Raw genomic sequence first — 72,089 nt, forward strand, 5'->3', positions numbered from 1 at the left:
CCAGATTACCACAGTCAGAGTCCCATATTATATCCTAACAATCTACAGGTCATGCCGTATGTCCAATGAAACCCATAGCTTGTATTTAGACCTATTGGAGACACTTACCATTCAAACAAATACCACACTCATGGGATCTTTAATTAACTCTCTTTAAACTGGAAATACTACATGACCCCACATTTGCAGGCACAGAGACTCCTACACTTTCTAAACACAAATACTCTGGACCCGTTCGTGCATATATGTATTAGAGTTACAAACATATTGTACCTGATAAAATATTTTTGGCAATGGCCCTGACAGCAGTGCAGTGTATAAGAGGAGGAAAATTATGTGTGTGTGTGTGTGTGTGTGTGTGTGTGTGTGTGTGTGTGTGTGTGTGTGTGTGTGTGTGTGTGGTAAAGGAGAGGGTCAAGCACAAGGCCTACGTATTTCTGTTCAATAACATTAGATATCATGTTCCAATTAAGCTCTGTTAAGAGAATAAGAGGGATAGTGGCAATTTCTTGGCTGAGGCAAACAACATGACATCACTTAGGTTAATTAGTCGCTTGTCAACAAAGAAAGTTGCAGTACTGAGTTCCTCATTCTGATTGAAATAAATGGTATCAGTGGCCATTACTAAGGTGTTGAAAGTTCTGAAGGTTTTGCAAAAGCCATGTTGCATTTCAAATAACAGGCCATAGCTGTTAACATGGTTAAAAAGTTGTTTGTATAAAAGTTTATTAAACATTTTAGTGATAGAGCATAGATTAAAATTGATCTATAATCATTCAGCCAATTAGAAGACGTGACTTAAGGTAATGCGATTACAAATGCACGCTTGAATGTTGGTGGGACAATGTCTGGGGGGGAGCGGGAGAGAGAGAGAGACAAAGGAAAGTTAAAGATAGAAGCAAGGGGGCTAGGAATTTTTTTAGCTGTGAGCCTTAGGAAGGTGGAATAAAGCTTGATGGTTTGGGATCTTGAATTAAGTTTGAGTAGTAGGGTTTCTACATGTTTTACTGAAATTTCAGAGAAGCGAAAGGTTGCTGCATAAAAATCTAGTGAGTACAAACTAGAGGATATAGATTCTTATTTTTCACTGGTGGGGTATACATTGTTCAAAATGCTTTAGTTGTATCGGTTACAGTGATTTGCAAAAAGTGGACATGGTCATTAGCAAAGGAGGAATGATTCATTTTTGTAGTTCAAGAGTTATTTAATGTACCTGTTAAACTTTTAGTTATTTCCAAAAGCTTTTGAGTCTAGACCATACACGAGAAGGCTGTATTTGTTAATACAAAATGATTATTTTATAGCTGCAAGTAATTATTCAGGATATAGTTTTTTAAGCTGCTTTGTTGAGCTTAAAGGTGTCATTTTGCTTTGCATGTATTAATATTCAGAAAAGACTAAGATCTTTAGAGGAACTGAACTCCTGACTAGTCACAAACTAAAAAAAAAAAAAACTAAAAAAAAACAGTGGAATGGATCCAACTGTTACTCAAAGATCTTGATGCGCCCCTAGTAGAGATAGAAGTAGTTACTGAACTTTTAAGTATTGTTCTTTCCAGTAACTTTTTTACATTTGATCAGCACTTCTACTTACAAAAGTGTGGAATAGCCATGGGCTCGCCCTGTGGGGCGAGCGTGGCAAATTTATTTGTAGCCTTTTGGGAAAAGCATTTTTTAATGTCTAACCAGAATATGGTGCAGAACGTTAAGTACTACACCAGATTCTTGGATGACATTTTTATTCTGTTTAATGGTGGCGAAGATGAGGCTAAAACGTTTGTTGATTCATTAAACAGTACTACAGAATTTTTGAAATTCACGTTCAATTTTTCAACTGTTGAAGTCGACTATTTGGATGTTAGATTGGTAAAGGATCTTAATAAAGGTGTTTACTTTTCTAAGATCTTTAGAAAGCCAACCTACTGCAACTCCTTCCTGCACTACACTAGTTCCCATCCACCTAAACAAAAAAAGTCTATAGTTAAGGGACAGCTTGTTCGTGCAGGAAGGATGTGCACTACACTAGATGACTTCAGAATTGAATATCAGTTTCTAAAGGAACTTTTTTTGAATCGGGGTTACCCTTCCTCGTTAGTTAATGACCTCATTGATGAGGTCAATTCTAAACGAATTAGAGGCATTTATAAACCCTTGCTTGATCAGTATAACCCTGTTCGAGTTTTGATGAACAATGAAACTGATACCCAGGACGAATTTTTTGACCGTTTAGAACAAGAGAGGAACTTTCCTTTGAGTTTTATTACTCAATATAGTTTAAATTCAACTGATACTTGGGCCATTATTTTAAAGAACTGGCCCTTAGTAATCAACTCTTCAAGTTTAATTGACAAGTTAGGAGTTCAACCTTTTGTCATTTATAGAAGAGGAAGTAACCTTAAGGAGTTACTACAATATAATACTAATTTCACTGATTTTACTAGGCTTAAGGGGTCATTTAAATGTGGTTGTTGCAACATGTGTAAATTTATGAGACCAGGTAGCTCATTTACTATAAGGAATTCTAAGTTTTTTATTCAACATAAGATCACTTGTGAATCGAAATCGGTAGTCTACATTGCTTTATGCAATTGTTGTCCATCCTTTTATATAGGGAAGACTAACCGTAAACTTAAGGAGAGAGTTTACCAACACACTTATGCAATAAAAAAAACACTTTTAGAAAATGCTTTGGCTAAACATGTAAACACCAACCCAGGTCATAATTTTAGTTTTATGGGCATTGATCAGGTTGTTCAAACGATTCGGGGAGGTCCATTTTCAATCATTCTTGAAAATATAGAATTAGCATGGCAGTTAAACTTGGATGCATTCAGACCACCTGGTCTGAATGAAAATTGTAATATATCAAGTATACTAAAACTTAAAAGTTACTTTAGGTGACTCTTATGCCATGACTAAATGTAGTTTATGTGTATTGTACTAAACTAATTTGATAAGATATGTTTATTTCAAATTTATTATTCTTATTTACTTGTATTTTAGTTGTTTTATATGCTATTGCTTTGTGGCTTTACTGCTTACAACTGATGAAATTTTAATATGCTGAATTTTACTAATTAATTGAAGTGTTTCAGGAAACTCAGTTTTTAGTCACTTCCTGCCTTTTTGTGTATAAAGGAATGCTCTTTAACTGTTTCAAATGTCTTCCTTCTGATGAAGCTGTGACATGGGTCACGGCGAAAACGCTCTTTTCTTGTAATATTAAATTTGTGCGTTAAAGGAGATTTGGTTTCGTGCTTTCTGCTTGTTAAAGCCTGCTTTCCGGACATAAGGCTGCCTGCAGTTCTGATTTTACAAGAACTCCTGACTAGTAATTATGCTGACATTTCTGTCTTGTACAAATTGTTTATTTTTTTTTTGATTCTCCAGTGTAAGCAATTTACTTAATGATGTTCTTGGGAAAGACAGAATATTTGCAGCAATATAGTGATTTGCACATCCATGCATCCATCCATCCATCCATCTATCTATTCATCTATTCAGCTATCCATTCAGTGCTGTTAAGTTGCATCTGATTCTTATAGCTACTTCCTTAGCAGTTATCTACAGAGCTTACTAGGAAAGTATAAAAGTAGACTGCCTGACTTTCTTGACTGCACACGCTTCCTACTAAACTTAGCACTGTTTCTGCCTACTATTCACGTTCATATTGTAGAGCTTGTTGATACTTTCTCCAATCATGGCTCTACTTGCTGGATATTTTCATAAGGACATTGACAAGTCTACACTGAGAAAAATCTTTGAAGTGAATATTTTAAGTTTCTTTACTAGGTTTGTGGCAGCAGATCAGCTTCCTTTAGTGAATATGAAAACTGTAACAGACTGTTCACACATCTATGGTGAAGGACTCCACTGCTATCACAAAGGACAACCCTGCATTAAAAAAAATATATTCTAGGTATGGGTTTTTTCCACTGCAGCCCTTTAGGTTGTAAATATCTTCCCTGTTTACCCACTTCATATAATTGGGCTTCACCTGTGAGTCTCGTGTTCCAAAGTTAGCTTTACCTTACTGAAACATGAAACTCTAGGGTCCCATAGATGAAGTTAGCTTAATGTAGCATACTGCCAAGAAATAGCAGAAAGGCATACATTCATAGCCTGTACCCATGGCAAAGATCTGGTCTTAAATGCCTTGCCATTGCAATGCAGGTTAACAAATGATACAGAAAGCAAACACATGGATATATGTTAAAATATAACAAAAGCAGCTGTAGTTATAATTTTTTTCCATTGGAATTGGCTAGCCAAAATCAAGCTCACCATCAACCTTCAAAAACCACTGCAATAATATTTGGAACCTTCCAAAATCTTTTGTCTGCCCGAATTCCACCAACTACAGATGCATGAAACAATCCTCTACCAGAAGTTATGATGCAAAGATATGCCAGCATGATTTTAGATCAGACATTAACATTTCACATCAATACACACACACCCACACACACACACACACACACACACACACACACACACACACACACACACACACACACACACACACACACACACACACACACACACACACACACTAACATAAACCCAAAAAGTACTACATTTCATGAAAATCTCTTATAAAACATCAGATCTCATAAACAAAGCAGCTAGAGAAGCTATAGCCTTAAATACACTAATTCCCAGATTTAAGTGCTAAATTCACCACAAAGCACAACAACACATCAAACAACAAAAAATAAGGCTCTATGATTTATAAATCTTGTCCATAATGAGAAGCACCACTGATAAAGCTAGCTGGCTTCCAGTCACTACTAGAGCTGCATTTGTTATAAACGACTTTACTTATAAAGCCCCATGATGTACACTGCCCTCCTCTAAGGAGCAAAATACAGTTTTATAGCTCGAACTGCTTGTTATGTGACCAGGAAGTCTCTGATCTCTACAAGTTAACAGTTGGAAAGAGAGCATTTTGAAAGATATCCCCATCATGATGGAATGCCATGCTAAATGAGCAAAGGAATACAAAATACAAAAAATAAGTGATGTAGTAAGTGTTAATCACAGCCAGGATATGCCCATGTGATTGCCTATAAACTAAGGTAGTCATATTACAAAAGTAACTTTTGTCATGAGGAGCATACATCTCAACCACTTAGTCTGGACAAAGCCTAAAATAATGGAGGACAAAGGCTCAAAAATAGAGACATATTTTAAATATTGCTCCTATAAACTTAAAAAATTACTAGACTAGCAGAGTTTGTATTAGCATATATTTGATGTAGGATATGAAGTCTGAAACTCTGTATAAGTTATTATTTATTGACTTTAATCTTATATGGTTTGCCAGAAAACCACAAATTTTATGAGGCATATACCAAAAATACAACTCAAAAATGTGGTCATTCTGCCAAAATCTGGATGTTTGTAAAGCAGATGGACAGTCCTAATGTCATAACCTTCAACAGAGAAAGTGAAAGCTGGTGTTTTCAGTTTTACTACACAGTTTTCTGGAAGTTGAATTGTACTGTGAAATACTGTGTCATTTCATTGCAATATCTTGTTGTTTGTTCGCTCACATTAAAAAATGTAAGTGAGAAAATGAAATCTTGTCAATTAATAAAATGCAGAAAAGTAATGAATCCACTCTACTGGTGTAATTATAGTAGATCAAGAATTAACTGTGTTTTAATTATGTAACTTACTTAGAGTCATGTATTATACATGTGGAGAGTGTAGGAATTAAACTTTAATCAAAACACAGCTTGCTCATTTTTATCAATTAACCCAGACTATCATTTAACATATCATGAGTTGTGGTGATGCCAACAGGCAGTCCAGAATCAGGCTTACAGTGGAAATACACTTAAAGACATAAGGTCCATTCAACTCAGAAAAACACAAAATGTGCATATCTTGGCAAAATGAAATGTAGATGTGACACTGCCAGCCAGCTAGCTGGAATTTTGTAAATATTCATATGTTATTTCTGAATATCAACATGATTCATATGCTTGTCTTACAAACATAAGAGAACTATATGTTATGCGTATAGTAAACTACTGGTACAGAAGTGTGTTGAACAGGGTTTGTACAGTACTAAGCTTCAAGGATGTGTCCACAGTGTACCCTACTGTAAAAAAACAGAAATGTATATAAACTATATACCCATGCAAATGTATGTTTTAATAGTAGAAGCAGGAACATACAGAGATAACTTAAAAAAACTTCAAGAAAATTAGTTGAAATGAAAGTGTTTTACGATTGTGTTATCTCTCAGTTTCAGTGAAGCAGACAGAATGTCTAGAGCTAGAGGTTTATCTATTGTCTTGAAACAGAAATAATTACTAGGTTTCAAATGTAAAAGCATTTTATTGTTTTATTACTTCCAAGTTCTGCAAACATCTGAGAAATATGTATTTTTAACACAGAGATGTTAGTTTCTGTTAGCTTGGGAACTGAAGGCAGGTGACAAAGAGTGATGTCATCCAAGCTGACCCAGCAGTAATGTTTGATAGTAATTTAGGAACTCTCACAGAGAGAGACATTGTGCATTTTGTGTTTTGACTTGGACCTAGTAAGAATATCCACTCATCTGCATTTGCCTTGCTCTGTATATAAGTTATTTAAGGCATAGTATTTTTAGATATAGATAGGAATATAGTAAAGATTAGTTTAGGTGTTTTCTGTATTTATTTGATAGTGTCCTGCAATGTTGTTTTAAAATATTCCCTGTGATTCTGAACCCTGCAGTTACTGTGTTGATTGAGTATTGTCTAGTTCTTTTATTATTAAATATATTTAAACCTATCTTTGTCGCTGATATTTGTGAGGCATATTTAAGCTCTTAGCGTACTTGCATGTGTATTTGGTGACACTGTACAGGACACTCCTAAATAGCCTTACAAGTCTTGGTCACACTTACCATTTGGATAATAGTAACATTACACAGTAGGATTGGTCAGCCTTTGTAAGGGCCTTTTAATAGTTGATAAGTAGGTTTCTTGTGGCAGTGATAACTACCTTATGGTCTGGGCAGAAGAGGGCATAGCTAGTAAACCTGTGCCAGCCTTTCCCAGGTGTGTGTTTGTATATAAATCAAATCTCAAAGTGTGTGTGTATATGTGTCAGCTACTTGGGCAAGGACATGAAGCACTAGTTGGACAGAGAGAGTGTTGGGAGGACTTGGCTTGGAACCCTGGCTAAGGACTCGACTCTATAGTTGTGCCAGTGGGGAGTCTTATTGGGGATCTGGAGAAAGAGGGAGAGAGCATCCCCAAACTGACTGTGATCTTTGTGTGCTCTTAAGGGAAATTGTACTTTACTGTGTAATCCTCCCATTCTGTACGTCCCTCACTGTTACCAGTGGTGAGGATTGAGGCTCCTTGATTACTGGGCCAGTGCAGGGGCATCACAATAGATATAGCTGGACTGTATGTAATATGCACAAACACTAAAAGAAGCATCATACTGGCAGGATATCTATCTCTGAGCTCTAGCATTCAGACTTCAATCCTGATCTTTGGTCACTGTTTGGAATTTGGAAGTTCTCCAATTGTTTGCATGGGATTTCTCTGTATATCTCATTTTCATGCTGACTGCTGTCTGTAGTATAGCATATAGAGAATTATGCTTCATTCACCCTTGCTTTACAAATCAGATGACGGATAAAGAGTATACAGTCTGGCCCGTTTACCAGGTTAACAAATGAAACAGTAAATCAATCAATAAATAAATCCTGGTGCAAACACATAGACTACATCATTCCCAATAAGCTTCACATACTATTGCAGCAATCTTCTAGTTAAAATATGTAATAGTTATCACTGTTACATAAAGGCAGTTATCACCATTCCTTTGCTACAAACCAGGCCCATGAAAAAACAGACAAACTATATAGAAAGTATTGTAGGTATTATTAAGGTTCTTATCACAATGGCCTGATTAAAAGAAGACCACATATTACCTAAACCTGTTTATATCACCTTAAATATACTTGTTCCTGCATAAAACAAAATCAGAACCAAGCCCTGACTTTACAATACAGTCCACCATGTATCACTGAGTTAACTTTAATAACCGCAGCTCTTGAAGCAGGTTTTTGTATGATTGGGAGATGTGTCACTTGACAGGTTAAAATAAGCAAGGACTATCACCTGTTTGCCCTTAAATTCACCATGTTATGCTCTTTAATATGTCCTTTTCTTATAAATTTTTCACTTAAACTTTGTGTATAAAAATTAAATAAACTCAACATTTTTCAGAGCTTGGAATAGAATATCTAATACAGATTATTGTATTGCATACTCTGAAATTAATGATTAATTCCTTAAGAAATTACTTATAATATATATACAAGTGCTGTTCAAATCAATGCTGTAAATCAACATTTCAGAGAAATGGCTTGTAATGTACAGATTATCAAAACCATGAGAAAAGGTAGTTCAAGAGGCCTGCTGTCACTGCTAGAAAGAGAGACGTGCAACACTCTTAGTCACTGAAGTGTGATATCAGAAATAGCTTAGCACTGCAAGACTGACACAAGAGCAAGAGCTGGATTATAGGGTCTGGCTGAACAGACAGGAATGACTATAAAAAAAGACAATAAAAAGAAATGTAATTACCTTTAGGCTATCAGGAATACTGCTTAGGAAATGTAAGCCAAGGCTGCGGTATTTTAAGAACAAAGCATTAAATTAGGCTTTGTGCTTTCCTACCTGTATAATTCAAGTACTCTATTGTTGCAAAATCAAATTATATAGTACCTTACAGGATTATGCAGCTTAAAATAAAAATGGGGATCTAGGATAAAGAAGAACCACCTTCCAAATAAGCTGTCATTTCACATTATACACAGTCTACAGAATGTTTATTCCAAACATGCGTCTTTCCTTTGTAGTACAGTCTAACACTAGTACATAAAAGTTTCTGACAGCTAACACTGTCCAGTTGTGTTCTGCATTTCAATTTAAAATCGATACATTATACTTAAATATTCTGCAGTTTAGTGAAACCTGGGTAGACTTTGAATCCATTCGAGGAAGATGCAATGGAATGTAAACAGGTGGAAAAGGGAATTGACAGCAAATGCCACTGAATCTGTAGTGACATAGAAAATATAAGTCTGAGGCCACATACTCCGTAGCCAACAAGTCCTTTCTTTCCAGAAAATGCTGGGTTTATCCATGCATAGCCATGCTGAAACAATGCCCCCACCTTACCAGTGTCAGCCTTCTCCTAGCTTTCAGTGACTACATTTAAAGTCACACATTAACTTCAGCCCCTGCCTCTATGCATTTTATTAAATTTGTGTATAGCATACCAAATAAAATTAATGCATCACAATTTCCAGCTTAATACGCAGTCTGTGTACATGGACAGGATTATAACAAGTATTACATGTTCTGCGTGATATGCTGTGCATTTATGGCAAAAAGCCAGGTAAACTACTCTCTGTAGTTGTAACAAGAAGTAGCTTGTTGCTTATTCCACTTCCTATCAAACCAAAAATTATTGAATCATTTTGTTTTGTGCAAAATGCTAAAAATTATTCAACATTGTGCTAAAAACAGCTCTTTTAAAATTAGACAATATCATACAGGTAATCATACCTCTCAACTGTCATTAATTCTGCAGAATGCCCCTGATATTTTTGCCCTCTCCTTCATACTATTTATGATTTTCTAGTAAAATACTAACAATTATCATTAGCAATTCCAGATATTAGAATTTCATATTTCTTACTTCTCGGAAAACTCATGTTGACAAAAAAACAATTCTATTAACTAAGGGAATTGTTGTCATGTTTACAATTTGCCCATGAGTTTGTTCCTTTGTTCTCCTATTATGTCTGTCTTGGTTAAGAATTCTTGAGCAAAAATAATGGCACATATGCTGCTAATACAGTGCATATTCAAACACTGTGTTAATTTTGTCTGAAACATGCAATATAATTGGTAATCCATAACAATTTTAACTGGTGATGTACATGCATAACAAAGTGGAGTGAAGTAAATGTTAGACCTACTGTTTATATAGTTTTTCCTAACCATCTAAACCTACAACTTTGATTGGTCTGGCCTTATTACATTACTTGCTCAGTATCAAAAGCTATGCAAATGAAGGTTTGAAGTTATAAGCAAATGTCCACAGAACATCTTTAATATGTTGTTCATTGTCATAAGTAATATTATGCTGCCAATACGTAGTAAAGACTGTCACTTTATGTATCACTTCACAGTACATTCCTTCAAAAAAAGGCTTGGAGAGACAGGAAATCACTCACCTGTATAAGAAACATCCAAACCAAAGGGTGAAAAGGTCAGACAGACACTCCATTTAGGAAAGTGAAGTAAAAAGTCATTGGCATTCAGAAGCCATGTAGCTGAAACTCTAGTATGTCCTTGAGGGATCATTTGCATATATCCCATGGGCCTTCACTACAGGAGGTTTAAGGTTTTACACAGTGAAGATTCTAGCTTTGCTGGGTCTTTCTTGTACCTTTATAAGAAATGTTTATCTTTTAGCAGATACTTTCTATGATTACAGCATGTTGAGAAGACAGAGTGTTTAGAACTTTGCTTCAGATTTTGTCTAGTGTGGCAAATAAGCAGAAAAGTTGCTCTTGTTTTACACTTGTATCTTAAAGCAGAAGCTGCAGGCTATGGCAAAATGATCAAGCAACATGACCTAAAGATAAATGCATAATTAAGGTACAAAGCACACTTAAAATAACAAATTACACTGTTTCAATGCCATTTCTGTAGCCAGTGTCAAGAAATAATGTCTTCGTTAAACCATCCCGTATAAGAAATACCTGAACAATGACTTTTGTCTACTAGATTAACAAGTTATTTTGTTTATAGATTCAGACCAAGAAACTCTCTCTTTTCATATCTGAAATGCTAAAATTATCATACATGTCTTACACATCTAGGCTTCAACAGCTACATTTTGGCAATTTTTGCAGCTGGGAAATTGAGATGTGCTGATGACTACAGAGTTTTGGTGATGCTGTCTTGTGATTAGTTTCTCAAGACACCCCAGGGAAAAGCCTACAGAGCTAGTGGAGGTAACACATGCGCAGTTACATTTTACTCTAAAGTGTTCCTAATTTGAAAATGTGGAACAAAATATTGTTTAAATAAAATGCGCAAGTCCTAAGAAAGTCGAGAAATGCTCTCAATTCAAATAGTGCACTCCTGATTACTTTCTGAATTGTAACAAAAGGGAGCAGCTGAAACAACTATATGCACACAACCAGAATGTACAACTGAACACTAAGAATTTAGCAACAATGATGTCTCCTAAATGACATTGCATAAACATTAAAAAGTCAGTTTGTTCATCTTGGTATGATAATGCAGATGAACTAAGAATTATGAGAAAAGCAATTGCATTTCACAGGAAATGTGAAAAAATAACCTTTTCTTCTTTCATAAGGTGAGTGTTTATAATGGGGTCTACATCAAGTTCTTGCATGCTAGCAGTTTGTGATATAGTTGCTCACTAAAACTTAATGGAAAAAAGCAAATGCACTAACTTGTTACCCTGTAACAACTTATCCCTCTGAACACCCTTCCCTAAAAAATTGTATAGCCCTACTAGAGCCATATCTCTAACCCTAAAACAGCCAACCAGTTCCTAGCCTGAGTCCTCACTACATTACCCTAAAACTCCAACTCCCTTCCCTAACCCTAAATTCCCTGGTTGCTCCCTAACCCTACAACCCCCCCAACCATATGATTCCTTTCCCTTTCCCTAAACCTAAACCACCTCCTGCTCCCTAACCATGAAACTACATTCCTGCTCTCTAAACCTAAAGGTCTTCTCCTGCGCCGTAACCCTAATCCACCTCCTGCTCTCTAAAACTAAATCCCCTTCCAGATCACTGCCCACTCTCTACCCATTCCTGCCACACTTACCTCGCTCAAACTCAAATAATATGTTTGAGTACAGTACAGCAGCTGCTTCCAGAACTCGACAAGTGTAAGCAGCAGTCCACATGAGCTACATGGCACTTGAGTCCTTGGCTTCCAGACAGCGGTTCTCAAGTGCCTGGGAATCAAGAGCTTTCAGTACAGCCCAACAAATGGTTTATTTTTATGATGAGCAACAATTAACAAATGTATTACTTGTTTGTGTGGTGCTACTAGAAATGTCTATAGTGGTGGTGCTGCTGCTATTTTACTGTGATCAAATAAATTAAGTCACGTTGCTACAATGTACTCAGAGTACAAATTTATAAATGAAAGAGGCTGGTTGAGCATCCTAATAATCAGTATTGAGAAAGGGTTTTACCTGAAAGCTTTGCGTTTCTATAAAGAGCATCCTAATAAGCCATCCTGTTGGTTACAGTTTCAACTCATGTCTGCACTAGTAAGTGCCTGAATCAGATCTAGCCACTGAGTTTGTAGTCTTGTCACTAATAACTGCTTCCTTAACTGCCACTCCTTGGAGGAGATGGGTCCCTATCAAATAATTGAACGAACACATTGTTGAACACGATATGGTCGAACCCATATCATTGACAATGTAGCCCATCAAAAACAACTTAACACAAACACATCACCTGCACACATGACAAAAACTGGTTTTGCAGGGGGCAAGTCCCCCTTCACCCCCACCACCTGGCTAATTTTATATATATATATATATATATATATATATACATATATATATATATATATATATATATATATATATATATATGGGTCTAGGACATTTCACCAAAAGCACATTTCACCTAAACACAAATGACTGAACACAAATGACTGATACCACAATTCACCTAAAACTCAATTCACCGAAACACATTTCACCTAAAGTTTGAGATGGCCTTGTCCCCACAGTAGTGCAATCCTGGAGATAGTATATATAGTAGGGGGGTGTGGGGGGTGTAGCCCCTCACATATTTTAAGTAGATATCATGTTTGGAAAAGAGTTTGTTCTTCTTTTAGCTTTTCCCGGTTAGGGGTCGCCACAGCGGAACTCCGATCCGCTAATGATTGGCAGTAGATTTTTTACGGGTGCCGAGGTGCCAGATCGACGCCCAACCTTCAACAAAAGCATGCCCATTCTACGCATGTTTTTGGAATGCCACTCGACCATGGGGAGAACATGCAGACTCAACACAGAAGGTGCTCCACCCGAGAATCGAATGGGAGGACTTCTTGCTGTGAGGCAACAATGCTACAGCTGCACCACCGTGGCTTATTGAAATTGCAAGTATCCATGTATATAGTTCAAAATGTTTAACATATGTGGGGGGGCTACACCTTCCCACACCCCCCGATGTGGGGGGCGGCACCTCCCACACCCACCCTACTATATATACTAACTCCAGGGTCACACTACAGTGGGGACAAGGCCATCTACAACTTTAGGTGAAATGTGTTTTGGTGAATTGTGGTTTAGGTGAATTGAGCTTTCAGTGAAAAGTGCACATCAGTTTCAGTTTAGGTGAAATGTGCTTTCAGTGAAATGTCCTAGACCCATAGATATATATATATATATATATCCATAATGTGATCCCATTCAGAATGATTTGATGGACTGCATTGTTAATGATATGGATTTGACCATATCACATTCATTAATGTGTTCGTTAAATAATTTGATAGGGATCCAAAGGAGAATGAGTGGTTTCACACTTCACACCTACCTTTATGCACAGTAAGCAAGTGGATATGGACAGAGAGAACAAACAATAAAGCTACTCCATTTACATACTCTTCTGTCCTGGCTCACTATCATTACCTCTTCTGGATACTACACACACACACACACACACACACACACACACACACACACACACACACACACACACACAAACATCAGGCAAGAAAGCAGGTACAAAAGGCAATAAAAGAGTCAAAAAAGGAGTCCAATCATATTAGCAAGGACTCAGACATTATTCTAGAGTGAAAAAAGACAATGTACCTTCTTTAGGCCTGTTTTGCATTTAAATGACATTATTCCTCCCATTTCTTATCCAGGGGACTTCAGATGTACTCTTGGGATATTCAGGACACTTACCTCCACATCAAACTCTCCTACTGATGCAGTACATTGTTTTTTCTTATTATTAGGAGGCAGCCATTGCTAGTGTCATACTGTCCACCCTGAATTCAGGTAGGCTGTCAGAGTAGAAATCGACAACCGGAAGTAACAGCAAGTAGAATTCAAGCTACGTAAAATCAAAAGGGACTTGCATAACTATAATAGTGGGCGTGCCTTTTTGTGGAGAAACAAAAAAACTCTAACTGGTGGGTTTAAAGGGTAAACCCAGAAGCAAAATACAACATTCAGTTTCATTTGCCTCTTCGGAAGGAAGGGAATATACCACCAATTTTGAAAATGATGCCGGAACATATCCTCCACTTCCCCCAGCACAAGAACCAGAACTTCATCAACAACATTTTCGGAACAACGGAGAAGGTGCTAGACAGGGTAATATGAAGAGAGGAACTGGCAACAGTTCTACAACAAATGAAGGACAATATAAACAAGCATATAAAAGAGGTATATGGAAATGATTGTTTTTGTTGTAATAACACAAATGTAGTTAATTTATTGGGCTGCTCTCTTACTAATGAACAATACAGTGTATTAAACCTTGGGTTAAAGTTTGTACTGACTGTAGTACCAAGACTACATATATTGAAGCAAGAAATATTTAAGTTTATTAGGAAACTACATCTTACATTTTTTTAATGGACAAACTGGTTGACAACATGTTTATAGTAATTCAGAAATAGAGAGTGAAGATGATAGTTTTTACTCTTGTGACTCTGATGGTTTTGATAGTGGCATCACTGCTAATGCATACAGTTTATTTGACACTAGTGTTGTGAGCTATAAAAGTAAATGTATTGCCCCATATACAAATAACAGTGTTCAACAGTTTTCAGAAATGCTCAACTTTCAATAAAACAGCTTTATGAAGAATATTATAGAATGTTTCATTGCCAATATAATGTGACTAAGAATGAATTGCATGCTCTCAAAAGTCTTGCGGATAGACAGGACTTGACTGTGAAGCCTTCTGATAAAGGTAATAAAATTGTAGTTCTTCATTATTCACAATATCTTGCAGTTTTGCATGATTCTGCGCATAGCGCAGCATCGGGCAGTGCTGCTTAAACGGTTTTAAACTATTCCCGGCTACACAAAGTCTGCTCTTCACTTTTTCCCTTAGAATTGCTCTAAATCTCAAAGTAAGCACTCTATTTTCATTCTAAAGCCCTGCACTTGCTCGTATAAGTAATCTTATAAGTAAGCACTAATAAACTAAAGCACTACACCCTCTTATACTCCCTTTAAGTACTTGGCTCCCTATTGGTCCTATTTGATCAGTCAAAAAGTAGTTTATTTACTTTTTTTATTTTATTTTACATTTGTTACTCTGTTTTGCTCATATCTACTTTTGTGTGTAGAACAATGTTTTTTTTTATTTTTTATTTAGCTTAACCTTTAGTATAATGTCTATAGTCCATAATTTTATTATTATATTTTTCATTTAACCAATGCTACCTCAGTAATGTTTTTATACATGTGTTTGTTACATATTGTTAACTTTGTTACTGTTCATGCTTGGAGCTTTTCTCCCCAGGCCTCTAATGAAAATGAACATATATCCAGTTAGACTAGCCTGGTCAACAAATGTAAAATAAAATAAATAAAATAAAATAGCGCAGCATCGGGCAGCGCCACTTAGACGGTTTTAAACTATTCCCGGCTCCACAAAGTCTGCTCTTCACTTTTTCCCTTAGAATTGTTCTAAATCTCAAAGTAAGCACTCTATTTTCATTCTAAAGCCCTGCACTTGCTCGTATAAGTAATCTTATAAGTAAGCACTAATAAACTAAAGCACTTAACCCTCTTATACTCCCTTTAAGTACTTGGCTCCCTATTGGTCCTTTTTGATCAGTCAAAAAGTAGTTCCTTATACTGTTCTGGCATGTCCAAAAGTCAGTTTCGGGATTACTCTCCAGTCCAGCTGGTGAATCTGGGAATCTTGAGGCAATGTTACAACTGCCTTATGTACACAGACCACCCTCTCCTCCTCCCAACAAGCTCAAATATATGTGAGATATGCCATTATATAGCCAAACTGGAGGCTGAGTTCTCTCAACCCAGTACTGGTGCAGTCAGTCAGGAGGAGAAGGTAGCCACACACACCACAAATCCAGTCTCACATAGACCTATCGCAACAGCAAACCAAACACATAAACACACAAAAACATACTCAGAGGCTCTAAATAAAACTCTGCCCAAGCAGCAAAGACCTCCAAAGCAGACATCCAAGCAACCACTACCCCACAACAATACCCACGTATCACATAGTTCACAAAGTCAGTGTGCCACACAGTCACAGCCCTTAAGGCTAAACAACATACCTAATACACTTGTAATAAGTGACTCTATTGTCAGACACACTGACGTCCAACTCACCAGGCTGATCAAGGAGAAGGTCACTGTAAGCTGCCTGTTGGGTGCCAGGATCCGCCACATAACACAAGCACTCAGGTCACTCCAAAGCAAGTACAAATATGACTCCGTTATTGTCCATGCTGGTGTGAATGACCTGAGACGTACCTCCCTGGACTACATGAAAAGAGACATAGAGGAGCTCTCTGATCATGTAGCCCAAGTCGGTATGACACTGACCTTGAGTAGCATCTTACCCTCACCAAGAATGATGCCACAGTATAAAGACAAAATGATCAATTTTAACAATTGGCTAAAGTATTGGTGTCATTCAAAGGGGATCCAGTGACTGTCAGCCTGGGATGACATGCTCGACAAGCCACGTTGCTTCGCTAGGGACGGCTTGCACCTGTCACCCTTGGGCTTTCGAATACTGGCTAAGGCTCTTGCCACCCCCATACTGCCTTTTTTAGGCAAGGCTCAAAAGACAAACCCACCTCCATAGACAACACAAAGAAAAAGAAACTAAGGGTAATTCTGCTCAACGCCAGAAGTCTAAACCTCAAGATGTATGCACTCGAGGCTCTCCTCAGTATGGAGAATATCGATATCTGTGCAGTAACAGAAACCTGGTTCAAGGCTCCCGAGAGCACCCCAGCACTACCAGGTTATACCTCATACCATGCTTTTCGGCCCCAAAACTTGGACCGAACCACAAAAGGAGGGGGAGTATCCATATTCATCAAAGATACCCACACCTCCAGGTTAGTGGCACTGCACGAAGCATCGGAGACCATCCAGGTGCAACTAACAGTGGGCAAAACTGCCTTTCAGTTTGTAGCCTGCTACAGACCACCCTCCCAAACTCAGGAATCCCACTCGCCTTTCCTGAGAACACTAAAGAATATGAAGGTCTCTCCAAACACCATTATATTGGGTGACGTCAACTACCCAAAAATAGACTGGGAGCACTACTCAAGCCCCAACACCCTCGCCCAACGGTTCCCAGAATTTATAAACTCAAATGCTATGGATCAACTGGTCACCACTCCCACAAGAGGGGAAAACATATTGGACCTGATCATCACCAACATGGGGACTCTATGTTCCATACCAGAGGTATACCCCTCATTGGTAAGATCTGACCATAAATGAATCTCACTGGACATCCATATCCCATCCCCACCCCCAGCCAAGGAAACCACGGTGAAGAACTTCTCAAAAGCAAACTTCACACTTCTCAAAACTGAGGTGGAATCCTTCAAAGCCCCCGGGCCAGTGGAAAATATGGCCCAAACCGCAGAATCCTTTACAAACGCATTCTATGGACACCTACAGGAATGCATGGATCATGCTATCCCAAATAAAACCAAGACTCACTCCTCCAAAGGCAGGAGGCCTGTCTGGTGGACCCCAGCCATAAATAAGCTAAAGCTATACAACAGAAGGAGGCAGCTACTATATGATAGAGCAAAATCCCAAAAAGGGAAGGCATCTCTGATCAGTACTAGCAAGAAACTACGATCCCTTATAAAATCATCTAAGGCCAGCTTCGAAAGAAAAATTGCACAAGATGCTAAAGATAATCACAAGGCCTTCTTTAGTTATGTCAGGAACCTGGGTGGCAACTCCCAGATATGCTCTGAGTTAGTGCAAAATGACAAAAAATACACTGAACCCACAGACATTGCCAACATCCTGGTAGACAGGTTCAGTGCAAACTCCCCTTCCCCCCCAAAAGAGCAAATGTCTATCCCAACAGAGTGTAGCCTCCCTGACATCACAGATGCACAGGTGAGAGCTGCCCTCGCCAAAGCAAAAAACACAGCATCAGTGGGACCGGACGGTGTCCCGGGTTGCGTCTTACATGATCTCCAAGAAGAACTGAACCCCTCACATAAAGTCACTGTTCAATCTCAACCTTACTACAGGATATGTACCCAAGGAATGGCGTGCAGCAACAGTAGTCCCACTCCACAAAGGCGGTGCCACAACGGACCCCAGAAACTATCGCCCTATAAGCCTGACTAGCCTGGTCTGCAAAGCTATGGAGCGTATCATCATGGAACTCATAAACAAAGACATTGGGAACCTCCAAACACTGGATCCTACCCAATTCAGCTTTGTTAAGGGCAGATCTTGCCTCTTGAACCTGGTCAACTTCTTTGAAACAGTCACCAAGGCCATAGATGAAGGGAAGGTAGTCCACACAGCCTACCTGGACCTCGCAAAAGCCTTCGACACAATACCCCACTCAGGCATCATAAATAAGCTCACCAGCTTAAATATCAACCCCTATGTCACAAGATGGGTTGCAAACTGGCTCAGGGATAGAACCCACATGGTCAGAATTGCAGGTGCCGTGTCAGACTCTAAACCAGTTACAAGTGGCATTCCACAAGGCTCAGTCCTGGGACCTCTCTTGCTCGGTATATATTTCACTGAGATACAGGCTAACATGGGAGGACTATGGCTGACCAAGTTCACAGATGACTGCAAACTGGGTGCCATAATCGACTCACAGATTGACACAAGCATCCTCCAAAAGGGTCTCACAGAGACGGATAACTGGTGCCAGAGCCATGGCCTAAAGCTAAATGCCAAAAAGTGCATAGTCATCCCCTTTGGGAAAAACAAAGTGCCCACAAATTACCACATAGGTGGTAATCCATTAAGTATGGAAGAAGTAATTAGGGATTTGGGGACCCAAGTAGATAGCAATCTCTCCTTTGACAATCACATTGCCAAAGTGGTTAGAAAGATCTTCTATATAACCCACCTCATCATGAAAGGGTTCACATCTAGATCAAGAGACGTCATTGTGCCCCTCTGCTCATCACTCATCAGGCCCATAATGGAATACAACGCCCCATTTGGGATGTACTTTACCCGACACCTGCAGCAACTGGAAAGACCCCAAAAGTACCTCACCAAGAGGATCAAGGGACTCAAACAGATGCCCTACGTAGTTAGGCTAAAGAAACTCCAGCTCTACTCAGTTGCTTACCGCCCACTCAGAGGTGATATGTGCCTAACATATAAAGCCATGTCCAACCCAGAATTAATGGACATGCTCCACCTCAGGAAATCCAAATCCCTTAGAGCTACATGCTTCAGGGACTTAAACATCAGCACAGAAATAAATAGGACATTCTAGAGGGATAGATTCATATCCCAGAGGCTTCCATCACTCTGGAACAAAATCCCAATCCATGTTAGGCAGAGTCCCTCAATGACCCTCTTCAAGAGAAATCTTGACGAGTGGATGGGAGATCTTAAATTTACCCCTGGGATCTCTTCTGTGTCCCTACTAGACAGAGGCACAGTAAACTAACCTTAAAAGGGCTATCTTCTGTGACCTACTATACAGAGGCACAGTCAACTAATCTAAAAGGGTGGCAAAAGCCAAACACACTCTGGCTAGGCTTATAAATGCCTTAGGGCAGATACCTAGTATCAACCTATGAACCTATGAACCTATGTATTTGCAACATTTGAATGACAGGACAACATATGAAGTATGTGATGTTAAGAAGTACATAGAAGCAATGGAAAACTTTTCCACTTTGATGGAGAAAGGGTGTCATTTGGGATACTTCACTAAGAAAGATGTTGATACGAAATTTAATACTGATGGATGTAATTTAGCTACTTTTTACTGTCTTCCAAAACTGCATAAAGATAGCAGTAATCCTCTGGGAAGGCCCATAGTGACTGCTACTAATTATTTTTTACACAATGTTGGTGTGATTGTACATAATTTTTTGTTACCTTATTTAGAGAAACTTGATTCTTATATTAAGGATTCTTTTGATTTCTTGGAAAAAATATCAGGCATACAATGGAATTCCAATATGTTTTGGATTTCCATAGATGTATGCAGTCTATACACTAATATCAAACATGATGATGGTATTATGGCTTTAACAATATTTTTTGGATGATAATTCAATGTCTCATTATATGGTTGAGGTTATTCATTTTTGTTTGCTTCATAAATATTTCAGTTTTAATGAGGTCATTTATCATCAGCTACGAGGTACAGCCATGCGGGCACCATTTGCCCCCATGTATACAAATCTGTTTATGGCTAAGTTTGAGATGGGTTACATATATAGAAATAAGTTTGTACAGGAACATGTTTTATTTTATTTTAGATATATTGATAATTTGATTTTTATTTGTAATGGTGGACTAGATAAAGTTCAAGAATTTGTATCTCAGCTGAACAATAATACTCAAAGTGTTAAATTTGATGGTTTACAATGTGGGACAGAAATTAATTTTTTGGATATGCATTTAACTGGTATCGACGATGGCTCTATTAGAACTATAGTCCATCGTAAATTTGATGATGGCAATCAGTACTTATATGGCACTAGTTGCCATCCTGAACACAATATTAAAGCTTTGCTATTTGGTGAAATGGTTAGCCTATCCAGACTTTGTAATAATATAGTTGATTTACAAAAACAAATATGCCAAACATTGTCTATGTTTATACATAGAGGTTATAGTAAAGATTTGATTAAAGAATCTGTGAATAAAATAACTGAAGCTAATCTCTCTAGACATAACAATAAAAATATGCATGTAACGAATAGAAATAAATTTAATTGTCGGGGAAAATGTTTTTTGTGACCACATATAATATTTTAAGGTAGATCGATCACACTATCACTGACCCGATATGCAAACATTTCCTGTACATGTTTTACAAAACAAATCAAAAAGCACAAAAAAATTCAAGTAATATAAAGCACAATGTAAAACAACAAAAAGACTCAAAAGTATATTTCATAGAAACTGCATTCTCATATTTTAAAGATAAACACATTGAAACATAGTAGCTAACTAAGAAATAATAACAAACTCACCACTACTCTCCATAAGCAGGAGAGCCAAAAGCATTCCAGCACTACAAGGTCATACAATTCTAACACTATATTCTAAGGGAGAACCTAACTATAGAAACTGTGGTTATTGCAAAACCAAAGTAAAAACTTTTTTGTCTGCAGTCCTAATCATAACAAACAGTGCTTGTATAACTTTTGCTGCCACCACATGGTCAAAAGCAATAGTACAAGGCAGCTACATATTGAACAAATATGTTATGCACCCTAACATACAAAAAATAGGAAAAAAATATAAAATAAATTAACCAGTGTGGAAATCCTCATGTCAAATAAATGAGCATTTCATTAGCAAAGAAATCCATTACCATAAATACTAGCCCAAACTAGTGCATACAACTCACCAAACAATTTGCTTCCTCATAGTCCCTTAGTCTGGTATGATGGAACCAGGTAAGCCTGAAGCATCACTGCAGCCCATGTAAAGGGGGGGGGGGGGGGGGCATACAGCAACATGTTCCACAGAAAGACACAACTAAAAGTTGCCCTTTGCAAAACAAAAGCATACATTTTTCTTCAGCAAGCCAATGAAAAGTAATCAATGGTTCACTTACTCTTGCTGCCATCATGTGGTGAAAATCAATAATGCAAGGCAACATTCCATTGAACAAATCCATCAATCCACAACCCCTTTTTTGCACGTGGGGATACAGGGCATTTAAAGTCACAATCCAGTAACTTTCCTTCCTGGATAGAAAGTTGTGCTAATCACTTTGGGGCAATACCTCTCTAATTAACATCAACTCCAGTAAAGAAAGAGACAGTTGTACTGTGTTTTAATAAATGTTTGTACAACGGGCTCCTTTCTCTTTTGCAGTTAACATCACTTATGTATAATGAAATTCTGTTTTTCCATAGTCTGTTTGTCTACCCCACATATAATGCACTACAGGAACAAACAACCATGCATAGCATCCAGGTGATTCTGCAGGTGATAAGATACCTTGGACCCCTACTCTTCTCTGTTTTCTCTAATAATCTAGCCTCTGCCACCAAACATGGCACACTCATACAATACGCAGATGACTCGACCATCATCTGCTCAGCCCAGTCCTTACCCAAACTGAAAAAAGTCACACAGGAAGCCTTTTCCTCAGTTGAAACTTGGTTATCCGATGCTCAATTAATACTCAACCCAAACAAAACTAAACTACTCATCTGCCAACCCACCAAACATACTCAAAACAACTCTCACTTTAACATCACAGCAAAAGACAACACCACTATATACCCAACTGAATACACCAAATTGCTAGGAGTGGAAATAGACAATAAACTAAAATTTGACATTCACATATCCATGACCATAAAAAAAGTCCACAAAAAACTAGGAGCGTTATACAGAAATAAGCTACTTCTCACCAAAGCAGCAAAGATTTCAATAGCAAATTCCCACCTTATCTCCACCATACTTTATGCCTCTCCAATATATACCAACCTAAGGCAATGCGATCTAAACAAGCTAGAGACCTGTTACAACAAAATCGCCAAATTCGCCACAGGGGCATCCTACCATAGTCACCACTGTCTCTCACTTGCAGAATTGGGCTGGCTTGAACTCCCTCACCTCCTTCAATGGTATCAACTCTTACTCACCCACAAACTAGTAAACCATCCACTAAATGTCCCATCCCTCCAGAATCTACTCCAACCCTATCGCACCACCAGACCACTAAGATCCAGCAACAAAAATCACTTGCAGATCACTAAAGCCAATAACTCTGCAGGTGAAGCACCATAGCCAAATTATGGAACTCCCTCCCATCCACAATTACCTCCATACCATCATGCACCCACTTCAAAACTTTACTAAAAGCGCACCTAAAAACATGCTGGCTATGCCCTTGCAAATCCCACTCTAATATCACCCGCCCCATCCAACCACTACCTTTCTTTCCACTCCACTAACTACCCTGATTATAGCAAGCTCAGATGCTCATAAACCTAGTACTTATTATACAGCAGGAAATTCGTATTTTAACATTTGTTAATGTCTGTTATGTACTTCACATATAAAGATTCTAGTTCTCTACTGATGTACTATGTTCTTCATCTGTAAATATGTTATAAGTAATTGCTATGTAAATTGTTAATCACTATGTAATCCAATGTAACTACTGTCTGTTTATTTTAACTGTGGAGCTTTTCTCCCCGGGCCTCCAATGAAAATGGACCTACGTCCAGTCGGACACTCCCGGTCAACAAATATAAAAATAAATAAATAAATAAATTTAAGTATCTCTAGATGTAAAATATTTTGTTCTAAATACTTTGTACCAATGTGAACAATTATGACACAGATGACATCCCTTGAGTGTATCTGCAGTCAACCTCAATTGTTTTATAGATGGTTGCCTATACCAAGTAACAGTGGCGGCTGTTGACTTCAAATTAAAGGGGGGCTGCAGGAGACAGCTGAATGGGTGGGGCCAATGGGAATGGAGTGTGGCCAACTAAAAGGGGTGGAGCTATGCTCAAAACTACAACTAGAACTTTAATTAAATATGCTGCCCTGGGTGCCAAACAGTCACTACGAGAGTCCAATCAAGACAAAATGAAGTGTAGAAGAAAAAAATATTTCAATACATTGGCTACATGACAACTTACTTAATATCTAGATGGAAACACATAGGTTGAGAGTCATAAAAAAATAAATTGCTTTTTAAATACATTACTGGAATGCCAGTCAAGAGCAGTTCCAATTATAATTTATATTCATCTTTATAAAATTACCACATAACATGCTGAACGTAGCAATCTCTGTGATAACCCCACTTGTAAAAATGTTTCTTATCCAAAAAAGACCTGCTGCCTGACAACAACTATCTACCTGCTTCATAGGGAAGACATGATCAAGGTAAAAAATGAACAGCAAACAAGAAACAAGTTCAAGATAAATTGCTTAAAGGATTACTGCACAAGTTATGGACCACGCATGATAGACTGACATTCTGTTTAGTTTACAGGTAAAGCCTGCAAAGATAACTACAAGTCTCCAACAAATGTAATGAGCTTCTGAAAATACTGTAATCCTGTCCTTTATTACAAATACTGTCATATGCATTTCAATACCCAAGGCTTATAAGTTATCTAGTTAGGTAAATATTTTCTGCATGGCAACAACAAAAAAGTCTTTCAATGTTGGTAATTCTTTAACAGTATGCTTATTAAAGCATCTTAACAATCTCTGACAAGCTTACCTGATGGTCATTAAAGCATTGCTACTTAAACACAGAGCAACAGGGCACTGCAACAGCATGCATCTTTTGAATAATAAGAAGCATAAATCAACAGTATAAAAATATGACAGAAAACCAGAACATTCTGCAAAATCAAGGACAGGACAGATGAAAAATCCACAGTCGTACTTGTGGTCTACCTTGGATGGGGGAATACTCTGCACACTTACACTGCGCAACTGCTCCTTGCCTTGCTTGGACACATCCAAAGCCACTACAGTGGGGAGTGGGGTGCAACAAGTATGTCACAATTTGAAATGTCTCTGGCTGATGGTGATGGCTCCTACCTCTCAACCTCAGAGCAAGAAATCTAGACAAAGCCATACATAGAAGTGGGACACAGACCGAAAAATAAGAACAATTTTTAAATATTGCTCTTATAAACTTAGAAAGATAATAGACTAGTAGTAGGACTTGCATTAGTATGAATTTTCTGAAGGGTATGAAATCTGAAACTCAAATGTCTGCCATTATTTTCTAACTTCAGTCTTTAATGATTTGCTACTAATTTGCCAGAAAAACTCAATTATATGAAAAACGGACCAAAAATGTGATGCAAAAATATAAAATTGCCACATAATACAGCTGGGAACCTGTCAAAGAAGGGACACCTTTTTAATATTAGTACTGTTAACTTGAGCAGCTGACAAAATAAGAGCATCTACATGCATTTCTGAAATAAAAGTAATCTACAACTCTGATCATTACAGTTATTTATAAAATTGTAAACCCTCCACATTTTCTTCCAAAATTGCCATTTTGCAGAGGGATTATTAGGGGGAGAGCAACATTTTGAGCCAAAATTGGGGACAGTTGAGAGGTTTGGATATTCCTAATTCTACAAAGCAATTTATTTGCATGTACCTCTTAATGCAGGAAATCTGGACAAGTCCAAATATATTGGGGGATCATATAAACAGTACTAAAAATTGCTCTTGTATACACTCAAGACAGTTGATAGAATAACAGGTCTTGCTTTAGCATGCATTTTTCTGAAGGTTATGACGTCTGAAACCCAATGTCCGTTATTATTTAGTGACTTCATTTATGAAAGATTTGCCAAAAAACACAAATTGTATGAGGAACAAACCAAAAATAAGAAGCAAAGATCTGGACAGTTGAGAGGTAGTTCAGCCGGGGCTGTCTTTGAGTCTGCTGCCCTTCCCCCCTCACTTAATCATGGTCGAATGGAGCCTCCCCCCTGCAGCCATTCCAATGTCCCATTCCTTGGTTATTTTGGCCGCATTTACCATAAACACTGTAATGTGCATACTGCTTCACTTCTGCGATGATTTGGATTTCATTTGAAAGTTTTATTTTGCATTTTACAGCACAAACACTAATATATATATATCTGCTAAACAAAGCAATGCAGTCTCACAATGAAAACAGACTTAGCATTAAAACTTCTCTGCCCTTGAAACCTCACATTCATTGAAACAGCATTGAAACTCAAATTCAAAGAAAGTTTTGCCAGTGGCAGATAAAGATCAACTTTGGACTGTTTTCAAATCATAGACCCCTTGAACACAAAACATACACGTGCTCTTTGATACACCTTCCTGATTGTATTAAATTATATTCCTTGTACGATACAATACAGTTGTTAGAGGGCATTTTAAATTTATTGTTTTGAACATTTTTCCAGTAAACAATGAAACAAAATGCATGCACCAATAATGACAAAACTGCCCAATTCAGAACATTTACATCATACGAGTCTACTCAAACTTCTACAGTCCACCAGTAACAGTAAATGTGCACAGTCTCTGAAGTAAAAGTCATCTAAATTCCACATTAAAGAAATCTGTAACTAATGAAGAGGTTGCTGCTAGCAAACAACTTTATATGTCATTGTTTCATAGGTAGGTACTAGGCTATCAGCCCAAGGGCCTAAGTAAGCCTAGCCAGCAAGGTACCATAGCTTACGCCACCCAAGAAAGTTATTTTCCTGTGCCACTGTCCAGCAGAGACACAGAAGTGATCCCCGGGGTGTATTTCCTATTTCACATCCACTCATCAAGATTTTTCTTGAAGAGTGCTAATGAAGAACTTTGCTTGACATAGATAGGTAGCTTGTTCCAGAGTATAGGAAGTCTCTGGGACAGGAATCTATCTCTCCAGCATGTCCTGTTTATTGTGGTGACAAGATTTAGGTCCCTAGAGCGTGTAGCTTGGAGGGATTGGGATTTCTTTAGGTGTAGCATGTCCAACAGCTCTGAGTTTGACAAAGCTTTATATGTTAGGCAGAGATCACCTCGGAGTAGGCGATATGCTATGGAGTAAAGCTGGAGTTTTTGAGGCGGTCAGTGTAGGGCATTTGCTTGAAGCCAGTAATCCTCTTTGTGAGGTATTTCTGTGGCTTTTCCAGCTGCTGCAGATGTCTTGTGAGGTACATTCCAAAAGGCGCGTTATACTCTATAATGGGTCCAATGAGTGACGAGTAGAGGGGAACAATGACCTCTTTTTTCCTGGATGAGAACCCTTTTATGATGAGGTGTGCCATATAGAAGGACTTCCCGACTACTGTGGTGATGTGACTATCAAAGGATAGACTTCTGTCCACCTGGGTCCCAAGGTCTCTTATCACGCATTCGGTGTTAAGTAGATTGCTGCCTATGTGGTAGTTCATGGGTACAGAGTTTTTACCAAAGGGGATGACACTGCACTTTTTGGCATTGAGCTTGAGGCCATGGCTCTGACACCAGGCATCTGTCTCAGTGAGGCCCTTCTGTAGGATGTCCACATTATTTGGGGACTTGACTATGGCTCCCCCCAGTTTCATTTACAAATAAAGTGCCTGTTGCCCTTGAGGAATAAATTGCCTATGTTGCATTAAAAAATGATAAGCTAGTAATATCGCAATAGGGAATGGATGGCAAACTGATAACAGGCTCATAGTTACTAGGTATCTTCAGCAAAAAGGACTGCAGCATCCACCCCCTTTACAACATAGTTCAGTATGAGCAATGCATCTATTTACTGCAGGAGTAGAACCTACAGCCTTCTAAAAGCAAGTACACTACCTGTTGTGCTATTAACAATGCAAGTGGACTCAGCATAAGCAGCATTAAACTTTTGTTCCCCTGCAGCTCTCAGCTCCTTCTAAAATCTACTTGACACTCAGCTGCATCTCTGAACTTTGCAACACAAGAAATATGGAAAAAGCCAAAATATGAGGGGGGGGGAGCCCAAAATCCAGGGACACATTTTAAACATTGCTTGTATAATGTTGGAAAGTTGCTAGAATAAAATGCTGTGTTACCACCATACATTTCACTGCCAATTCTTAAACACAGGACCCTGTGCAAAACAGTCAGAGCAACATACCACTATGCAAAATCAGCTGTTTTGTGAAAGAGAGGAAGACAAACTTAAATGGCTACCATTTAGTGAATTCAGTTCTCACCATAGCTGTCAACCTCTTAGCACAAAACACCTGAACAAAAGTCAATAATGGGGGAATACAGCCCCAAACATAGGGACAAATTTCAAATACCCATGTTATAAACTTAAAACACCGCTAGAATAAAAGGTGTGTTACCATATACTTTCTGAAGAATATGAAGTCTGAAATTCCAATGCCTGTTATTTTTATTTATTTAACATTTGTTCATCAGGAAAGTCTAACTTGGAACAAAAGCCAATTTTCAGCAGAGGTCCAGTGAGAAACACTGCAGACACATGTCTTTGTAAGATGGGAGGACTTGCAGACTCCACACACAAGGCACCGAAGCCAAGAATCAAACCAGAGAACCTGTAGCTGTCAGGCAACAATGCTACCAGTGCACCACTGCACTAGTGACTGTGGAAGGAAAAACAGACATACAGAAACCACAGAGTTTATGAGGAAGAGAACAAATATGAGGCAAAAATCTGCAAACATTTTTTACAAATGGTGGTGGGTATGGAATTCAGGCCCTTGCCACTTGCATCCATGGTAAAGGGTTCAAGCTTGAGTTATTCTCTACCCACCACCATGTGTTCTCTGGGGCATTTCACACACACAGCTCTTGAAGATTTATTTTCATTTTCAACAATCTTATGAATGATGAGCAAAATAAACTGTAATCCTTACAATCAGGGACAAATATCAACTAAGTAAATTAATTAATTTTCTTTTTAATAAATATTTGACAAAAGTAAGCTAAGATATAAAATAGGTTATAGTTCTCTATTCATAGCTCTGTCTGTAATTTTAAGATAATCATTAAGCTGAATGTATTAACTTGAATGCATGAAGCCAACACTTTAAAAATGAAGATTAAAGTAACTCTTTCTTTCTTTTCACTTTTTTCATTCCATTCTGTAGCTATCCATCGATTCTTACTAAAATGCATGCCATTTGATGCACATTTAATGTGTGTGTGTGTGTGTGTGTGTGTGTGTGTGTATGTGTGTGTGTGTGTGTGTGTGTGTGTGTGTGTGTGTGTATGTGTGTACAAATCCCAGTAGAACTGACAAAGGGATCTGGTTTTAAAATTATACAAAATAAAATAATGAAAAAAATAAACAAATAAATAAAACAAAACTGAATATTGAATCCTTTTTTCAGAGCAATAATTCTCTCCATTGTGTAAGCAAAACTGACTGTGGAATCATTTTTGAAGCAAACTAATTTCCATCCATTGTGTAAACAAGCCTTAATACTAAGCCCTTTTCCTAAGAACTATAATTCCATCCATAGTGTACACTACAGGGAAGTAACAGATCTTCCAGGGGTATGGATTTGTCTGGCTTTGCCATGAAAACCTTCTAAGAAATTAGAGTTCTCCTTTACCTTCATATAATCACTACCCTGTTGTGCATTCTTGCTAATTTATTTTTGTTTTCTGGAAACATCTAAGTGTCATACTTTCATCATAATGTTTTCTGAAAGCTTAAGTGCCAAAATCTTACCACTTCTTAAAGACTCCAGTGTTTAGTATTAACAGAGCAAGGATCAGTTTAGGTCTTGTCATATACTTTATCTTCCTATCCACATCACAGCTTACTATGGGAGCTGGAGCTGCAACAGTAGGGTGACCCCGTGAGATGCCATCTATCTATTGCTAAGTACAGCATCCTCTACCTACCCATGCTTTATGCTATCCAGCCACTAATTTGTGACTCTTTGTAATCATGTGACTGTATCTGGTTATTCCACTGTTCTAGTCTTTGTTTTCTGAGTGTGGTAGTGTAAATTTTTCTACCTAAAACAAAACAAAGCGCACTAACCAATTCCGGATGGAAAAATGGCCACATGAAGTCCAAAAGAGAAGATAACTCACTTAATTAATAATAATCAAGTGAGTTATCTTTGGACTTCATTGTGTGGCCATTTTTTCAAAGTGTGCTTTGTTTTGTTTCAGGTTTACCATTTCGTTATTTACAGCAGCAGGTGTATAAGAGTTTGAGTTGCAGCAAAAAAAAAAAAAAAGGGTACAGAGCCGATTCCAGCAGACCAGCTCAGTTAGTTTATGTATCTCGTCTTCCTCTCTGCTCTCTCACTGCAGTCAGTGCAAGCCCTTAGCCGCCCAAGACAAAAAAAATAAAACTTTTACGAAACAGTAAAGCACCACCAACAACATCAGTACGCCACTGAATCCAATGGTCCCAACCTCTTGATCAACACAAGTACAGTACTACTGTGCTAGTGCTACTGATTGGTTCTCACTCTCTTTTTTGAGAAGAGAGCAAGAACCAATCAGTAGCAATCTTGCCATCCACGTCACGTACGTGCCTGCAGACGTGGCAGTCCGACCCCCCTTCTAATTTACGGAGGGGTTAAACCGCTTAGACTTCTGGGCATCACACTGATGCTTTTTCTTTAATCTGGACTGCCTTTTACAGCAGTCAGACACTCAATGCTGCTATTATGTTCTTAAAAGATAAAAAAAAAAACAGAACTCGACAAGCATGCACAGTTCGAGTTCCGGGACTGAGAAAATGCAAAATAATGGAAATTTTTTTATGGCAATTTGGCAAATGAAATGTAAATGTCAACTACACTTTCTTCTTTTTCCTGGGAGGGCTGCAGTCCCACAGTTCGATAGCACGAGCTGCCCCTGCCAAGTAAAAAAATTGACCAACCATATGGCCTTACATAGACCAAACCAGCAGGTATATGGTACATAATTTCTGAAAAAAAAATCCCTCTTCAAAATGTCCCAGTAACTAGAAATAACATTCCTAATCTTGAAAAGGTTATTACCATATGTTGTATTAAACCTTAGCATATCAGAATCAATGGAGTCAGATTTTTCTTTGTTGCCATTTATAAGATTATGCCTGGATTTTCCTATTAATATTGACTTAGAGGCATTCAGAACATGTTGATTATATCCCCATTCAGCCAAATGGTTATTCAACAGTTTCACGTTCTGCTTAACCTGTTCCTCAGAACTACAAATTCTCTTGAGTAACAAATATTGGGACTTTGAAAGACTGTCTTTAATGTGCTTATGGTGGCAGCTACTAGCATGAAAAAGGGTATTTTTTAAAAAGGTTTATGAAATACTGTAGACATTGCATCCCCACAGGCTGACTTATTAACCATTACATCTACAAATTCAATAGTAGACGTACTGTTTCATGTCAAAATGGATATTCCATTGATTCTGATTCAACCACCTCACAGCACCCAACAGTCATCCAACTACCTCTTTCTGGTATGTATTTTGTTAATACGCATGTTATCCTCATGACTGTGTGCATAAATAAGCTCAAGACAATCCATTAAAAGGGGTTCACACTTTTTATCCATGACAATGCCATTTATTTGTAAGCAGCATTTCACATCAAAGTAAAGCAAGAAACTTAACATGCACATCATACAAATTAAAAAAAACTGATATTTATCAGGTTCAAAGAACTCAGAAACAAATATCAGCAACTAATATGATCAGCTAAAAAAACTACTTTCACCTCAAAACACAAATAAAATCAATCCCTTTGTGTTTTGGAACAGCATTAACAACGTATAGGAAAAACAAATATCACAGGAAATAACCAATTAGGCCTCCTTTATGACCAGGGAGCTGGTTATACTTTCTTTAAACATTGTATGCCCATTATTGACAAATATTTATCATGGCATACCTATAAGCATTATCACTATGAAAACACACATCTACTGCTCATCCTTTCTGTTTCAGAATTATGATGGTGACGGACTTTAGAAACTACTTACAAAGCTTAAATTACATGTATTACATGGATGGCCTTCCTTAAACAGCATATACTCTTAACAATGCAAAAAATGCTGGAAGTTTATTTATACCTTTACACATTGCGTTTACCTTTGAATTTAATTGTCTCTCAGTCATGTGTGATATGTGTATGGCAGTTTAGAACAACACTTATGACATTTTAACATTTAACTTTCAGAGACCCTGTTTTGTCTGTAGATGACAGCCCTGATATCAATAAAGGAATCATATCTTACAGATAGAAGTTGACTCTTTCTATTAGAGTGTCATTAAAACTGAATGATTTGTCAGTACCTCTGATATATCCACACCATAACATGAAGGTGTCTGTCACATGTTCTTTGCTATTTCACTGCTTATTGAATTATAAAATAAAGTACTCAAGATGCTTTGTTGTAACTAAACATGCTTAACTCAGACCTTTCCATCATCTAATAGTTTCCTCTAATCTTTTTACGACAGTTCAAGTGCAAAAACAATAGTAGACTAATTTGTACAGCTGCATTTCTTAAAACTCCTTACTCTTCCGCTACAAAGACAAACTCAATATTCATCACTCATGTACCTGTAAGACAAAGAAACTTGGTGTTTCTATTTATTTACATTATTCTTCTAGCGTTAGAGAAAATATGTTCATGACACTTTCTACTACAATATATATTTCACTAATACCGTGTATTGTATACTGCACATTCTTACCTTATTTCTATTTAATTAGATGATGATCATTGTTTTGTATGCATTTATGTATGTACTCAGTTATTTAATATTAACCATAGTGTTGAACTAATGCAATGGTGATATTTTAATTATACATTAGACAATATACAAGAAAACAAATTTATATTTATGTTATACTTTTTGGAACTTGATTAGGTAACATAATCCTCCTAGATGCAGTGACTCATTTTCTTTACGTGTGCCATATGCTGCATCATCTCCCTGTCTTGCCATCACTGGACTTCCATGGCAGAGTATGTTTCTTTTTTTAAGGGTCTGACACTGTGATACATATTGCTTTAAATGACCCTCACTCTAAGTCTCTGGTGTTGCTGGAAAGACATCCAGTAGAAATCAATTACTCTGCATCTGTCCACAATGGAGGAAGGGAATTAGAGGTCATCATCTATGAACAGGATGACAATTTCCATCTCTTTTATATTCTCTCTTGTCAAATGCTTAGTGCCTTATTCTTTTAAACCCATGTCTCCTTGGAGAATAGATAAGGCAGCTAAAAATAATATTACCAAATTCTAGATAAGGCAACTCAGACAAACAGAAATGAGCATTTGGTCACATAATGGGAGTTACTGCTAAGGTATTTTCCCCCACTTCAAGGTCCAGCAACCTTCATATAGAATAGCAGGATGCAGGGAGGACTGGCATCCCCATGCAGACAGAGATTAAAGATCCCACAGAAAAATGTCTTTGCGCGAAATACTCCAAAATGGGTATCTGACCACATTTTCAACTATTTTGTTCTGGAAAGTTGCAGTCACTGGTGACAAACTGCATATAGTCATATTCATATCAGTGGCACTGCTGGTGAGACAGCACCAGAACCTGTGAAACACTGGTGTAACACCCACAGTTCACACACAACAATAATATAAAAGATAGCCTCTGAATGTTCCTATCTAGCAGTATTTTTTGATGTGCTAACACCATGTATAAAATTGGGCCAACTATTTGCTGCAAAATACTAGCTTTATGCAGCACAACATAATTTGTTAATTTCAGATCTAATAGATACAACAGATTACCTAAATGTTCAAAAATAATTTTGTAATAAAATTATAGCATATAGGTAGACCAATAAATAATGAACACATACATATATAGCTGGTTATAAGATGAGACCAGCTGGCATAAGGTTTAAGGTCTTCTGCTCCCATGTACAAGGTACAAGGTTCAATCCTGACTTCTGATCAATGCCTTTATGGAGTTTTTTATGTTATTCCTGGGTCTCTGTGGGGTTCCCTCCACCACCCAAAAACATGCTGACTGTTTTGACCACAAACTCACCTAAGAATAGAGCTGTGATCAGCAGGAAAGACTCTAGATGGTGCTCTACAGGGGTAAGAGTTTTATAGACCAACTGCTTTGGACATCAGTGTGGTGTGCAGTGTCCTCAAGATAGGAGAACATGGATCACAAACTGCATGCAAGGACAGTGCAAAAACTGGCTCTAGTTGATTTGGTTGTATTGACTAATGTCAAAAAATGTGCATGAATATTTGTGGGTGATAAGCGAGTATCCAGTCTACTCTGATTTATGCCAGGGTCCTTGCTAAATATGGGAGAAGTGTATGTGTCCCTACTGACCAGTGTGTGCCTGACGTAAAGCCCAGCAGTCCTGACTCAATAACCTACTGGACAGCTGGTGAACAATCAACTTGCCAAACATGAACTAAGGATTACTACACTCACTCAATGTAGGTTCACTGACAGAACACAGCTTGGAAGTGGATGACATAGTAGTAAGGAGGAAGCTGGACATCCAATGCATCCAGGAGCCAACATGGAAGGACAGTGCAGCAGTCACTTGGCTTGGGGTCCAATGTTTACTACACAGGAGGAGGAGGACAAACTAGAAATGTGGTGGGAATTTTGATGAGGGACAGACTTCCAAAGACAGTGAGAGATGTCATCATACTTAATGATAGACTCATGGCAGTCAAACTCAAGTGTAAGGATAAGGCATTATTCATAATCTTAGCCTATGCCCCAAAGCAGCATTATTATAGTGAAGAGAATAGTGCATTCACACAGCAGTTGCAGGACCTACCAGATAAAGCAGGACAACCTGAACTCTTGTTGATAATGGGTGACCTGAATGCACCTATCAAGACAGACAGAGCAAAACAGGATATGAAGAATGCCTTGATCCATATGCGTGGAGCAAGCAGAATAAAGAAGGAGGGACCATTCTACACTTCTTTCTGGCAAATGTCTTGACTGTAGCCAACACATGGTTGAGCAAGAGATACAGTTACAAGATCATATATAAGTGTGGCCAGTAGTACTAGAATGAGAAAATATTTAATTTATTAATAAAATTAGAGCAATTGGGCATCCGCAGTGGTGCAGCAGTTAGCGTTGCCACCTCACAGCAAGGTTGTCTCTGGTTCAATCCTCGGCTGGGGTGCCTTCTGTGCAGAGTCTGCATGTCCTCCCTGTAGTCACATGGGTTTCCTCCAGGTGCTCCGGTTTCCTCCTACATCCCAAAGACATGCTGTAGGTGGATTGGACACTCTAAATTGGCCCTAGGTGTGAGTGCATGCATGTGTGTGCCTTCTGTGGAAGGTTGGGTGCCAGGCTGGCAACTTGACACTGTAAAACTCCACTGCCAATCATGAGCAGACAGGTGATCTGCTGTTGTGACCCCTAACCGGGAAAAGCCAAAAGAAGAAGAAGAAAATTAGAGTAATTACATGTCTTGCATCTAAAATTTCCCTTTCTACTGGATATTTCAGTGTCCATTTTGTTTGTGTTCTTTACAAGATGAAGATGTTGTAGACTTTTAAATAAGTCTGTGGTCTCACCAATATGTTCAGGTAGTAATACACTTAATTTCAAAGTTCATCATTTGTCATTGATTATATCTTCAAAATTCTACATATACTCAAAAACTCTATGACACAAACAACAGTACTCCAAAAGACACACAAACAGACAGAACCAGTCACCTCAGCAAATAAACATTTACTAACATAAGCCCTTTTGTCCAACAAATGTTTCAGACTTCATTCAGGAAAAACTTAGACAAACACACATTTTTAAATATCACCAGGCTGACATTACATGACTAAACTCAGTACCACATTCCATATATTAATGACACAATCCAAATTAAATGAGTATACATAAAATTCACATTAAAAACTAAAAACAATAAAATCTTCAATGCATATAATATATAAATATTAATTGAATATATCTACGCCATTAAATTACTTATCTAGAATAAGCTAGCAACTTTAACAGACAAGTGATAGACCACATTTCATTTAGCCGTGGAAAACTTCCTGCACTAAGCCTTAACTGCCATATCAATTCTTTTTTTCTGTAATATTAAATTCCAGGGCCCATCCCTTGGATTATTTACTACCTCTTCTAAAACACAAAACCTAAATTCATGAGTAGGAAAAACCATGATATGTTTATATAGTGCATTTGCTGTTTTACATTTTTTAATTTCATCTATATATTCATATTCATATACCCTCTCCTTTAATTTACATTCAGTTTTATCTGCATAAAATCCAGGACATTTTTGGCATAAAGCCACATATAGCCACATATACCACACCTTGTATATTACAATTATATCTGCATCCAACATTTAAAGTATAACTTTTAATTCTAACCAGGTCCCCTTTGTACATGTACCCACAATGATTACAACACCTGCATTTATCCATGAAGTATTTCTGATTATACTTATTTCTTCTACAGTCTCGAATATATCTTTATGATTTTTTATACACTATAAGCAGTTTGTTCCCTAGTTGATTCCATGTTTCAAAGTTGTCAGTAATAAAATTCCAGTTTTTATTTCTAACCATTCTGATTAGTTCACTAGCTAAGGAACAAGTAATAATTAATGTACTAGCCTATCTAGTGGTAACTTGAGGTGTTCTATCAGTATTATCTGTAGACACACTATTATCAATTTTATTCTCATTATCCATTGTGTTGGCCAGGTTGTCATATGTATATTCATCTCCCTCGCCAAAATTGGAACATAAATGTAGAACAGAATGTGTGTGCCTTATCTTTAAGAAGCATATCAAGGTCTGTACGTGCATATATAAATTGCAGGAACGTGCTATTCTCAGTGCCATTTTGAGAGTGCAGCCAGAGAGTAAGCATGTATGAATGTAATAGCTAGTTTGTATATAAGTTACCTAAGTTAAAGTTAATAAGCTTCAATCGTGATGTGTTTGTACGGATCTACTTCAGTCGATCAAACGTTTACAAGTTCGAACCACATATAGCCGAGACCATATGTTCAAACTCGTAAAAGTTCGAACACTGAAGTAGAAATGCAAAAAAACAATAAAACACAAAACTAAACATCTATAGCAGGGGGCTATGCCCCCCTTTGCACCCCCCACACACCCCTTATATAAATATACCAACTCCAAGATCGCACTACATTGCGGAAATGGGAAATCTTACCTTTCCACTCTGTATGGAGATCCCCATTCAGTCTGATCAGACTTTTACAAGTTCAAACATATGGTCTCGGTCATATGTGGTTCAAACTTGTAAACGTTCGATCAACTGAAGAGGACCCATTTGTACATAATAAAGCTGCTTGAACAGAACCGACAAAGTCTTGCCTATTACATCCTGACTAGACGAGCGACATGGTGTCAGAAGTGGAATTCCAGAGACTGCCATCCAGAGTTATGAGGTGCAGAGATAACAGTGAAGATAAACTAAGAGAAACAAGCATGAAAAAGAGCCAGAAAAGAATCAAAGGTAATGAAAACTTGCACAAAGAGTTTATTTTATAAAAAAGATAAAACAGAGCATTACAAGGGCACAAACTGCATTATTAGACAAGTGAGGGACACAAAAGGTTTATTAATTAAATGAAATGTTTTAAGATTCAGATATTTGATAAAATGATTATCAGAAAATCAAAAAGAGTATGTTTAAGGCAAAATAAGCATGTTTAAAGCAAAACAGGCATGTTTAGAGTAAAACCAGCACAAGAAAGGTACAATGGGCATGAAAAGAGATTAAACAAGCAAAACGAATATAATAAGGGGAAAAATGGCACACTAAGCATAAATAAAGCAAGGTGACTGCATGTTTTTGGCAAAGTGCTGTGTTTTGGCATAACTATAACTTCGTATTGTATTCAGGGCATAACTAGAGATATTCAAAGTATCTCAGAGTGTGTCAAAGTGCTTACAGTGTGTTCTTATTACTGTGCATGTATTCCAAAGAGTTTTTTTGTGTGTGTGCAAAATGCAACTATTTTATGATGTACAGTCAAAGTGCAGCCATTTTGAAAAGTTTCTTGTACTGGGAGTGTCTATTCACAAAGTGTTGCCATTACAGAGTGTTTCTAGCACTGTAAAGAATTATTTAGCAAATTACCCACCATTTTGGGGAAGTTTCATTGTGCCGTGTATTGTTTATTCACAAAGTGCAACTACTTTGAAATCTTTCTTATTCTGAGCTTCTTCTGCCCAGTTCATTCGCACAGTGCAGTCATTTTGAAATGTTTTTATACTGATAAGAGGTGATTTCAACAGTATTATAGTGCCCAAGAGACTTATTTCACAAAGTTCAGTTGTTCAGAGTCTTGTTGTGCTATTGGGCAAAGTTATGAATACTGGCATAAATTTCTGGCTTATGTATATATGTGTATGTGTTCATGTATACTTGTGAAACCCTTCACTAATATATGTTAATATGGCAGATGGATTTCGAAAACCCTTACCACTTGCATTTGATTGCAGATTTGTATTGTAGAGAACTGGAGAATATTTGGGCAAGAGTATGATATTGTTATACAAGCAGATAATTCTGACAAAGATGCACACACCAGGGCATTCATTTTGCTAAACCTAGCTGGGTCAGAGGCCATTGAAAAAGAGCATTCATTTGTGTATACACCAGCAGCATATGAGGGAGAAGGTGAAAATCATCATATTGTTGTACAGGCTGAAACAAGGGAAGATCCTGAGTGTTTGAAGCACAAATTCAGAGAGATGTGTAACCCCCCAGACAAATATTACATTAGAGAGGCATTTGATTTACACAAGAGATTAGAAAACAGGGGAAACCTTTGCAACATACATTACTAAACTGACAAACAAAACTAAAATGTGTCAGTCTGGTGACTTAAACTATGAGTTGATAAAGGACATGCTTGTGTGCAGTATTAATAATGCTGCTGTGAGAAAGATTTTGCTTTGTGACAGTGATTTAATATTGAGTAAAGCTACTGAGATTTGTCAAATCCATGAAGTTACAGGAAGGCACTCAAGTATGCTTGCAAGTGATAAGAACATGGTTTCAGCAGGCTCCAGAGCAAATGTAGATAGCATGCAACATGTGGTAAACAGAAGTAGGCTTAAGCACATAGCAGCCACAGCCCCTGCTGGTTCACCAGGGAAACCACTTAGTTTTCCAGCAATTTCTAAGAAAGGAGCATGTTCAGTGCAGTAGAAGCATGAGTAAGCAAAACCCAAATCCAGCTTTATTGTTAACTGTTGCAATTGTGGTGCCAATCATGAGGCTAAAAGAGAGAAGTGCTTAGCATTTGATCAGCAATGCCACAAGTGTAAAAAATGGAACAATTTTCGAAAGTTTGGCAACTCAAGTAAGCCCCACACAGTTATAAAGAAGGGTCACTTAAAAAAGCAAATTGATCAAGTAGACTGCAGTTCCACTTTCTACGTAGATGGTGTATCAGTAATTGGTGAAATGTTGATGCAGTGAATTTGCTGGCAAAGAACAAAGTGTTTTGCACTGTCCAGATCAACGGTAAAGCCACCGAGCTCAAAGCAGACACTAGGTCAAAGTGTAGTGTTATATCAGAAGACATATTTGCTAAGGTAAGAACTAATGAACAACTCAATGTGGCTAGTAGTGTGAAACTTGTTGCTTATGGAGATGAAGAAATTCAAAACAAAGGGTCAGTAGTGCTTTCAGGTTATTTGGCTAGGAACTGTTACAGCTTGATATTCTGTCTAGTTCAAAGACCTGTGTAGTAATTATTGGGTCGCAGAGACAGTTTGAGAAATTATCTGCTTTTTTTTTACCAAAGAAGTTCATCATATAAGCGTATATCCTAGTTCCAATTTTTTCTGAAACCATTTTCTTAGGGTATGCTGATGTTTTTGATGACAAGTTGAGCAAACTTTCAGTTGTATAGTCTATGAAGTTAGACCCAGAGCTCAGTCCAGTAGTCAGACCAGGAAGAAACGTTCCAATAGCTATGCAAGATAAAGTTAAAGCTCAGTTGGATAAAATGGTGCAGCAAGGTGTAATTTGTCCAGTTACAGAACCAACTGAATGGGTGTTGTCCATAGTAGCAGCCCACAAGAAAGGCTGAGACAAAATCAGAATATGTATTGGCCCAAGAGATTTCAACAAATCATTAAAGAGACCACATCATCCAATGAGTGCAGTCGAAGAAGTCGCAGCCCTAATACTGAATGCTGCAGTTTTTTTCTGTTTTGGATGGAAAAGGTTCATTTTGGCAAGTGATGCTTGATCGTAAATCCTCATTACTGACCACTTCTTGTACACTGTTTGGCAGATATAGATTCCTGAGGATGCCATTTGGAATACATTCTGCAAGTGAAGTCTTCCAGCATGCAATGAATTAAATTTTTTTCAAGTTATCCTTGTACCATAATAGTAGATGATTTATTGGATGGAGGCAATGGTGAAGCAGAGCATGACAGAAACCTTAAGAGAGTTCTAGATAGAGCATGTGAAATGAACTTAAAGCTCAATCCTCTAAAGTGAAATTCAGACTACCAGAAGTTACATATGTAGATCATTCATTTACCAGCACTGGCTTAAGACTAGACCCATCTAGCCAAGCCGCTATTCTTGAGATGTCAGCACCAGATAATATTCAAGCTCTACATCATTTCCTAGACATGGTCAACTATTTAGGCAAGTTCATACCAGACTTCAGTAGGTTGACAGCACCTTTGAGAGAGCTAACGCACAAAATGTTGCATGGTCTTGGTTGGAACAGCACCAGAAGGCATTTGAAAACCTTAAGCAGAAAATTGCCATCCCACCTACGTTAAGATACTGATGTCAATAAACAAGTCATTCTTTCCTGTGATGCTTCAAAATTTGGTCTTGACACAGTTATTCTTCAAAAAGGCTATGCATTAAGAACTCTTACCCAAACTACGATGAAATATGCTCAAATTGAGAAAGAACTTTTGGCAATAGTATTTGCATGTTCAGAATTTCATGATTATATCTATGATCAAGCTATTGAGACTGAAACTGATCAATAACCTCTAGTTACTACTCTAAAAAGCCTATGCATTCAGGTCCAGTGAGATTACAAAGAATGGTGCTCAAATTGCAAAAGTACAACTTCAAAATGCTCGATACAAAAGGCAAACTACTCTATCTGCCTGATACCTTATCCAGATTGCCCAGAAATACAACCGAATAGCTTGACGCAAATAATTTTGACTTTGATGTTATGGAAGTCCATCATTTTTTTACCACGGGACTTGAGCTAAGAGATCATACAAAGACTGATCCAATTTTTCTAAATCTCAACCACTACATTAATGGTGGATGGCCGTAAAAACAATCTAGTGACTCAAATGAAGTGCAAATCTACTTTCCTTACAGAGATGAGATTTTGATGGAGGATGGCATTATTTTCAAAGATCCTAAAATTGTTGTTCCTGCTTCCTTATAACATGAATATATCCAGATTTTGCACTTTGGTCAACCAGGTTCCAAATCTACCAAAAGAAGGGTGAAAGAACTAGTATTTTCACCTTCACTAGTAAAAGACATTGAAAAAGTGCTTTCTTCTTGTTCAGTATGAAATACTACTAAACCGCATTTACAAAGAGAACCACTTCAACTATGTGAAGTTCCTGAGCTACTTTGGTCAACAGTAGCCACTGATATATTTGAGTAGAACAATCAGCATTATTTAGTATTGGTAGACTCTTAGTCTAACTGGTTTGAGATTGATTTACTACCTAATCTGACATTCACTACTGTTATCACTAAGTTGAAACATCATTTCTCAGTCCATGGTAGTCCACACAAAGTTATTTCTGACAATGGTACTCAATTTACTAGTAAGTTGATTCAGAAATTTGCAAGAGAATGGGACTTTGTACATGTTACTAGAAGACCAGAATATGCACAATCAAATGGACAAGCTGAACGTGCAGTACAGAGTGCAAAGCAGTTACTTGAAAGGTCAAAGTGTAACAATACCAATTTATTTTTGAATTTACTTAATCTCAGAAACATACCCCATGATGATGTGCTTGGCTCGTCACCTCAGAGACTTCTATCCAAGCAAACTGGAACAACACTCCCTATGAGTTACAGTTTATTGAGGCCTAAAGCTAAAAACAACAGAGCCATCAGAGCCCAAGTATTCAGGAAGCGTTCTATCCAGAATTCTAGTTATGAGAAATCAAGCAGATTTCTTCGTTCGTTGAAAGAAGAAGAGAGAGTAAGGATACAAACAATGAAAGGTTTCAACCGGATTGGTCAAGTAATAGGTATATGTACCAAGATGATATCCTACTTCATAGAATCTGATGGTGTGAAGTACAGGAGAAATCACAGACATCTTCTTCTTCCTGTACCGGAATCTATATCACAGCATTGTTCTCGTTCATTTCCCTGCTATAAAACCCCCATTTGTGAGGTTTTTGCACTAGTATACAGCTCAGCAAGCTCCTGCCTGGTGCCCTGCAGAGTTCTACAGCAGCAGAGAGAAAAAAGAGAGACTTTGGAGTGACTACGTATCATTTTTCTGCATTTTCTTGCTGCCTTTAGTGAATTCTACCTAAAACACTGATTTTTCTAGAGTTTCTTTGATTTAAAAAGCTTGTTTCAGCTACATACTGTACTTATTTTACTGCCTGCACTTTAACAAAGTTGTTTTTGTGTTTAAATTACCTGTTTAACTGTTGTAGTCTACACACTCAAGTATGATAGCCATTTCTGTGCATTTAAAGTGTTTTTTTTATTGTATCTGCTTTATTTTCTGAAAAAAATATATTTGTTTTCCCACCTTTCTAAGCTAGTATAGTCCAGTTTTCAGGTTAGTGTTGAATTCAGGGCTGTATTACAAGTTTCTGTGTTTGCCCATACCTTACTTGGATAGAAGGAAGTTTCTCTGTTCACTGTGAGAGAGGGAGCTTTGAGCAGCCTATCTGTCCCTGGAGGAGTGGTTCCAACCCAGAAATTAGTAGTTTATTGACCATTCTGGGTTAATTTCTCTCTCTTTAATTTCTCTGCTATAAAACCTGCATTTGCAAGGTTTTTGCACTAGTATACAACTCAGCAAGCTACTGCCTGGTGCCCTGCAGATTAATACAGAAACAGATAGACAAAAGAGAGACTTTGGAGTGATTAAGTATCATTTTCTGCATGTTCTTGCTGCCTTTAGCTAATTCTACCTAAAAGGCTGATTTTTAGAGTTTCTGTGATTTAAAAAGCTTGTTTTAGCCACATATTGTACTTACTTTACTGCCTGCACTTTAACAAAGTCATTTGTTGTGTTTAAATTACCTGTTTAACTGTTGTAGACTACACAGTCAAGTGTGATAGCCATTTCTGTGCATTTAAAGTGTTTTTTTGATTGTATCTGCTTTATTTTCTGAAAAACAAAAAAAAAAAAATATATATATATATATATATATATATATATATATATATATATATATATATATACTTGCTTTCCCACCTTTCTAAGCTAGTATAGTCCAGTTTTCAGGTTAGTGCTGAATTCAAGGCTGTGTTTCAAGTTTCTGTGTTTGCCCATACCTTACTTAGAGAGAAAGAAATTTCTCTGTTCACCTGTGAGAGAGGGGAGCTTTGAGCAGCCTATCTGTCCCTGGAGGAGTGGTTTCAGCCCGGAAATTAGTAGTTTATTGGCCATTTTGGGCTAATTTCTATCTCTTTCATTTCCCTGCGATAAAACCCACATTTATAAGGTTTTTGCACTAGTATACAGCTCAGCAAGCTCCTGCCTGTTGCCCTGCAGAGTTCTACAGCAGCAGAGAGACAAAAGAGTGATTAAGTATCATTTTTCTGCATTTTCTTGCTATCTTTTGCTAATTATGCCTAAAACGCTGATTTTCTAAAGTTTCTGTAATTTAAAAAGCTTGTTTCAGCTATATATTGTACTTATTTTACTGCCTGCACTTTAACAAAGTCATTTTTGTCTTTAAATTATCTGTTTAACTGTTGTAGTCTACACACTCAAGTGTGATAGCCATTTCTGTACATTTAAAGTGGTTTTCTTGATTGTATCTGCTTTATTTTCGGAAAAAAAAACAAAAAAACAAACAAAAAAATGTACTTGTTTTTCCACCTTTCTAAGCTAGTATAGTCCAGTTTTCAGGTTAGTGTTGAATTCAGGGCTGTGTTACAAGTTTCTGTTTTTGCCCATACCTTACTTGGATAGAAGGAAGTTTCACTGTTCACAGTGAGAGAGGGAGCTTTGAGCAGCATATCTGTCCATGGAGGAGTGGTTCCAACCCAGAAATTAGTAGTTTATTGACCACTTTAGGCTAATTTCTATCTCTTTAATTTTTCTGCTATAAAACCCGCATTTGCAAGGATTTTGCACTAGTATACAGCTCAGCAAGCTCCTCCCTGGTGCCCTGCAGAGTTTGACAGAAACAGAGAGACAAAAGAGAGACTTTGGAGTGATTAAGTATCATTTTTCTGCATGTTCTTGCTGCCTTTAGCTAATTCCGCCTAAAACGCTGATTGTCTAGAGTTTCTGTGATTTAAAAAGCTTGTTTCAGCTACATATTGTACTTATTTTACTGCCTGCACTTTAACAAAGTCATTTTTGTGTTTAAATGACCTGTTTAACTGTTGTAGGCTTCACAGTCAAGTATGATAGCCATTTCTGTGCTTGTTTTGATTGTATCTGCTTTATTTTCTGAAAAATATATATATATACTTGTTTTCCCACCTTTCTAAGCTAGTATAGTCCAGTTTTCAGGTTAGTGCTGAATTCAGGGCTGTGTTACAAGTTTCTGTGTTTGCCTATGCCTTACTTGGAGAGAAGGAAGTTTCTCTGTTCACCTGTGAGAGAGGGAGCTTTGAGCAGCCTATCTGTCCCTGGAGGAGTGGTTCCAACCCAAAAATTAGTAGTTTATTGACCATTTTGGGCTAATTTCTATCTCGTTCATTTCCCTGCAATAAAACCCACATTTGCAAGGTTTATGCACTAGTATACAGCTAAGCAAGCTCCTGCCTGGAGCTCTGCAGAGTTCTACAGCAGCAGAGAGGCAAAAGAGAGACTTTGGAGTGATTAAGTATCATTTTTATGCATTTTCTTGCTGCCTTTAGCTAATTCCACCTAAAATGCTGATTTTCTAAAGTTTCTGTGATTTAAAAAGCTTGTTTCATCTACATATTGTACTTATTTTACTGCCTGCACTTTAACAAAGTCATTTTGTGTTTAAATTACCTTTTTAACTGTTGTAGGCTACACACTCAAGTGTGATAGCCATTTCTGTGCATTTAAAGTGTTTTTTTGATTGTATCTGCTTTATTTTCTGAAAAAGAAACAAAAAAAAAAATTACTTGTTTTCCAGCCTTTCCTATTATAGTCCAGTTTTTAGGTTAGTGCTGAATTCAGGGCCGTGTTACAAGTCTCTATGTTTGCCCATACCTTACTTGGATAGAAGGAAGTTTCTCTATTCACTGTGAGAGAGGGAGCTTTGAGCAGCCTATCTGTCCCTGGAGCAGTGGTTTCAGCCCAGAAATTAGTAGTTTGTTGACCATTTTGGGCTAATGTCTATCTCTTTCATTTCCCTGCTATAAAACCCGCATTTGCGCAGTTTTGCGTGCCGGGCAGTGCTGGTTAGCTAAGGTATAACTATTCCCGGTTCCACAAAGTCTACTCTTCAGTTTTTCCCTTGGAACTAGACAAACTTTCAATTTAAGCACTCAAACCATTCACTTCTCATCCCAGCACTTGCTCAAAACTCATAGCAAGCACTAATAAACCTTAGCACTAGACCTCCCCTATACTGTAGAGAAGGACAAGGCTCTCTATTCGACCTTACCAGCCAATCAGTAAAACAGTTCACCGTACCTATCCAGGCATGTCCAAAGGGCAGTTTCAGGTGTACTCTCTGGTCCAACTGGTGAATCTGGGCATTTTGAGGCAATGTTACAATTGCCTCATGTACACAGACAACCCTCTCCTCCTTCCACCAAACACTAATATATGCGAGACATGCAATTATACAGCCAAACTGGAGGCTAAGCACTCTCAACCCAAGACTGGACCAGGCAGTCAAGAGGAGAAGGGAATTACCTGCATCACACCACCAGTCTCACATAGACCTATGAAACCAGCACCGGCAAAAAACACACATAAGTACATGAAAACACACTCTGAGGCTCTAAATAAAAATCTGCAAAAGCAACAGAGACCTCCATAGCAGACATCCAAGCAACCTCTTCCTCCCAACACAAACCATGAAACACATACTTCACAAAACCAGTGTGCCATGCAATCACAGCCCTTAAGGCAAAATATCATACCCAACACACTAGTAATAGGTTACTATAATTAGGCACACTGACGTCCCACTCACTAGGCTGAACAAGGAAAAGGTTACTGTTAGCTGCCTGTTGGGTGCCAGGATCCACCACATAACACAAGCACTGAGGTCACTCCAGAACAAGTACAAATATAACTCTGTCATTGTCCATGTTGGTGTGAAAGACCTGAGCCGTACCTCCCTGGACTACATGAAAAGAGACTTGGAGAAGCTCTCTGATCACATAGCCCAGGACAGTATGACCCTGACTCTGAGTAGCATCCTGCCCTCACCAAGAATAATACCATGGTATAGAGAAAAAATGATAAATTTCAACAAATGGTTAAGCTTCTGGTGTCATTCAAAGGGGATCCAGTGTCTTTCAGCCTGGGATGACATGCTTGACCAGCCATGCTGCTTCTCTAGAGACGGCTTGCACCTGTCACTCTTAGGATTTCTAATACTGGCCAAGGCTCTTGCCACCCCCATAGTGCCTTTTTTAGACAAGGCTCAAAAGACAAACCCACCACCATAAATAGCACAAGTAACAAAAAACTGAGGGTAATGCTTCTCAATGGCAGAAGTCTAAACCTCAAAATGCACGCACTCAAGGCACTCCTCAGTATGGAGAAAATCGATATATGTGCAGTAACAAAAACATGGTTTAAGGCTGCAGAGAGCACCCCAGCACTACCAGGCAACAACTCATACCATACATTTCGGCCACAAAACCTGGACCGAAATACAAAAGGAGGGGGAGTATCCATATTCATCAAGGATACCCACACCTCCAGGTTAGTGGCACAGCACGATGCTTCAGAGATCATCCACGTGCAACTAACAACAGGCAAAACTGCTATTCAAATTATAGCTTGCTACAAATCACCCACCATGTCCCAGGACCCACACTCTGCATTCCTGGAAACACTGGGAAACAAAGGTCCTACCAAACACCCTAATATTGGGTGATTTCAATTACCAAAACATTAACTGGGAGAACTACTCTAGTACATACTCCCTTTCCCAACATTTCCTAGAATTTATAAACTCAAATGCCCTGGATCAACTGGTCAACACCCCCACCAGAGGTGACAACATATTGGACCAGGTCATCACCAACATGGGCGTTCCACACCAGAGGTCAACCCCTCACTGGTTAGATCTGACCATAAACTAATCACTCTGGATATCCACAATCCACCACCACCCCTGGTCAAAGAAACCACCGTGAAAAACTTTTTAAAAGCAAACTTCATGTTACTTAAGACTGAGGTGGGAAATTTCAAAGCCCCCATGCTAAAGAATAATGCTGTCCAAGCTGCAAAATCCTTTACTAATGCACTCTACGGGCACCTACAAGAATGCATGGATTGTGCTATCCCAAACAAAACCAAGACTCACTCCTCCAAGAAAAGGAAACCAGTCTGGTGGACCCCTGCCATAAACAAGCTATACAATAGAAGGAGGAAACTAGTACAGAAAAGAGTAAAATCCCAAGAAGGGAAGACATCCCTGATCAGTATCAGCAAGATACTACTTTCCCTCATAAAATCATCCAAGGCTAGCTTCAAAAGAAAAATTGCCATGGACTCCAAAGATAACCACAAGGCATTCTTTAGCTATGTCAAGAATCTAAGTGTCAATTCTCAGATCTGCTCGGAGTTAGTGCAGAATGGCACAAAATACACTGAACCAACCAATATAGCCAACATCCTGGCAGACAGGTTCAGTGCAAACTTCACCCCCCTCTCACCCCCAAAAGGGCCCATAACTATACCAGAAGAATGTAGTGTCCCTGAAATCACAGACAGGTTAAAACAGCCCTTTCCAAAGCCAAAAACACAGCATCAATGGGACCGGACGGCATCCCAGGCTGTGTCCTACACAAGCTCAAACATGAACTTACCCCTCACCTAAACACACTGTTTAAACTCAGCCTCTCCACAGGCTACGTGCCCACAGAGTGGTGCACAGCAATGGTTATTCCACTCCACAAAGGTGGAGCCACAACGGACCCCAGGAACTATCACCCTATAAGCCTGACTAGCTTGGTCTGCAAAGCTATGGAGCACATCATCATGGATCTCATTAACAGAGACATTGGGAACCTCCAAACACTGGACCCTACCCAGTTCGGCTTTGTTAAGGGCAGATCACGACTCCTAAACCTGGTGGACTTCTTTGAGACAGTTACCAAGGCTGTAAATGAGGGAAAGGTGGTCCACACAGCCAACCTAGACCTCACAAAGGCCTTCAAAACCATTCTCCACTCAGGTATTATAGACAAGGTCACCAGCCTGAACATAAACCCCTATGTCATGAGATGGGTTGTCAACTGGCTAATGGACAGAACGCACATGGTAAGAGTTGCAGGAGCTAGGTCTGACTCTAAACCAGTTACAAGTGGCATTCCCCAGGGCTCAGTCCTAGGACCCCTCCTGTTCTGCATATACTTCTCAGAGGTACAAGCAAGCACAGGAGGATTATGGCTGACCAAGTTCGCAGATGACTGTAAACTCTCCGGCTGACACAGACATCTTCCAAAAGGGTCTCACTGAGATAGATACCTGGTGTCAAAACCATGGCCTCAAGCTAAATGCCAAAAAGTGCATAGTCATCCCCTTTGGAAAAAACAAAGTACCCACAAACTACCACATAGGTAGTAGCCCCCTAAATACAGAAGACATAATAAGGGATCTGGGGAACAAGTAGATAGTAACCTCTCCTTTAATAATCACATTGCCAAAGTTGTTAGAAAATCCTTCCATGTGGCCCACCTAATCCCAAAAGGGTTTGCATCCAGATTGAAAGAGGTCTTTGGGCCCCTCTATGCATCACTCATCAGACCCATTATAGAGTGCAATTCCCCATTTGGGATGTACCTTACAAGACACCTGCAACAACTGGAAAGACCACAGAAGTACCTCACCAAGAGGATCACTGGCTTCAAGCAGATGCCCTATGCAGGTTGACTGAAGAAACTCCAGCTGTACTCAGTTGCATACTGCCTACTCAGAGGTGATCTCTGCCTGACATACAAGGCCATGTACAATCCAGAATTGATGGGCATGCTCCATCTAAAGAAAACCATATCCCCTCGAGCCACACGCTCCAGGGATCTAAACCTCACCACAACAATAAATAGGATGTGCTGGAGGGACAGATTCCAGTCCCAGAGACTTCCCATGCTCTGGAACAAGATTCCAATCTACATTAGGCAGAGCTCCTTGCTAACTCTCTTCAAGAAAAACATTGATGAGTGGATGGGAAACAGAAAGGTTACCCCAGGGATCATTTTAATGGCTCTGCTGGACAGAGGCACAGGGAACTAATTTAAGGGGGCAGCAAAAGCCAACACATTCCAGCTAGGCTTATAAATGCCTTCAGGCAGATAGCCTAGTACCTACCTATGAACCTATGATACAGACTCTAGATTTCAGAGCAATCCAGACAATGTTCCTGTTCCAGAACGTGTCTTAACCTTCTTATTCAAACTCCAATAATCTTCCTGACATTCCTAAGCCTGAACATTTCGGCAGAGACAGTTTCAGTTGCTAAGTCTAATTCTCAGTTTTATGTCACATGATTTGGCTGCATTTACAGACCTAGTGTGAAGTACACAACGACTTGGACATGATTGTATATATGTACCTAGTTCTGTATAATTGCATGACAAAGAACTATTTGTATTGTTTGCATGTCACTGATGTTCTCAGCATTGCATGGTCTATTTCTCAAAGAGGGAGGATGTGTAGAACAGAATGTGTGTGCTGTGTCTTTAAGAAGCATATCAAGGACCGAACGTGCACATATAAATAGCAGGCACATGCTATTCTCAGTGCTATTTTGAGAGTGCAGCCAGACAGTGGGCATCTATGAATGTAGCAGCTAGTTTGTATATAAATTACCTAAGTTAAAGTTAATAAGCTTTAATCGTGATGTGTTTGTATATAATAAAAGTGCTTGAACAGAACCCACAAAGTCTCGTCTATTACATACTAACTAGACAAGTGACAATAAAATTTACTCCATTGCTTATATATAACTTCATCCCTAAGATTATCAATAAATTCATCTGGATATCCCCTGCTGAAAAACATACTTCTCAATATTTCACATTCTTTAAGAAAATCATCATAGAGGGAAACCATATGGGCTGCACGAACAAACTGACCTTTAACAACAGCTCTCTTTTGCACTGAATGATGACAGCTAGTAAAATGCAAAAAGGTATTAGAATATGTAGTTTTTCTATAAATCTGTGAAATCATCCTCTTGTTAATTTTCTCCTTCAATAACATTACATCCAAGTAGGCTATATGTTCCTTTCCAATACTGTATGTGATTTCTAAAAACGGAGTAGTGCTATTAGTGTATTCTAAAAATTCAGGGATTTTTTCCACAGCCTCAATCCTTACAATAAAAATATCATGTGGGCACCTGGTGTATAAACACCACAAGGAAACACATTTGCTGGTGTATAAACACCACAAGGAAACAAATTTGCTATTAAAAATCAAATTCATTTCCCACTCACCCATGACAATAATTGAAAACAAGGGATCACAGGAAAACAAAGCCCATAGTCACCCACTTTTACCTGCAAGAAGAATTCACCCTTGAAATAAATATTTTTTAGAATAAGATTTTCAAAAAGGTGGTGTTCTTGTCTAAATTTATCTGATGAAGTCTGAAACATTTGTTGGACGAAAACACTTATGTTACTAAATGTTCACCAGTTGAGGTGACTGGTTCTATCTGTTTGTGTATCTTCTGGAGTATTGTAGTTCATGCCATAGAGTTATTCAGTATATATATATATATATATATATATATATATATATATATATATATATTTATGTGTAGAATTTTAAATATCTAATTATTGACAAATGATGAACATTGAAATGAAGTGCATCACTACCCAAACATGTGCAGGGCAGTAATGGGAGCAGTTTGGGAGGATGCAATCAAATGTGTTAATTTTGTTGTAGGTGCTTTCTAATTTGTGTTTGTTGAAGAGTTGAGATTTATGAATATTGCTGAGGCATATAGAAGGGTAGGAAGCAGAAAGGAGGTGGCAGCTATTTTTTTTTATTGTGATCACTTAACAGGTGCTTTGCTCTGTAAAGAATGTCTAGTTTGCAGTGTGTCACTCTACAGATCAGATTTTAACTTGTTATTAATGGTAACTCCTAGTAATTTTGTGTTGGTGATGTTATCATTTTTTTGTTGTTTGAGAAGATAATATAAGGTCAATGTTGTTTTGATATATGTTTTTAGGAAGGTATAGCATTAGTTTGGCTTTGTTGGGGCTTGATAGCACCTGAGATTTATTTAGCCAGTTTCCTATAGAGGTGAAAGCTTCCTGTGTGATGGTTTCTGAGGTGGGAAGATTTGGGGCTCAGCAAACTAAGGAAGAGTCATTGTTAATTAGAATAGATACAGGTAAGCAAATGGTGTCAGCAGCTATACTGAGGTATTCAGATGGCAGGTTGTCAGGAAGCTAGTGTTGTGGGTTTCAGTTTTTTACTGTATTCTTTGGTGGTATTTGAATGGTTGACAGGTTGAGTTGGGGTGTGGAACTATGGTCTGTAGGGAGGTGGCTATAGGTTTGAGTTGTTTGCGTTAAGTAGAGTACTGGATATGAATTGTTTGTGGAATTTGTCTGCAATGACCTTGCTGGTATGTTTGTTACTGAAGCAGAGATGAATATTTGTACTGCCTTCCACCATTCACCAGTTTGCCTTTTCTGGAATGTGTACACCTTGGCCTGCCTCTTAAAATTAGTAAGTCTGTTTATTTTACATTTTTGATTAAAGTGTTTTTTCTTCCACTCACAGCAGACACAACTCTGGTTATACTTGCTGATGGCATTATGTGCCTGCTTGAACTATGGACTGGTTTTTGTGACCCATGTTGTAGGGAAAGTTCACTACCACCTCATCGTGGTAGCCTTCTGCAATTTTCCATGAATACTTAATTATTTTGGTAATGTTTATGAACTTACTGATGCTGGCTATGAATATCGCTACCATTGTTTTAGTCTGCAGCTAGTTTGGGAGCCAATATTCTAGGACTCACTCCTTGTATACAACAAAACTATCGGAATTGGGACATAGCAATTCTTATTTTCTCTGGAATCTCAGCTTTTACAAATATTTTGTCAATAACAGGTAACACAACAGGAGCTGAGGTAGATGTAATAGAGCCTATACCTATCTCTTGAATATTCATCTAACAAAGTTTAATGCATTCTGGCACATTAATGTCATTGGGGACACTTGTCCATGTTGCATTTGGGAGATCAAACAACTAGATAGGTATGACATTACTGTGCTGTAAGTTTCATTGGTACAGATGTCTTTTAAGATCTTTTCAGTCAGATCATCCATGTTAGCAACCCAAGACTTGCTTTGTCTGCTGACTGATATGATTTTTAATACTTTTAGATATTCTTCATGTAGTGTCTTTATGTATCTTTAATGCAGTCTCTGGATATATTAGCCTTTTCCCCTTTAACATATTTACCTCATCACTAGACATGGTTTTCTCAACTTTGCACTCTTCATACATTTATATTATTTCAGTATAACTGTTACAGTAATTCTTCTTAGTTTAGATATTTTTAGAACAAATGGTTTGCTCTCCTCCTTTATTTCTTTCAGTGTCAGTGTCATCGGTACTACATATTCAGCAATTATATAAACATAGTCCTCTGGCACTTTTTTCATGCTTATCTTCAATTTCTATGGATTTAATAGGATGCACGAATAAATAGTACAGAATGCTTGCTTTTTGTTATGTTAAGCTGGTAGACACAAAGACTTTAAAACCATCTGTGATGCCCCTGCACTGGCCCAATAATCAAGGAGCCTCAATCCTCACCACTGGCAACAGTGGGGGATGTACACAATGGGAGGATGAGAAGTACACAAACATAGTAAAGTGCAGTTTCCTTTAAGAGCACACAGAGATCACAGTCAGTCTGGGACTGGTTTCTCCCACTTTCTCCAGATTCCCAGTAAGATTCCCCACTGGCACAGCTATAGGGTTAAGATCTCAGCCAAGTGGCCAAGTTAAGACCTGTAGCACCCTCTCTGTCCAAACAGTGCTCTGTATCCCTGCCCAAGTAGTTGACACACACAAACTTTGAGATTTGATTTATATACAAGCACACACACACCTGGGGGAGGCTGGCACAGGCTTACTATCTATGCCCCTTTTTGCCCAGACTATAAGGTAGTTCCAGCTGCCACCAGTCAACTCTTTATCAGCTGCTTATGGCCCTTAACAAAGGGTGTCCAATCCTACTGTGTAATGTTACTAATAATCCAAATGGTAGTCTGACCAAGCAAGGCTATTTAGGAGTGGCATGTACAGTGTCACCAAGTAGATATGCAAGTACCCTAAGTGCTTAAATATGTCTCACAAATATCAGCCACAAAGATAGGTTCAAATATATCTAATAATAAATAATAAAGGATCAAGACAATACTCAGTAAATCAACACAGTAACTTCAGAGTTCAAGATCACAGGAAGTATTTAAAACAGTGCAGGACAATCTCTCATATATACAGAAAACATCTAAACTAATCTTTACTATATTCCTAACTATATCTAAAAAGTTACTATGCCCTAAAAAACTTACTTCCAGAGCAAGGCAGTGCAGATGGTGATAATGAGTGGATGTTTCCAGGTGAAAGACAAAATACAAAATGCCCAGTCTCTCTCTGAGAGAGTTCTTAAATTAATATTGAATATTACTGCTGGGTTAATAAACCAAAAGAAAAATGCTCGTTGCAAAACTCCACCATAAGTTTAACCAAAAGGATGTTCTGAAGAAGTCTTGGAGTGATATTTGAGAAATGAAAGCGCTTAACCATTTTGGAATTGATTTGTTTTTATTGGAATAAATATACATTTTATAGACTACTTGTGTGGAGCTTATGGTGGAGTTTTGCAACGAGCACTTTTCTTTCGGTTTATTGGTGTATATTAGTGCTCTGGACGAACAGGTCACTTTTGGTCACCTGACTTCAGTTCCCAGGCTAAACAGAAACTAACAGAATTTAACATCTCTGGGTAAAAAATACATATCTCTCAGATGTTTGCAGATCTTGGAAGTCATAAAACAATAAAACACTTTTACATTTTAAACCTAGTAATTACTTCTCTTTTAGGACAATACAAAAACTACTAGCTCTAGACATTGTGTCTGCTACATTGAAACTGAGAGAGAACTTTTATAGCACAGTCATAAAGCAATTCAATTTCAACTTATTTTCTTGAAGTTGTTCAAGTTAACCCTTTTATGTTCTAGTTTCTACTGATAAAACATACATTTGCACAGGTATATAGTTTATATGCATTTCTGTTCTAAGTTAGGAGGGTATGCTGTAGTTAACATTTTAGCTTAGTACATAACATACAGTTCTCTATGAATCATATCAATATTCACAAATGAAATAGAATTATTTACAAAATTCCAGATAGCTGGGCTGGCAGTATTTCCCTATATCACACCATCTATCTATCCTAAGTGGTATTTTAGACTCTGGCTGCTAAGTATTGTCTGTGATTAGTTTTTATTATTTGCCAAATATAAATGCATGAAAGTGTTTTCAGGCCCAAAGCATTGCTCATGTTTCCCTTTCAGCCTGGCTGTATCTTTTTTCCTTATCAGTTTATAACCAGCTTGCGTAAGATATCGCCTTCTGATTCCCATACTGTACCTTACTTAGGACTGTCCAAAGGTCTACTAAGCTAGCATTTTCTTTCCGTATTGTTCTACAATGAATGTCCGAACAAGGTATAACTGCTCCTGACCTTACACCACCTTCAACTGACTGCTTTAGGGCTTCTTTTTGCTTTTCTAATAATACAATTGGATTTTTTTACAAATCTTACCTAACCTATATAATACTGGTACCAAAACTCCTTCATGAACACTGATCTATTTGGCTGTCTTCATCTATACCCAAATGAATTCTCTATAGCTTTCATAGGTGATATTTCACAAACTGCTTCCACTTTAACTAGGTCAGGAGAAATCTCCCAGCCTAAAAGTGTGAGATCATAACATTGACAGTAATACCTAACAAAACCACACTTTTTTGTTTAATGTCCATTTATTCTCTTTTAATACATTCAGTACTTTTACAGCAATCTTTCTCAGTCTTTCCAAATATCAGCACTGTAGTTCTTTACATTCCAATGTCTTTTATTACTTCCTATATCATGTGCTAGGATAGCTATGCTGAAGAAATCACATCAAAAGACATATTTATGTATTTTTAATTCTATATATGTATAGAAAAGCAAGGCAATGCTACTCTCTCTGGATACAATTTAAGTCGATGGCACCCCAGTCTTAAATCCAGCTTACCAAATACCTTTACTCCTTTCAGTTCACTTATTATTATCCACAGGGATAACAAGTGAATCTCCTTTTCCATTGTTTTGTTGACTACTTGCACATCTCTACAACACCTGAGCTCATCAGACTTCTTTAGTTTAGGAAAGTAAGTACAGGGACACCAAAGGTGTAGAACGAAATACCATCCCTATTTTATCCATCTTTTCTAACTTTCTAATTCTGTTTCTACCTTCTTCCTGAGGTAAGAAATATACTTTAGTGTGGCTGTGCTATTAGGGTTACTTTCTGGTCTATATGTAATGATACCTAATATTTATTTTAATTTCCCCAATACTTTTAAATTTTTATTGTCATTTGGCACTGCCATGTACCACTTTTTGTTACTATATTAATTTATCTTGTTTAGTATCTGTATCACACAAACCTAGACCTAGGATAATTCAAAATAGCTTTCTAGCCCCATAAATACATTTAATATGGACGTAAAGATACATTTAATACTTTAATACTTAAATACATTTAAGATGGATTTAGACACTCTTTCTTTTGATATGACTTCTTCCTCAAATCAACCATTCCTGAGGAATAGCTTTTCTAAGCTACAAACATATTTTAGTAGCAGTTTTTAATCAGGAATGAGACACACACACACACACACACACACACACACACACACACACACACACACATACAATCCTTGTTTTGTTTCAGCTTTTATTTTGTCAATCACCATATCCTTTCTTGCCATCTATATTGTTAATGGCTTTTATGTTACCCCTGCTCTATAGCTAAATTTTTGAACTGATGTTGAACAGAAATTATTGGATTTGACAGGGTTTTTTATTCACTGTGGAAAGCTTCATGGCTTTGTGGCTCTTTTAAATCTACCTGGTTTCGATTTTTGTTTTGTTTCTAATGAAAAAACCTATAATGTTTAAATAATGCCCTATACCCAAAGAAAAAATTAAAACAACTTGTTTATAATACCCCAAAAAAGAGAAAGAAGTAAATAAACTGTAAAGGAAGAAAACAAAAATTAAAGACATTTTCATATAATGTTGAGCAGAATATAGGAAAGCATAGCAGCAAAAAGTGCACAAGAATTTTTAAGAATACAAAACAGAAATAAGGCAATACAGTAACAATAAAATAGAAAATGTGCAGAAAAAATAAATACACAAAGTCAGCCAGTGTTTGACACTGACTGTGATACAAAATATTGAGCTGAAATGGGAAAGTTGGGTGACAAGGTTCAGTAGTTATACCTTTGTCCTTTACATAGCTACTGACCAGAAAAAAACATTCTTTTGTACATGGCAAGATATAAAGCATATGAAAAAATGATACTGTTCCCTAAAAAGGAGAATAATATGCCCTAATTAGAAACCATGTATTCTCAGCTATAGATAAAGAGATAAATCACAGGTGATATAACTTTGAATTCCATTAGAATTCAGGAGAAAACCATCATCTGTATTTAACATGTCATTAGGGAAGATTGTTGAATTTGTACTTTTTCTCAAGATATCAGATATACAAGCCAAGAACAGTAATTAAGGTAACCTAGAAGATGATGGCACTGGAATCATCTTCTGTGTCATAGTCATCCGCATGGCTAGAGATAAGGCATTCCTCATCTGGTGTTAAAGGGATAATTATTGGGTTAATTGTTGGAGCCCCCTCCACTCAGTATGGGTATGGACAACTGCATTCTGCCTAGCCTTCCTTCTAGTACACCATACCATATAATTTGCTGTCTTCCTGTATTCTGTTAATGTGTGGTTTCTTCCACCAACTGCATTAATGTGCAGGACAACTTGATTCTAGGCTTTTGTCCTCTTAGCTTGTTTATGACCCCCTTTACTAAACAGATTTCTTGATACATCCTAAATGCTGCCATGAGTATGTGGGTTTCCTCGTAGCAGAAGTTGTCTTTTTCTCTGCCTTGATTCCTTGTTCTGTATCATTACTGCAATTGAAAACATATTCCACAGTCATATACAAAATACATTTGATGTAATTATCAGGCAAACATCACTACAATGAAAGCATGCCTATCATCCTCATAAAAAAGGTAGGTGAGACAAATGGAATACATGCATTTGATCAGCCGGTAGATGGCCGATCGGAAAATGTGTGACAGCAGTGCAGCAAGTTCACATAATTGTGAATACAATTTAAGCAAAACACAAAATATACTCCCTTTTTTTGACCCATGGTAGCACTTGTTTAGGTGGTAGAGCAGTCGGAAATGTCGAATTTGATGTTTTGGTCAACATTCCGACCGTTCGCCACTGCGATATTCGGCATTTCAAGTCGATGTTATACCCGATCAACGAAAAGTTGTTCGCTCAAATGCATGTAATACAAGACAAACCCTACAATTAATCTTACTCCAGCCAAGTAAAGTTGTGCTATAGTAATGTCTGCACTAACATTAATACAGTCACTATAATAAAGCAATTAGTTTAACAGATCCAACCTTCCCCTTAACCCCTACCCTACCACTGTCATGTATTCATTATACTGCCATTTTTCATTCACGAGTAACACACAGACATCTTCATTTGTCCCAGTCCCCTTCAATAAACACATCACACTGAATGACGTTTAATGAGCTTTATTAAAACTTCCATAAACATAACTTTGTTAACCAATATTTATTACAACTGAAGCATAGTATGGCTGATTTTAATTACAGCATAAACATTCATGTAATGTTATTCAGGACAGCATGACCTCACTCATCCTGACCCACTAAGCAGCATCCATACCTCCACTTGCTTACTTTACTTATGAAGCAGTGTCCCACCACTCACTTCATTTACCATTTATTGAATTACACAGCCATCCCAATAAGCAGCATCCTTTTACCTTCACTCACTTATTTTATTTATGAAGCATGTCCCATCACTCACTTCATTTACCACTTATTGAATTAAACATCCAACCAACAATCAGCGTCCTTACCTTCACTCACTTATATTATTTATGAAGCATGTCCCATCATTCACTTCATTTACCACTTATTGAATTAAACATCCAACCAACAAGCAGCGTCCTTACCTTCACTCACTTATTTTATTTATGAAGCATGTCCCATTATTCACTTCATTTACCGCTTATTGAATTAAACATCCAACCAACAAGCAGTGTCCTTACCTTCATTTGCTTATTTTATTTATCAAGCAGCCTCCAACTGCTGACTTTCCTTTCCCAACTCATTGAAATGAACATCCAACACCAGAGGGTCAACAGAAAAGGGCAATTCTGTCCCTCTTCTCTTCCCCACCTGGACTGATGAAATAACCATAATCCCCACTATTCCACCAAAAAGGGGAGGGAGGGTGAGTAGCAAGTTCATGCCAAAATGTGATTCCCTACCCAAGTTACACTTGCATAAAACCCCATAAACCCCTCCATACCCTTACGTCATTTCCTCCTAATCATCCCTCATTCCCATTTAACCCTTTTATCTCCCCTACCCTCTCAACACCTACTAATATATTTATCTACCCCCCCCAAAGATGTCCCTGGACAAATTGGTTTGTTACCAAACCTCATTTGTTCCGGTCCCCTTCAATAAACACATCACACCAAATGATGTTTGATGACCTTTATTAAACTTCCATAAACATAATTTTGTTAACCAATATTTATTAATTACAACTGAAACATAGTATAGCTGATAATAATCACAGCAGAAACATCCATGTAATGTTAATCAGGACAGCGTGACCCCACTCATTCTGATCCAGTAAGCAGTGTCCATACCTCTGCTCACTTACTTTACTTATGAAACAGCATCCCACTCACTTCATTTACCACTTATTGAATTAAACATCCAACCAATAAGCAGTGCCCTTACATCCACTCGCTTATTTTATTTATCAAGCAGCCTCCAATGGGTCTATATCATGTCATCAAATGCACAGGTGTTGGAACGACTTAATATTGAACTGGGAAGTCCAAAATGCAAGAAGTACGAACACACAGTACAGCGATGTTCCCAGGGGAAAAAAAATCGCTGTTCCGGTACAAAAACAAAAAAACACTTGCACTTTAAACTTATACTACAGTGTGCCCCCACACCCCCTCTAATTAAATATACCAACTCTGAGATTGCACCACAGTGGAGGAAATAGCAAAGTCATGAAAACGGCCCACTGATTTTTTTTCCCCTGTGAAAAAGTTGGTGTTGCACGGCTTCGCTATTTTTTACATTTTGAACTTCCTGCTTCAATATTATGGCATTCGGACACCTGTGCATTAGCCGTCATGATATAGACCCACCTCCAACTACCAACTTTGTTTTCCCAACTCATTGAAATGAACATCCATCACCAGAGGGGTTGCAGAAGAAGGCAAGCCTGTCCCTGTTCTGCACCCACCAGCCTGACCAGGCTGTTCTCCCTTCTTCCTACCAAAATTTTCAACAACCTAACCACCCATAAAAAGGGGTTTAAGCCAAACATCATTTGGTATATACCATCACCTCTAACCCAAACTGGATCAATGTCATCAACGTCAAAAGCCCTGTCATATAATTCTTGAAAACCGCCAATAGACTAAATGGTTAAAATAATCCAATGATCCTTCTCCAATACTAAAATATTAACCAGAACTTTGTATAACTTTTCTATATTAACTAAATTCTCACTTATTGGAACTACCAACATTAACATCGTAAGAAGTCCCAAGACATTACCTGCCAAAGGCAAACCAGAACATTAAACTCAATGTCTCACGAAACCATGCAAAGGCAATTACCTACCATCATGCCTAAATGTAGCCCTATTTCCAACCCAATGTATATAATAATGACCAAAATGAGATTTCCTCTCCAAAATCAATTTAAGAGCAGTCCCATCATCACACCAACTATCCAGTATAAGCAGGAAAATATAATGACCATCATAGCATTTTTTGACCAACAAACCACCTTCTGAATGACTAAACTATATCCATAACATAACTGCCACATGAACTGTAACCCCATGCACCTCAATTTCCCATCACCAACTCCCACAACAAAACCTATCTTAACAATATCCAAAGTCTGTCAATCTTCTGACTATCAACCTACCCCAACCCTTCAAACTAGTGACCCATTGGCCAAGATTTAGTACGTTCAGTTAGCCGTGTCACGCATGCAACTGCACAACTCACAGCTAAATCATCCTTCACCAACTGAACTACCTTATCTTCCCTACACCTGTCAAATAACTAAATGGTTTCTACCGAACTCATTCCCACAGACAAGTGTAATACATATTTAACTAATCTAGCAATGCCCTACCATATGCTTTACTTATGAAAGGTGCACCAAACTCCTGCAACAAACATTTAGCCTTAATGCAACCTGACACCCTCATCAAAATGAACACAACCCATACCACTGCTGTATTAAACAAATTAACGTGAACCCTAATTCCCAACAACTCCCACTAAATCTACTCCATATTAACTTAAAGCTACAAATATTCAACATCTCCAATTGTCTCTCTGTCCTGCCATCCAACAAACCATAAAGCCACCCCCCAAATTATGCTCCCAAACCCAACACCTTCCATAACAGTCGTAAACAAATGCAAATCCCCATGACCAACCCTATCCATCTGCCCCAAGAGCCATCCCATTGAATTTCTCTGAAGACAACACAATGGTGACATGCACCAACTAATTAACCCCTAACAAAAGCAACCTGATTAAACTAATTGACATACAACTTCAGTGACTCAAAAACCTGAAAACATTCTTAATTAGTTGCTTGGACCTGGCTTCCCCGTGAACCTTTTCTTTCCATTTGTTACTTTCATATCTGGTAAGGAAGTAAACATGTCCTACATCTGCAAGGAATCCCAAACAATCAAAACAGAAGTAAAATGGTACGCGTGTTACTCACTCTAAAAACCTTAACCTAATATGTGACATTAATGAAACCTGCTTGAAGGGCAGATTTGTCTCCCCAAAAATACCACATTTGGAACAAACTCTCACTTCATATCAAACAAAACACCTCCTTAGCCCTCTAAAAAATGATTCGATGGGTAACTGTAAATTCACCCCAGAGGTTCCACCCATGTCCTTCTTGAAGGACAATAGGAACAGCTTGTGGAATAAGAACTGAACCTGGCTAGCTTGCAAGGCCCTAAAACCATTGACCTTGTAGGTTCCTATGATCCTATGATTGTTGCAACTCCATCCCATAAGTGGAAACCCCAAACTCCTCATAAACAATCCCCAGTCCTGGATTACCCTGCCCCAAACATACCTTCACCTCAACTTGTCCCTATATTACCTCAAAGTACTCCAACTCTGATGTGCCTTAATGAGTACCAGATAAAGAGTACCTGTGACCTCATTTGCCCCACTCCAGCAATCAAACACCCACACAAACAGAATCCATTAACTTTCAAATCCATCTCTATCAGGGCACTGACTGCTGCTCAGTCAGTGCTCCCCCATCTGTGACCTCATTGTGCATCACCCAAATGACTGGGCCACCCACTCAAACAAACTCCATCATCTTTCAAACCCCCATCCTTCAGTTTACCAACCGATGCCCCCTCAAATTCCATACCTCCATGATCTGCAAAAGAAAACAAATTAAGTGCCTTGCCTTTACAATAATTAAAACAAAAATGAGCCTCAAACCCTATACATTGCGTCTACATGGAAAACACCTTATCACTATGACCACCCCTTTAATGCCAACATTAAGTTATCAGTCAGATATAAGAACCCAAGAAGAAGAACCCCAAAGTTTAAAGAAGGACCTAAATAATGAGCTAAAATCTGTCTCTTCTGTCACTTTCAGGCAGGAGTGACCACTTACTGATAAATAGCAAATAGCCAGTCATCCCTCTCAATTTCACTGAGGAAACTTTCTAAACAAAGCTATAAGTAAAAGTGAGACAATGACCAGGTATAAGGACATTTTCTAAAATATAAACTTAGAAAGTCGACAGATAACTGGTGTTACATCAGCATAAGTCCCCACTATTGCTGTTACAAACTCCAGTCATCCCTACAGAAGTCCAGTCTGTAAAGGTTTGCCAGTATTTTGCCAGATAACCACAATTTTAACCAACAGATAAATTATAAGGCAACCAACATACGAAAAATCTAAAGGATTGACAGATACCTGGTAACCTCTTAAAGCAAGAATCCAGATAAAGACACAACTCTACAGACTGCAGACCTGAAGTAAGGACAACATTCAAAATGGTTCCACAAATTTAAAAGCTACCATAATTATATGAGAAAAAAAAACAAAAATATAAGGCCAAAATCTTGACATTCTGCAAAAATCTGTCGGACGAGAGGTATGACTCAACCTTTTAAACCAAGGGTCAAAGTTTCACATAAGCAACCCTTAAATGCTGCTCTAACAAAACCATAAAATTGCTAAAATAACCACCTTCGTGAAGAGGAAGAAGTCCAAAACTCAAAAAGCAATCACTGCGTTCTATCCTCAGTCTTCTGTACATAACCATGCATTGTCAGACTTAAACCAACATCCAGCACCTGTTATAAATATATACTATCTATATAGTTTTTAATGGCACCGCTATGCCCAGAATCAGAAAAGCACAATAACCTCCACTCAACCATTAGTACCTTACTGAAACATGTGCAAGATGGCAGCTTCTAATGCCCCTTGCCAGAGAATCCTGGAAAGTCCCCGAAGCAACTGTAGTTTCACAGCCTAGCCAGTGATGAACTTCAGATTTTCTATTAGTAGTCTATGACAGAGAGAATAAAAATGACAGAGTTAAACAAGTGTAATAAAGTCATCCATTGCAGACAAAATTTCATAATTCTTGCAGCAGTCAAAATTATCAGAACTGGCCTGTTGTCTATATTAATGGCAGAGTGTATTCCCTGGGCTGGAGTCACTTCTATAAATAAAGATCAGAAACAGATTTAATCTACAATAAGATTATTCCTATGTTAATTCAGAACACCAGCCAGGTAAAACAATTAAACTGGAACAATGGCTTAAAACATATACATTCAAAAAAATAACATGCAAATGAAACAGCAGGCATTTCAAGTACTAGATATTTTATTTCTTGTCACCAAACATTTAGTTATGAAAGACACAGTACAGCTCAGGCATATATATATATATATATATATATATATATATATATATATATATATATATATATATATGTGTGTGTAGTATTGCTCTACCCAATTTAACTAAAGCAATGTAGATGGCCAGTCCATCACATGTTCTGCTAATGCACTCTTCACAACATCCTACCCTATTCCATCAACACACTCCTCAACATGATCCCTACATTGCCTGCCAACATTGCACCATGGTGGCAACAGATAAAGAACCATTTGGTGACAAGAAAAATGCAGCAGCCAAAATGAAATGACTTACAAGTTATAAAATATCTTCACTCTTTGCAACTCCATGACAATGGATGTTGTTAATGTATGGGAATGCATGTCACCACAGGAAAATAACTGCCAATTAACACATCTCATGTACAACTCTGTCCCTTCCAAAACCACTCCTACCTTTTCTCTGTTAAACTTGACAGATAAAGTACGAATCACCTGCACCACACCAAAAGAGCTGATGTGAGCCTCAATCTCCCCCTTACAGTTACAGAGCGATGGTTTCCTTGGAAATATAACCGCAAAAACTCCAAGCACCACGTAAGGAATACTCCATAGGCAGAACAACTGCTAAATGCGGGTCTTCCAAAGCCTGCAAACCATCTCATCTGCTCAAAAGGAAACCTTCAACCTCTCAGTTCAACAAAACAAAGCAGGATAAAATGGGAGAACACCTCTCCATCTGCCAGTGCAAGAAATCCAGCAAAACTAACACGTTACCACTGTCCTGCACCCCAATATACCCATCCTGTCTGTTGCATGTCCTTGCAGACTACCACACCATGGACTGTTAACGGCTCAGGACCCTACTGTGCATGTGTAGCAAAGAATATTACCCACAGTTACAGCTAAGCCCACTAACAGACACTGTACATCCCTATTGGGCTGCAGACCTACTGTTAAGAACCCCATGAATAGATTCAAGGCCCGCACTCCACCACCACCAATGAGCAACGAAACCACTGAATTACCACACACATCAACCAGCCATTCCACCAAACTCTCCTCATCAGTCTCTCACACTTCATTAGTCACACACAACATATTTAAGTTATCCATACAAATCCTGCACAATAATGAGCGACACAACCCTTCTCACATGACGGCCACCACAGATCTGGACCATCAAAGCACCAAGCACTGCACTGGTGTGTTCTCTGAATCCCAGCTCCCCTACCATCAACAAACAAATTTAGCAACAGGAAACAAACAAAACTGACAGCAAACAGGCACAGAACCACAAGACTTAATAACCACAAAAAATATTTGCAAATAAATGAATAAATAAAATGAACTTGTCAGGATAACAATCTACCAATCCCAAACATTGTCACTCACCATTGAATGTCTCCACTCCACCACCCGGACTCAGAATGGCCAACCACCATTAAGTTAATGCACAAACAACCCAACACCACCAACAAAATCAAACCATGACCCTCCCTCACAGCCCTAAACTACCATGCCCACTTCTTGTAAATCCTAAATACCAAACCACCCCAACTAAAACACAACAACTAATGCTCTTACACTCAAAGTTATATCTAGACCATCAGGATTACAAGTATACTACTATCTGTCTCCTCCAACTCCTTAACCATATTCATCCCAAGGCCTACCTGTTCCACTATACCTACTGGTTGTCTTGGACGTGCTACTTGCAAGTAGCAAGTTCACACCAAAATATGATTCCCTACCCAGTTACACTTGCTTAAAACCCCTTAAGCCCCTCCCTACCCTTACCTCATTTCCTCCTAATCATCCCTCATTCCCATTTAACCCTTTCATCCCCATACCCTCTTAACTCCTACTAATATATTTATCTAACCCCCCTCTGAAGATGTCCCTGGACAAATTGGTTTGTTACCAAGCCTCATCTATGTTGAGCCAACAAAGCATCCTTACTACTTCAGTACTTTTCAGTTAAATCACTTCATTTATTCCATTTATGCACAATGCCTAAATGACAACAAAGTAAATGGTTTTCTCAGTGATCACTAATAATTTCTACAGCTGCAGTAATTCTTCCATTCACAAATGACAGCTTTATAGTAGTCACTAAAAGCCATTGGAATATGCCATTTATATTAGTAACAGAAGTATTTCTTGAAGTGAACATACTAATATACATCATTCTAAAGAATGTCATATTAATTTATAATATTTCTGTTATTTTTTTATATTTAAAAAGTCCACAGTTTCCAAAGTAATTTTTTATTTAACTTGAGTAATCACAAATTCCTCTGGAAGTCATAATCTACTTCATGTAAATTGAAGTCCATTTACATGTTTTGTATGCAGATTGGCCTTTTTACAATTATCTCTATGAATCTCAACAATATGCAAATGCGTGCAGCCACTTAGGTACAATAATCACTCTCAGCTGCTCATGAATGCAGCTTCAGGTTCACATGAACACTTTGTGGAAACTGGCAGAATCTCTAGTAGTCCTCAGCATGCTACAGGAATGTGTGGATAGTCCCAGATATGCTCACATCTGAATATATTTCGTAAAAACAAAATGGAGTCGTATGCATGATAGTTTACATAACTGTGAAGTGTTATCCCTGTCCATCTAACATCATCTGGGGCATCTCATCTCAAACTGCTCAACATCTCTTAAAAGTTGGTAATCACACACACACAAATATTTATTCCTGTAACACCTCCCTCCCAAAAAATACTGCTCTCTACTGCATGAATAAATAACAGTCTCTGCCCATGTAACATCATGTGACAGACCTTCTCAACTCCAACCAGTCAAAATTTAACAAAAGCTGGTATTCACATACTTAGGAATATGCATTTACCCCCCCCCCCGCCAAAAAAAAAAACTACTGTGCGCTATCGCATGAATAAATGTGATTCAGGTGTAGTACTGCAAAAAGGTAGCTAAGGCAATGTCTAGCAACTGTAAATAATATAAAGAAAAATGATGATTGCTTCCTGTTTTTTATCAACCATATAAATTCAATGTGAATGTATTCCTTTAAAAATCATGTACATGACAAAGAATGCTTGATTAAAATAAACTTGCTGGTAATAACAGTACCTGGACTAATGCTTGTGCTTGTTAACTGAGTTTGGTTAAGGAGATGTCACACCACAGAGTGAATGGCTCTAAATCTGTGAACCACAGACCTGTCCATAGTTTCTTCACTCATTCTTACACTCTGGATTAAGGAAGCACCTGTGAAGGCACAAGGCCACACTCTGAGCTTGTCAGATAAGCAAACCTTGATAATGGTCCACTTTCTTAGCTAGCCATACCTGGATATAGATCCAGGCATGCATAAGAGGAAGTGAGTGGAAATAAATTGACATCTAGCAAAAGCTGGGTGAGCACCTGTCATCCCTAAGAGGGTTCACTCACTCTGGTCAACAGTGCTGCCACATTTATGACTTATGTACAGAAGCATAGGGCTGACCAGCTGACTAACTGGCATGATAAGGTAGTGGTGAGAAGGCCCAGAGTTGTATACTAAGTATGATATATCTATACATTTATATGGGTCTATATTAGAACATCAAAGTTCCACAACTTCGAATGTTCTAACATCGACCCCTGTTCAGTGAACGCTGACAACATCAAACATACAGAACAGCAAGTTTTTTTCCTAGGGAAAAAATTTGCTGCTCTGAAACACATACACACAACACAAACACACCAAATAAGCAACAATCCACACACATACACCTAAAATCTTACAGCTAACCCTACACTAAACTGTACAAACACCACTAACTATCCACTTACCTTAACCCAAACGCTAACCCTAAGGTCCTTCACTATCGCACACTCACCTCACCCGCGCCCCAACCCTAACTCACCTACCCCACCCTAACCCTCATGTGTGAAAGCAGCTGACTCCAAGTCAGACTGCCGACTAGTCACGAGTGGAGTCCCAAAGGGTTCAGTCCTGGGTCCTCTCCTGTTTGGTATCTACTTCTCTGAAGTCCAGGCCAACACAAAGGGACTCTGGCTGACAAAGTTCACAGATGATTGCAAGTTGGGAGCTATTATTAATTCCTCAAGTGATGCTGACATCCGGAAGAATGTCCTCACTGAGACCAATGACTGGTGTCAGAACCATGGCCTTAAGTTCAATGCCAAAAAATGTGTCATCATCCCCTTTGGGAAATACCTGGTTCCCATGAATTGCCACATTGATGGTAGTCCACTGAACACAGAAGGTGTTATAAAAGATTTGGGAACACAGGTTGACAGCAACCTCTCTTTTAATCACCACATTGCCACTGTGGTCAGAAAGTCCTTTTATGTTGCACATCTCATTACTAAGGGTTTTGCATCCAGGAAGAAAGAGGTCAATGTCTCCCTCTACTCTTCCCTCATTAGGCCAATCATTGAGTACAATGCCCCATTTGGCACGTACCTCACTAGACACCTGCAACAACTGGAGAGGCCTAAAAAGTACCTGACAAAGAGGATCCTAGGCCTTAAACACTTATCCTATATGGACAGACTCAAAATACTCCAACTATTCTCTGTCTCATATTGCCTACTTAGAGGCGATCTCTGCTTGACTTACAAAGCCATCTCTGACCCAGCTCTGTTAGAAATGCTCCATCTAAAAAAATCCCAATCCCTCTGGACCACACACTCCTGAGACCTCATCCTCATTACCACAATTAACAGGACATGCTGGACGGACAGGTTCATAACTCAGACACTGTCCATTCTATGGAATAGACTTCCCATACATGTCAAGCAGAGCACCTCGCTGAGCCTCTTCAAGAGAAATCTTGATGAGTGGATGAGAAACAGAAAATTCACCCTGGGGATAACTCCAGTAGCTCTACTCGACAGAGGCACTGGGAACTAAGGTTGGGTGGCACTATGCCAGGAAAATCCTATGGCTAGGCATGTAAAGGCCCTAGAGCCATTAGCCTAGTACACACCTATGAACCTATATAATTGAACCAGATAAAAACTTCTAAAATCTTGCTTTTTTCTGTACTTAAGAATACACTTTTCAACTATTCAGCAATTCCAGTTGACAATAAAGAATATTTTTCACACACAAGCTTGCTATAAGCTCAAAAATCATGCTCAAATGAATACATATAATGTTTGCATATTCAGACTTTATGATTTTTCCTGACCAAAAACTTTGGAAGGCTGGTTCAGATAACTGATGTTTTATATACTTGATATCTGGATAGTCAACTCTGTACTGTAGATATGTATATATATATATATATATATATATATATATATATATATATATATATATATATAGTCAACTCTGTACTGTAGATATATATATATATATATATATATATATATATATATATATATATATGTATAGAGAGCCGGGGTGGTTGTGCTGCATTAGGGTTGTCGCCTCACAGGAAGACGCTGACCGGTTCGACTCTCAGCTAGAGCGTCTTCTGCGTGGAGACATGCGTGAATGGGTGTACCTTCTTTGAAGGTTGTGCATTAGGGCTGGCAACTCAGCACGTAAAAATCAACTGCCAATCATTAGCGGACCAGAGTTCCACTGTGGCGACCCTAACCGGGAAAAGCCGAAAGACACAACAAATATATATATATATATATATATATATATATATATATATATATATATTTATTTATATCTATGTATATATTTGGTCATAGTAAATGTAAATTTAAAAAATAACCTACAAGAAGGTTGAATAATTGAAGACATTTGGTAGAAAAAATATGTGCAAAAGCAAATATTTGTCTGTAATGTTTTTATAATAATGCAAAACAAAGAATAAACATATTTGTACACAGAACTGCATCTGTATACAAATATGTGCAATGTTTATTTGATAACATAACTGCCTGTATAAATACACATTATATATGAGTAAAATAGTAATCTACACACACACACACACACACACACACACACACACACACACACACACACACACACATTTATATATATCTATATAAATCACACATACACATACACATCTGCATGAGTACACTTACAACCACTTCTTCATGATTTATACAGAAAGCAAAAACAAGTCTGCATTTCCACATAATTTCATTTATTAGAATTGTATTATCTTAGTAGTAATGCAGACAGCATTTGTAAAGAAAGGCTTTTGTTTTTGTAGGCCAGAAAACATTTATTAATATAAAAATTATTGTAAAAGACAATAATTACTTCCACAATATTAAATGCATATACCAGATGGCTGATCTCTCAGTCAGTCACAACACTCTAGTCGGAGTGGAGGCTGGGGAGGGGTGGACATTGTCAAATAAATGACTAGCACATACGTTAATTAAAAATGACCAGTTAATTTACATCTGTATTTCTTCTGTATTGCCTCTGTATACATTTTAAATCATCCCTGATATGCTTAGAATTATTCGGAAGAAAATTATCAAAACACACACTTTTGTACAACTAAAATGAACTGAAAACTTTCTTGAATTCCAGCATTTTTTTGTGTGGGAACACCTTTTGTCTGTACACAGTTCACTGACTGTTACATGCAAAGTATAATATTTTAAAATACCATTCCACCAAAAGTGTAACCATTTGTTTGTAACTTGCAGAAAAGGGAAGACTGCCACAATATGAAATTTAGACATTAATAAATATTTAACACATGCATAGTAAGCAAATACAGCTTTGAATGAAATGGCTTGCATATTATTACTATTGATATTAATAATATTAAGGAAAAATAGGTGAAATACAGGTAAACAACAACTATCACATGTCTTTTCTTTCTAGCTAAGGAGGAAATAAAATATAACGGATGGCAGCAGGAAAGGAGAACCACAAAGCTGGCTGAAGGAGCTGCTAAGCATGAATGAAGTAGTAATAATATTTTCATTAATATATATGTTAATAGTTTACAAAGCATGGGTAAAGAGTATTAAGCACATTAATGTAAACAAGTGTAAAAGACATATCATTATATAAATTCAAAATTCTGTCTTAACTGATTTTATAAGATGTAGGTATGTATAAATACAGTACTGCAAAGAAATGCATATCAGGCACAAATGTGATCATATATGTCCAAGTAGTACATTGCAAAATGTAAACCTCACCAAAATTTAATAGAAATACACTGTCTTCCCAAGTATGGATAAACACTTCCATATAATGTCATCCAAAATATGCATAAGGACTTTGAATACCATTCCTTCCATGTACACATAAGCACTTCCTAAATCAGTAGTCCCATGTCTGCATAGGTACTATTATGTTTTATTTCAGTAAAGATTTATAAAAATAAGAATGTTTTAAACTAAGAAATTGAATAATGTGTAACATGTCTGAATTCAATGTGTGTATTTTTTCTTCTGTTCCCCCCCCCTTTTTCTCATTTTTCTAATTTTAATTTTGCATTCCTTTTTCCTTTTTTATTTTCTATCTCCCATTTATGTTTATTTTTTTACAGCTCCAAAATCCTCAGGAGCAGCCATGGGGTGCACCTCCAGGTTAGGGAGCATTCACCCTCTGCCATCCAGGAACATATTCACCATGACGGGGTGGTGGCACTGGTTCTGCAGGTACCCTGACATCTGATAGCCTGGCAAGCCTCACTGAATAGGGCTTTGCGAACTGATTGAGGACATGTTGGAGCAGTTCATGGACAGACAGATTCAGCCAGATAAAGACTCTCTTTAGCATGCTCAATAAATGCTGTGCCAGTGGGTGCAGACCACCACACCACCACAAGTCCCTACCCCCCATCAACATCAGGGTCCTCCACTGCACCACCATCTAGCTGTGAAAATATATGAGGATGTGTGGACTGGGGACTCCTGCAAGTCCCACTACTCCTCCTTCCACACTGCTTTCTTATATATAAACATATTTAAAAAAATAGGGGGAGCTATCCCCCACAATCACATTGTGTCCCTCCTTTCCCACCTCTTCCAGCACAACCCTCCTCATGTGTTCCTGCTGCGTCTCCCTCATTGCTGTGTCCCCCTTTTCACTCTTTCCTATCTCCCCCTTTCTGTTATTTAAGGTAACCAAAAGGGTGTCCACATAAGAATAACCCCTTTATTTTTCAAAAAATATTAATAATAGCTGCACAGTCTACTGCTTGCCTTGGGTCTTTCAAGCATGACTGTGTATAGCCACATCCATCTACAATATCTGATTACTTGCAAAATGATACAAAGCCTACAGCTTTCATGTAGTACTTCATATGTATTTAGCACTTAACTTTAGCTACTTAATACGTTTGCCATAAGTAGGCATTTTTGTCAAATGCCTTCTCTTTTTCTTATTCAGTGAGAATATCCAGCACTTAGCTTATTTCCATATAAACCTAGCGGCACTTCCAGTGGGTAACTGCTATGTAGCTGCAAAGTCACAGACTATGAATACCACCCTATGTAATCTTTTAATACCATAAAGACGTTCATGATATATTTAATAACAAACACAGTTGGATGTCTGCATTATCAGTCATCCTCATTTTCTGCTTCTTTTGTTTACTTCATTTTGAATGCTTGCAGTGATGTCATGATGCCTGAAAGCTTTATATGCAGAAGATCCAG

Source organism: Protopterus annectens, chromosome 1.part1 (genome assembly GCF_019279795.1).
Source record: "Protopterus annectens isolate FY-2018-M chromosome 1.part1, PAN1.0, whole genome shotgun sequence".
NCBI lineage: Eukaryota > Metazoa > Chordata > Ceratodontiformes > Protopteridae > Protopterus > Protopterus annectens.